Source organism: Thamnophis elegans, chromosome 15 (assembly GCF_009769535.1).
Source record: "Thamnophis elegans isolate rThaEle1 chromosome 15, rThaEle1.pri, whole genome shotgun sequence".
Classification (NCBI taxonomy): Eukaryota; Metazoa; Chordata; class Lepidosauria; order Squamata; family Colubridae; genus Thamnophis; species Thamnophis elegans.
Window position 1 is genome coordinate 9,737,052 of NC_045555.1, and position 54,981 is coordinate 9,792,032.

Sequence of the window (54,981 nt, forward strand, 5' to 3'; positions counted from 1 at the left end):
TTGCTCACTGCTGCGTCTTTGAGATGTAAGAGGAAGGCCTGTCTCAGGTCCCCATCAGGGGTGAAAAAAAATGCAATATATAGATATCATATGTGTGTGCCCACATGTATGTACATTGTCTGTGCATTTGTGTGTGTATATAATTTATATATGCAATATATTTCTATTTCTGTTTCTCTCATCTGTCTGTATCTCTCTATCTATATCTGTCTATCATCCATCTCTTTCTCGCTCCCTCCATTCCTCTCTCTATCAACCATCTTTCTCCTTCCTTCCTTCTCTCTCTATATATATCATCCAGCTCTTTCTTCCTCCCTCCTCCTCTCTCTCTCTATCGTCCATCTCTCCCTCCCCATACCTCCCTCTATCATCCATCCATCTCTGCCTCTCACTCCCTCTCTCATATATCCATCTGTGTGTGTGTGTGTCTATTATCCAATTCTCTCTCTCTCTCCCTCTCCCTCTTTCACCCCTTCTCTCTATCATCCATCTCTCCCTCCCTCTATTATCTATTATCCATCCATTTCTCTCCCTCTCCCTCCCTCACCCCTTCTCTCTATCATCCATCTCCCCCTCCCTCTATTATCCATCCATCCATCTCTCTCCCTCCCCCACCCCTTCTCTCTTTCATCCATCTCCCTCTCCCTCTATTATCCATCCCTCTCCATCCCTCTCACTGTCCATTATCCATCTCTCTGTGTGTGTGTCTATCATCCATCTCTCTCCCTCTCCCTCCCTCACCCCTTCTCACTCATCTATCTCTCTCTCCCTCTGTCTATCATCCATCTCTCTCTCCCTCCCTCTATCATCCATCTCTCTCGCCCTCTCCCTCCCTCTCACTCTGTCTATCATCCATCTCTCTCTATATATATATCCATCTCTCTTCTTCCTCCTCTCTCTCTCTCTATTATCCATCTTTTGCTCTATCATCCATCTCTCTCTCTCTCTCTCTCTCTCTCTCTCTCTCTCTCTCTCTCTCTCTCTCTCTCGCATCCATCTCCCTCCCTCCCTGTCTATTATCCATCTCTCTACACCCAAGGGCATTATGGGATTTTTGTAGAAAACTGTCCCGTCTCCCCCCCCCCCTGCGTTCTGGGTGCTGTGCCAAGGGAAGAGACAAAGAAAAACCAGGCAACTCTTAAGTGGCAAAATTTACTGGTGGGTCAAAATATCTCGGGCTTTCCAGGTGAGGTGATCTGGCCCTAAAAAAGCCAAAGAGAATTTAATGAAGTGGATCAAAATAAATTGTAATTTGCCTCCTGATGTAAACACCGATGCAGTGGTTTTTCCTTGGACGCCAACAACTGTATTTTCAACCCCTCTCTATTATCTCGGCACCCAGGCCGAGTGCATTTTGAGACTTTGAGACATGCAAAACCTCTGCAACACACACACACACACACACACACACAGAGCTGCTGCAGCCCCCTGTGTGAAGGCCATTTTCTTGGCTTCAAATCCCCACCGTCCTGAACACGCTTTCATTGCACCATGAAATTCTCTCTTTTGCTTCTCTGCTATCTTCTGCTTCCCTTGGCACTCTGGATTTTTATTTTTAATTTTTTTTTAAAAAAAAAGAGCATTTAGAAAAATATATAATGCCATGTGAACCAGCTTAAAGGCTGTTGGACAATTGCAAATAATTTATGTCACGAGGCGCTGGCCCCAGAGAGAGAGAGAGAGAGAGAGAGGAATAAGGAGGGTAGAATGGCGCCAACTCACTTCACCTGTTCTTCTCCCTCAAATTTTCCTGGCTCCAGATTTGGCGTGTTTAGACAAGTCTCTTCGGAATATGCTGAGAACTGAGGGGGCAGGATCTCCTGCCCCCCCCCACTTCCCAATTCCGTCTGCCCCCCCACCAGCCAGGCTTGGAGACATTCGGAGAAATCTCACATTGGAGGGAAGGCGGTGGGGAGGGGGGGGGCTGAGGGTGAAGATGGGGCCCCCAAAGCCACCTGTCTCCTGTTTTCATAATTTTAATGTCGGAAAACACAGTTGATCCTGTGAACTGCACAGGAAGTAGGGGAAATGATGAGCAAATTTGGACTGGGGAGAAAAAAAAAACCTCAGATCTTCCCCCCCCCCCTCTCTTTGGCACCCTGAGTGATTTTTTTTCTCCCAACAATTTCTTTGTTTTGCAACAGCTCACACAATTCAAACAATTCACACCCACCCACCCCAATTTTCTCGCCTAGAGAAATTTGGTGAAATGCATTCCCTGAAGAGTTCCTTGCACACACAAATCAATCCCTTGTCAAACGTTTGCACCCTTGATTTTCTTTTTTTTTTCCACAGAAGAGGAGATTTTACATGCAACGGTCCTCTCCCCCCCCCCAACACACTTCTACGAAATTGTCTGTCAGGCAGATATTTTATTCCACGTAGCTGGATCTGTTTGTTCACCCAAGTGGCCGGCGGAAAAATTATTTCTGGATAGCATCTGCTAATCTATCTCACAAGAAGCGTGTTTGCAGGGAAGCGATGCTTCTGTGGCTTTCATTTAAAATGCTTCTGTATTTAAATCCTATCAATAAAGGCTTAAATATAATTCTGGCAAACAAGAGAGAGAGAGAAAAATACCTGAAAAAGTGTCTTGATAAAGTATTATTGTAATTATCCAAAACGTTCCAGCTGCTGTTCTTTTTTTCAGGGATGCTGCGATTAAGAAGACAAACAGAACATTAGCCTTAAAAGCAAATTCTTTACCCTGTTTAGATATTATAAATATTAAGCCGGTTCAGGATCCCCTTCGGAGCCACAAATATTGCTCAGAAATAATTTGGGAAGTCAAGCACAGTACATCAAAAGGAAATGTAATTTATCTCCTCAACTTCTGGCTTTCTACCTGCAAGGATTTGAAGAGAGAAAGGAAAAGGAGAAGAAGAGAGGAGAAGAGGAGGGGAGGGAGGAAGGATGGAAGGAAGGAGAGATATAATGGATAGGAAGGAAGGAAGGAAGGAAGGAAGGAAGGAAGGAAGGAAGGAAGGAAGGAAGGAGAGATATGGAGTTATATGATGGATGGATGGATGGATGGATGAAAAGGAAAGAAGGAAGGAATGAGAGAAGGAAGGAAAGATTAAAAGAAAGAAGGAAGGAAAGAAGAAAGGAAGGAGAGAAGGAAGGAAAGATGGAAAGAAAGAAAGAAGGAAGGAAGGAAGGAAGGAAGGAGAGATATATGATGGCTGGGTGGAAGGAAGGAAGGAAGGAAGGAAGGAAGGAGAGATATGATGGATAGGAAGGAAGGAGAGATATGGAGATGGATGGATGGTTGGATGGATGAAAGGAGGGAGGGAGGGAGCGAGGAGGTAGGAAGGAAGGAAGGAGAGATATGATGGATCGGTGGAAGGAAGAAGAGATATGGAGATGAATGGATGGATGGATGGAAGGAGGGAGGGAGAAGGAGGGAGGGAGGGAAGGAAGGAAGGAAATCCCAAATGCACAATTTTCCAACTGTTAACGAGATATAGGAAATATATTATCTGCCAGACGTGGGAACTGGCTGCTAAATTTGCAGGTACTTTCCAAAGAAATAGCAAACTAGGATTGTTATTGTTGGAGAGAAGAAAAAAGGGCCTGAAGCACAGCCCTTTGGTGTTTGTGCCACCTAACAGGGTTGTTGTAATGGCCACGTGGTTGTAAGCGAACAAATCTATGCCAATTAGAAAGGATTCGGTCATGTTTTCCACTAAACAAATCTGTTTGCATCGGAATTACTGCAGGCCGAGTGAAACATCACCATCTGCTGGTCATTTCTGGTAACGGCCTATTGTAAACTTACCGGGTCAGAGTCCTCAAATTAAATTTATTTCTAGAATATTTGGGGCGGGGGGGGGGCACCAGAACCCCCCCCCCCCAAGAATGTAAAAACCTATTCTGTGGTAGAGGAAAAGCATTTACTGCGAGAAAGCCATGCATTGGGGGGGGGGCGCTCCTGAAATAATGGAAAATGGGGTTGGACTAGATGACCTACAGGGTCCCTTTCCAACTCTGTTAATGTTAATCTGTTAAATTCACAAAAACGCATAAAATGGGCCGAAAAACACGGAACATCGACCCCGCCAGGTTGCCCACCCTGCCCAGAGACCCTTCCCAACCCCAGGCCAGCTCCTGCATTGTTAGCAAAATGGCTGACAAAGGAAAAAAAATAAAATAAAATCAGAACACATGGGAAGGTTAAGATAGACTACTCCTCAACATGGAGGTTCCACTGACTGCTCTGCTAGCTGCTGAGAAACACCAAAGCATTTCCGGGCTGGCATTCCTATTTTCCAGAGTGCAATTAAAAGTGGTCAGTAAAAGGAAACCCCACTGCTGTTGCTCCTTTTTCGGGATCTTAACAATAGACTGCTCCTAAACAGAGAGGCTCTACTGAACCCTCAGTGGCCAGGCTCCTGCTCTAAAACTGCGCGGAGATTCCTAGATTAAACCCAGGCTTCTTCACCTGGGTAGCTTTTTAAAGAGGTGTGGACTTCAATTCCCAGAATTCCCCAGTTGAAAACAATGGAGGCTGCTGGGGAACTTATAGTCCCTCCGGGTGGGGGCTGAACTACATTTCCCAGCATTCCGTTGGGCAGGATTTACCTCAGCTGTGTGGCATACGTTTCTCCTTTTAAAATTTAATTTTAATGTAATTATTTATTTTGTCAAGCATGTATAGGAACAGATAGAAGTATAAACATGATTATGAATGATTTTAAAATATATATTTTATTAACCTGAGGGAAAAGCAACACACAAAGATTAAAGGCCACATTATGGAAATAATAAAGCTCAGGTTTTCAGTATAATATTTAAAATTTGAACATATTGCTTTTTTTTTCCCTTTGGAAAAAACAAAGCCAAATCCTCCACACTCCCAAATTATGCTCCTTAAAAGAGCGTATATTTCCCGTTCAAGCCAAAATAATATCATAGTAATTCACACATCAATAAATATCGACCTTTTTTTGCACCTCAGTTCATTTTCCCTTAAAATAAATTGGGAACATTTATCCCCCAAATTGGAGATTGCAAAGCCAGACTTATTTTAAGTGTTCCCTCCTTGTTATTTTTGCAAAAAAATGTGTTTTTAAAAACCTGAATCTCATTTGGAGCAGGTAAGAAAATATTAATAATCTACAGGTGTGAAAGGCTTGGAAGAAAATAAGTTGGTCAACATTTTGACCTCCCAAAAATACATCAAAATATAAAATAGAATAGAATTCAGAATAGAATAGAATAAGATTTAGAATAAAATTCAGAATAGAATAGAATAGAATAGAATAGAATAGAATTCAGAATAGAATAAGAATAGAGGGGGGTTGTATGTTTAAAATTGTATTTGTATTTGTATGTTTTATTCTTTAAAAAATGTATAACTAATAAAGATTATTTTTTTAAAAAAAGAATAGAATAGAATTAGAATAGAATTAGAATAGAATTAGAATAGAATAGAATTCAGAATAGAATTCAGAATAGAATTCAGAATAGAATTGAATTAGAACAGAAATCAGAATAGAACAGAATAGAATTAGAATTCAGAATAGAATAGAATAGAATTGGAATAGAATTCAGAATAGAATAAAACAGAACAGAACATGGAATATGGAATAGATTAGAATGGAATATGGAATGGAATGGAATAAAAGAATAGAACAGAACAGAACAACAGATTTGGAAGGGACCTTGGAGGTCTTCTAGTCCAACCCCGTGCTTAGGCAGGAAACCCTACACCACTTCAGACAAATGGATATCCAACACCTTCTTAAAAACATCCAATATTGGAGCATTTACAACTTCTGGAGGCAAGTTCTTCCGCTGATTAATTGTTCTCACTGTCAGGAAATTTCAAGCCTTCCAATTCACTGCCATTTTTGGCAAATGACTGGCATCCATTTTTAAAACAAACAAACAAACTTATTTGTTTATTAAACCCATTTATTAAACCCACAGGTGACTCTGTGTACAGCAGTGCTAGAAACAGTTGATAAATGCACTAAAAATGATTAAAAACCAAATTTGTCCTCTTCCATGAAAAGATGGGGGGGGACGACACTTCTTTTATTCCTAAATTACAATTTAGGAGCTGAAGCCCCTCGACCAAATTTGTGGGCTGGGTGGAATTTCTGCTTTTTATGCCATTTCCATTCCTGCACAAAAATCTTTGCTGTGTTTGCATTTCCCTGCTCCCACAGCAACACCCCCCAACCCCTCCCTCAAGCCCCCAATATGTGGGGGAAACCCACTAAACTCTCCCTAGTCTGCAAAAGACAGGTCCCCAAAACAGCCAAGGGACCACACCGCTCCCCCCTTCCTGTTGCCAAGGCCTTTGGACTACCTCCCCCATCCTCCCCTTGCCCAATGTGCCCCCTCCCCAAAGGCAGGGAAGGGCTCTCTGAAAGGGCTCACCTGGCCCAGGGGGCTCCTCAGTTCAGTCCTGGGTGGGCCTGGGGTTTTTGGTAGTCTCTAGTCTAGGCCCAGGTGGGACCCCCTATTCCTCCCCGCAGCCCTGAGAAGCCCCTGCTGCCTGTCTTCCCTCAGCAGGGTCCCTCCATGGCCCAGGTGAGGGAAATTAAGGAATTAGACTCTGGAGTGGAGCCTTAAAGGGAACAGCTCTTTATTTTGATTTTTAAAATTATTATTTGGGCATTTGGGGCCAGCCTGGCAAGAGGTTGGTATTTATTTATTCTTTCAGCTCTGTTTCCTTGGCTCTTCATGTGGCTGACTCTCCGGGCAGATCCAACGGGCAACAAAAGGGCACCACAACACAATGCAAGATTAACAGAGGGATATAAACAAGATCAAGGGAAGTACTAATCCCCGCTCTATAAAGCCTTAGCAAGACCACACCTAGAATCCTGCATCCAGTTTTGGTCCCCACACTGTAAAAAAGATGTTGAGACTCTAGAAAAAGAGCAGAGAAGAGCAACCAGGATGATGAGGGGACTGGAGGTTAAAACCTACAATGAAGGGTTGCAGGAACTGGGCCTGGCTAGTCTAGTGAAGAGAAGGACCAGGGGAGACAGGATAACAGCCTTCCAATATTTGAAGGGCTGCCACAGAGAGGAGAAGGGTCAAGCTATTCTCCAAGGCACCTGAAGGCCGGACAAGGAATAATGGATGGAAAATTCATTCAAGAGTTGAGATTCAACCTAGAAACAAGGAGGAATTTTCTGACAGTGAGAACAATCAACCGAAGGAACAGAAGTTGCCTTTGTAAGTTGTGGGAACTTCATCCCTGGAGGCTTTCAAGGAGAGACTGGACTGCTACCTGTCAGAAATTGTGTAGGGTCTCCTGCTTGGGCGGGGGGGGGGGTTGGACTAGATGACCTACAAGGTCCCTTCCAACTCCATTAATCTAATTTAATCTAAACCCATGGATCAGAAGTTGCCTTCGGAAGTTGTGGGAGCTTCATCCCTGGAAGCTTTCAAGAAGAGACTGGACTGCCATTTGTCAGAAACGGTGTAGGGTCTCCTGCTTGGGTGAGTGAGTATATGTGGACTAGTTGGCCTCCAAGGTGCCTTCCAACTCTGTTAATCTGTAACAATCTATGACGAGGACGATCATCCATGCCTTCTGCTTGGGCTGATGGGAGTTAAGAGTCCAACCACAGTTAGGAAGTGACCCAAATGAGGAGAAATACCCTTTTTCAAAGCTCATAAACGTTCTCTGAAATATGACAAAAGGAAAAGTGATTGGGTGGGTGGGGGTAACCAAATAAACCCCCCAAACAGCCCCAGGGCAGCTGTCAGTACAAAGTCCCTTCCAACTCTCTTAATCTGTATCTGTAATCAAGGGGTGAAAGGTATGCCATCACATAAAAGAAATGAAATAAAACCATCACTAGTACTGGGTTTAAAAGTCGGGAGAAAGCCAGCATTTTAAACTCGAGATTGGCATCTGCTGTTATCTGTGTGGCAGTCCACAAGGTAAGTTTTAATAGTCAAATTACAGCGAGCAGAAAAATTACATGGAAAAAAACCCACCACCAAGTAAAGTGGAAGTAAAAAAATAATAATAATGTGGAAGTTGACATACTAGGAGTGGGGAAATGCAATCGAATTACGGGAGGGGGGGGGTAATGGCAAATTTAACAGTAAAAGTACAATAAAACAGCTTTTTATTACACCCCTAACACAAATGTTGAAATTGCAAAATAAAATCCAAAGCAAGATATCGATGACGACGGCGTTACAGGTAGTCCTCGGTTTAAAAACAGTTCATTTAGTGACCGTTCAAAGTTACAGCGAAACTGAAAACGGTGACGTAGGACTGCTTTTCACACTTAACGACCGTTGTGGCCAGGTGATCAAAATTCAGACGCTTGGCAACTGACTGCAGTGTACCAGAGTTCTGTGTTTCCCTTTTGCGACCTTCTGACAAGCAAAGTCAATAACTGATTCACATTTATGATGGCCGCAGTGTCCCAGAGTCCTGTGTTCCCCTTTTGTGACCTTCCAACAAGCAAAGTCCGTGGGGAAACCAGATTCACTTAATGACTGTTACTAATTTAACAATGGCAGTGATTCACTTAAGAAATGTGGCAAGTTGTAAAATAGGGCGAAACTCACAACGGTCTTGCTTAGTCACAGAAATGTTGGACTCGATTGCGGTTATAAGTCGAGGACTACCTGTAACAGGAGCCACATGTCTAAATGTCTGGAGGAGAAGCATAAAAACATTGCTATGAATTACAAATCAAGAGGTCTGTTCTGTGACTGGTTAAGTGTTGTAGCCCGCCATCGGACAGTGAGGAGGTTGGGGAGGAACATGGGTCAGTCTTGGAGGCTGGGGAAAGTTTGGACGAGTGCTCTGCGTCGGAGGCAGAGACAGGGCCAAGGCTATCTGGCAGTGATCAGGTGATGTAAGGTTGTAAATTGCAAACTGTAAGCTGCTGCAATGAGGATGAATCAGCAATACAGGTATAGCCAGTTTAAGACTCCGGTGGGGTCCACGTAGGTCTTTTACCATCTTAAGAGATATCTATATATAGGAGGGCATTTCTCTCTCGTCGTGTATCTCATTTCTCTCCTTGTGTTCGTAGCTAAGTGGTAAGGAATTTATCTACCATGTATTTGTCTGTATATATGTATATATAAACCACTATTAATTGTCTAAAGGCTCTGTGTGCTGTGTTTTGCTCCTGGGTTTATCTCATAATAATAGTCACATTGCCAAAACTCTGACGAAGGCAACATGGGGAAACACAGCCTGCCACTGGCCGATCTCACTACCGGGGGGTTGATGTGATGGGCAAAAGTGGTGAGGATGCCCACGGTGGCCAAGAGGCCGAGAGCGGAGAAGAGGCGCAGCACAATGGAGACGGGATGGTCCCACCCTAGGTAGACACCACGAGCTTTGGGAAGCATGCTTCTTGGCCAGGATGGGACTAGGTGTCCGGGGGGCATTTCTGGCAGATAAACCTGTACAAAGGGGAAGAAAAACAGAGAGAGATGGGTCTCTTGACTCCGCTGGGGCTCTGGGGAAGGCTAAAATATTTTGGGAGAAAACTCAAAGAAAGAAAGAAATCTAAGGGTTTCAATTAGCCTCTTCCTGTATAATTTGGCTGCTGTTTTCATTCTCTTCAAAATGTGTTGGAAGAATGAAAATGGCATTTGTGGGCTATCCACAAATGGACTATCCCCGGTCACTTGTTCAAATTTCTGCAGGCTCCAAAGGAAATGGAACTTTCTGCCCTGGGAAATGCATAGGGGCTGTGGGCAATGGGCTTTGTGGTGAGAGAAACGCAGCAAGCTGTTGTGGCCTGCCGGCCGCTGGCACCTCCAGCAACCGAATCAGAGGATGGGGAGGTTTGGGAGTCAGGGTCGGCATCAAGGCAACCTGAGAGCTCCGAGGGGGAAGAGGGAATGGAGCTGGCAGAGAGAGAGACAGAGACGGAGCCTGGGCCGTCCATCAGCTCTCAGATGGAGAGTCAGCAGCCCCCAGGTCTGGAGGTAGTTGATGAGGAAGAGGAGGACCAGCTGGGTCCAGTGCCTGACGTGCAGATGCGTAAAAGGCAGAGGAGAGGAGAACAGTGGAAATCTATGGGCCGGTCCTTGGGATGGAAGAGCCATTGCTGCTAGCAAAGCTCCACCCTAGGTCTGGGGATAATAGGCAGGGGGTGGAGATGAATAGATGTGGCACACAACTATTCATCTCCCTGCCGGATGGATTTGTTAGCCAGCGGTGAGAGAGAAACTTTTTTGCCGGGGCTGCCGGCGCTCCTAATAAAGGAATCATTGATTTAAGTACAGAGGGCTTGTCGTGTTGGGGAGCCTTTAAAGGAAGAAACTCACCGTTATTGAAAACCGTGCCTGTTTTGCACATTGACACATTCGAAGCAGCAGGAAAAGAAACGAATCTGTTTTTTCTTCTGTCCTGAACTGCACTACTCTGAGCAGAGAGATTTTTTTTTGGGGGGGGGGAGAAAGGAAAACAGAAATACACACACACACCCAGGTGAAATCACAAACTCCCTCTCTTTCTGCGGCTCATGTAGAAATAGCTACCTACCCATTTTGGAGCAAGCCAAATCATAAATATTACAATAGTAGCCAATAACCTGGCTTTGTCCGGGTATTTATTTATAGGGGGGGGGATCTCCAGACTGCACGCAATTTCTAATGTTGGATTTTGCTCCTTACCAGAGGGAGCCCCCTTGTGGAGTTCTGTGAAGCCGTTACCGAGGCAGCTCCACTGCGCTGCACAATAAAATCCATTTTATGACAGTACAGTAGAAGCTGTTTTAAGGCACAACAGGATGTATCTTAACAGAACACACACACCGAGGGGTGTTAGGGGTGTCTTAACCACCCCCCCCCCCCCCGTATTTGTTTCCAGAGAGTAAGTCATCTGAGTACCAAGTTTGGTTGAAAATGCTCGAGGCGTTCCAGAGTTATGCTGGAACACACATACACACAGACAGATGATAGATAGAGATAGATAGATAGATAGATAGATAGATAGATAGATAGATAGATAGATAGATAGATAGATAGATAGATAGATAGATGATAGATAGATAGATAGATAAGATAGAGATTAGATAGATAGATAAAATAGAGATAGAGATAGAGATTAGAGATAGATAAGATAGATTAAATATAGATTAGATAGATAAGATAGATAGAGATGATAAGATAGATAGATTAGATAGATAGATAGATAGATAGATAGATAGATAGATAGAGATGATAGATAGATAGATAGATAGATAGATAGATAGATAGATAGATAAAGATTCCCTTCTTAGATGCGGCTCAGTCAGCAGAAGGATTTGAACCCTGAAGGCGTGGTGAGATTTTAAGATGGAGATGCTGCCAAACACCACCGGGATTGAGGTTCAAAATGGACTTCAGGGGGCATCTCTGGGTCAATATTCCTGCAGACCAGGGTCCCCCCCAGAGGTGTTAGGACCACAACCCCCAGACTTCCTGGCTACCTGAGAATTCTGGGATTTCCATCACATCTAGATAGCAAAGGCGCTCTGGAACGAGCTCCCCGTGGAGATTCGGACCCTCACCACCCTTCAGGCCTTCCGCAAAGCCCTTAAAACCTGGCTGTTCCGACAGGCCTGGGGCTGATGAGTTCCCATCCCCGCTCGAACTGTGTGGCTGTTGATTGTTTTTAAATTCTTTCTGTAGTTGTTTGTTGTGCTGGTTTTTTCCCCCCTTGTCTGTATTTCCCTCCCTTTGAATTGTGAGCCGCCCTGAGTCCCTCCGGGAATAGGGCGGCATATAAATGCAATAAATTCAATTCAATTGAATTGAATTCAATTCAAAGCGTTTGAAAATCTTACGTAGTCTGTTGTTGTTGTTTTTTAAAAAGAAGTGTAGTCTTCGACTTACAACAGTTTGCTTAGTGACCGTTTTAAGTTTCAACGGCACTGAAAAAAATGAACTTACGACCGCTTTTCAGTTATGGCCGTTGCAGCGTCCCCAGTCACAGGATTTACATTTCAATGTGCTTGACAAAGGATTCACATTTATGATGGTTGCAGTGTCCCAGCATGTGTGTGTGTGTGGTGTGTGTGTGTGTGTGTGTGTGTGTGTGTACACATGTGCGCTTGTGATGTGATTTCCCCCTTTGGCGACCCTCTGCCGAGCAAAGTCAACGGGGTAGCCAGATTCGCTGAACAAGCCTCTGACTAACAACTGCAAGGATTTTGCTTCACAAATGAGGCACGAAAAGTCGTAAAATGAGATAAAACTCATTGAACAGGTTTCTCCCTTAGCAACACACATTTTAGGTCCCATTGTGGTTGTACGTCGGAGTGGCCTAGAAGTGGCGCTCTTGCCTCACAATCAGAAGGCTGTGAGTTCGATCCTAGGTTAGAGGCAGATATTTTTCTCTCTGGGCCCCATGGGAATATAGCTGCTGAACAAAACTCCACACTGGCGACAGGAAAGCATCTGGACATTAAAACACACTGCTAGCTCCGTTCAGTTGCCCAGACTTCACCCCGCAAGGGATCATGGGGTCGTAAGTTGAGGACCACCTGTATTTTAGGAGAACAAGGGAGAAATGAACGGAGGCAAGCAAGGGATACATTTTGGCAACAGGCTGTTTAGATGGCAGTGGCTTTGAACGAGGGGAGCTGGGTTCAAGAGGAAAATGCTAGGGGGAACGCTGATGACTGAGCCGGTGACCGTAGGACTTCTGGAGGTCCTCACAGTCCAACCCATCCTGCTGTTGGGTGCCTGCCAGGCGATGCTTCCTGCCAGGATGCTAAGCTTGTCCTCCGGAGAGTCGTATGTCGCCACTCTCCGGGAACGGCTTCCCGGGAAAGTCCCACCGCCACTGGACCACCTCAAATCCATTTGGTGTGTGTGTATGTGTGTGTGTCTCCTTTCTTGTCAAAGTTGATGGTGGTGTTGAGGAGAATGAAATTCACCCGGCCGATCTCATTTAGAAGCTGACAGAAAGAGAAAAGGTAAAAAAAAAGAGAGAGACCGATATAACAGAGAATGCTTTTCGATATCTTCAGAACACTTTTAAGGGTAAAATTAGCTGTTTGTAAACCTCCTTTCCCCTTCATGGACTGGTCAGTCCTAGCAGAGATCAACCATGACTGCTCTCTAGAAGGCCAGATCCTGAAGAGGAAACTCAAATGCTTTGGCCAACTCATGAGAAGGAAGAAGGACTCCCTGGAGAAGAGCCTCATGCTGGGAACGACGGAGGGGAAAAGAAGAAGGGGACGACAGAGAAGGAAGTGGCTGGATGGAGTCACCGAAGCAGTGCTTCAATGGATTCATTGAAAGCTTCAATGGATTCCAGAGGATGGTAGAGGACAGGAAGGCCTGGAAGAATGTGGTCCATGGGGTCACGATGGGTTGGACACGACTTCGCAACGAACAACGACAACAACAACAAACCTCCTTCAACTCCAAAGCCCATCTTCCCCAGGCCTCATGGGAAGCTTATTCCCTTTCTTTCCACGCTCTTGGCCCTCTTTGTAAAACGAGGCAAGCCTCGGCTTAATTCAAGAGGACCAAGGGAATAGTTCCTCATCATTCGAATCCAGCTCCAACTTTTGTGTTTGGGTAACTCCCTTCTGAACTTAGAACTTCCTCCCACTTATTTATATTTCGTATTTGAAGGCAACCAGCAACATCCAGGATGGCAGGGCAGATAAAAAATGTTTTTAACCAATGCAGCCCTATAAAATAGGCCAGGGTAACACCATGGGTCTCTGAGTGAAGAGACAGATCTGACCCCAATCCTTAGCATCTCCTGGGGGATGCTAAGGATTGAGCTATTCCCTGATCCCCATCTCTGGAAGGACCCCTTAAATTCCCTGCAAGAAACAAAAGTACCACAAGAGATAGATAGATAGATAGATAGATAGATAGATAGAGAGATAGATAGATAGATAATGTGTGTGTGTGTGAGAGAGAGAGGGAGGGAGGGAGGGAAGGAGAGAGAGAGAGAGGGAGAGAGGGGGAGAGAGAGAGAGAGAGAGAATTTTCACCTTAGATGCAACTCACCTGCTAGGGATAAACAGCCTTCTTTTGGCACCAGATGTGGGTGCAACTCAGCAGGTGATGCAAGGCGTGAGTGACAACGTAGACCGAGTACACGTTGAAATCCATGTGGTTCCCCATTTACCGAAGGCTCTTATCATTGAGCCGGAGGGTGGGGAGACATTCCTGGCACTCCTAGTTGCTTGCGCTGCCAGGGACCGGCCTTTGGGGGTCCACGCTCGCCCCTGAGGACTCCCTGACTAGGAAGCCATCCAACCATGGGACAGGGACATCCTACACAGCCACCTCAAATACGCTTCCCAGGCTGGAAAGGTCACGGAGGCTGTGGATGGGCAGGTCAGTGGCCCAGGCTTTAGCTGGCCCGTGAGATTCTGGCCTAGGGCTTCTTCTTCAAAGAAGGCCAGGAGAGGAAGCTCCAGGCTGAGGACGACCATCACCGCGGCTGTCATTCTGTGGATCCTGGCCAACGTGCCCCAGAGCCTCTCCTGGATGGGACTGCTCTGAGCTGGGGGAACCCTCCATTGAATCAGAAGAGTCTCCTTGAGGGTGACGCAGGCTTGGGGAGGGGGGCAGGGGGGCTGGAACCACAGCAGCTGGAGGTTCCGGTGGCCGTACTCATCGTCGCTCGCCAGGATGATGAACGAGTTCCACCCGAAGTGATGCAACAGCCGCAGCAGAACCGTGATCTGTCGTTCAGCACTCGGGATGGTGCAGAAAGCGACGGGGAATCCCCGGGGTTGCTGAGAGCTTCCGGGGCTGCGCTGCAGGTGATCTGGAGCGAAAGCGAGGAGAGGAAGTTCATTTCCAGGTATAGCAGGAAATCTTTTATTAATTGCTGATGGGTCTATTCTAAGCTTGCTTGCCATCAGGCAAAATACGGGTAGGACTCTATCCCTCTCCTTTCCTTCTCTCCATTTATCCATCCCTTCCCTCCATTTATCCTTGCTTCCTTCCATCAATCCATTCCTTCTCCTTTCCTTTCTTCCATTTATCCCTCTTTCCCTCCTGATGTCAATGGTAATAACTGTAATATATTAAATGAATAGCCTTCCTTCCTTCCTCTGCTCCTGTTTTTCCTTCCTTCCTTTCACCTGTTTTTTCCTTTCTTCCCCTCTCCTTTCCCCTTCCTTTCATCCACTTTTCCTTCCCTCTTTCCCCTTCTTCCTTCCTTCCCCTCCCCTGCTTCCCCTTCCTTCCTTCACCCTGCTTCTCCTTCTTTACTTTTTCCCCTTTCCTCCCATTTTCCCTTCCTTTCATCCCCTCCTTTTCCTTCCTTCCCTCCCCTTCCCTCCCCTGCTTCCCCTTCCTTCCTTCCACCTGCTTTTCCTTCCTCTCTCTTCCCCTTTGCTCCTTCCTTCCCTCACCTGCTTCTCCTTCCTTCCTTCCTTCCCCTTTCCTCCCGTTTCCCCTTCCTTTCATCCTCTCCTTTCCCTTCCTTCCTTCCCTTTCCCTCACCTGCTTCACCTTCCTTCCACCTGCTTCTCCTTCCTCTCTCTTCCCCTTTGCTCCTTCCTTCCCTCACCTGCTTCTCCTTCCTTCCCCTTTCCTCCCCTTTCCCCTTCCTTTCATCCCCTCCTTTCCCTTCCTTCCTTCCCTTTCCCTGCTTCCCCTTCCTTCCTTCACCCTGCTTCTCCTTCCTTCCTTCCCTCCCCTGATTCTTCCTTCCTTCCCTCCCGATCCTTCCTTCCTTCCTTCCTTCCTTCCTTCCTTCCTTCCTTCCTTCCTTCCTTCCCCTTTCCTCCTCTGCTCTTTCCTTCCCTTTCCAGCTTTTATGTTATTAGCCTGTTAGCTTAAGCCACTTAATTTGTGCCATATTGTGCTTCCAATTTTCATTTGGGGATTAATATGACACAGTGATTATTTCATCCTGTTAAAAACACCTGGCAGGCCTCTCGCCTGCTTTTCCTGGGGAGAGCCGCGCGCTCACCTGCGGGATAAGAAAGTGACTCAGAATATAAGCCGCCGTGATGGCCGCCGGGGATGAATCAGGACCGATGACGGCGACGACCCTGGGGAGGTACGAAGTGTAATTCCTGCTGATTTGGATCGTTGAGTAGTTGTCAGCGAGGAAATGCAGGACGGGGTGTTGGTGAGGAAGCAGATATCCATCATTTCGTAGCCCACAGGACTCCTGGCAAGAAGCTGGTGGAGTTATTGACTTCCCCCACCGCAAACCTTATGGCTTGGAAGTAGCTGTAGCTGGCACTCCTCAGCGGGTACCTGTGAAAGGTGGGCGAGGCAGAAAAAAAGGGAAGGTGGGTGTCACCCCAAAAGGCTTTCTGGCCCATCACCCTGACCATGCCCACTCTAAAATCAGCCCTGGGACAGTATAATAAAGGGAATACATATTTAATTTTACATGTGTTAACGGCAGCAAAAATTGCGTTTGCACAGCGATGGAAAAATGAAGAGATCCATGCAGAGGGAAAGTGTTATTAAATATATATATATATTGGAATGTGCTGAGATGGCTAGATTAACACCTAAAATAAAAGGAAGAAACAGAATACTTCTTCAACATGAGACTTGTTTGACCAGTGGCTAAATAACAGAAACTGGAGGTTAGAAACCAAGATTAAAAGGATTAGTAATTATCTACTGCAAATTTTCTAAGATGGATAAGCTAATCGTATTATTAAAGGTAAAGGTTCCGCTCGCACATAAGTGCTAGTCGTTCCCGACTCTAGGGGGCGGTGCTCATCTCCGTTTCAAAGCCGAAGAGCCAGCACTGTCCGAAGATGTCTCCATGGTCATGTGGCCAGCATGGCTCAACACTGAGGGCGCACGAAACGCTGTTCCCTTCCCACCAAAGGTGGTTCCTATTTTTCTACTGGTATTTTTACGTGCTTTCAAACTGCTAGGTTGGCAGAAGCTGGGACAAGTCACGGGAGCTCACTCCATTACGCTGCACTAGGGATTCGAACCGTCAAACTGCTCTTTCTGATCGACAAGCTCAGCGTCTTAGCTACTGAGCCACGGCGTCCCTTCCAATCGTATTATTACTCTGTGATTCATATGGATAGGTATATTATGATTATCATTATGATTATTGTGGTATCGCTACTCAAAACTAATTGTATCAGACAGCACGTTGTTCAGATAGATATGGCGAATATATATATAATTAATAAAACATATATTTTAAAAATAATTAAATAAATCAGCCCTGGGAGTTTGATGACCTTTGTGGGGTTCGATTCTCGTGTCCAATAGGCAAATATTCTCAGTGTTGTGCTTTTGAATCTGAAGAAGAGACTGTGCAGTCTGCAGGCATACGTTGTTTTTTTTTAAAAAAAAACTTTTCTGCAAGCGAGCATCTCTGTGCACCTTCGTTTCCAACAAGATGGCACCAAAAACTATATTTTTATACTGCTGCATAACGTGAGAACAGCGGTACCCTAAAACTGTGGAAGTCCCGAGAAGAAGAGCGACTGATTTCAAAGGCACCTAGAAAATTCCCAGGAGGAGTTGCAAAGTCATTGCGGCCCCAATTCCTTATAGGGAAGGGACCCCTCCATGGAGACCCCTCCCCCCCAAGGGAACGATTAAAACATGGGACAGATTCCCTGTCAAAGTGCACACAGCTTTACTACGTGAGACAACCCAGGAGCAATAATAGCAGAGGTTTCTCATAAAATAGTGGTTTTTATCTACAAAAGAATATATACTATACGTACGCGTACTATAGGCAGAGGTCAAACAATCAGCAATTACAGCAGGGAAAAAACGCACAACAGGAAAGATGTCCTAACAGGGCCTCTTATACAGGCTCTTAAAGGGATAACAGCTAAAAACCTTGCTGACTCATTCCCATCATTGCATCACTGCAGCTCTTAAATTACTACCCTGGCATTCCTTTTGGTAGGATCCCTGACAGTGGCAGGAGCAGAAAAACAGTGCATTTAAATTATTCCCATAACACAGTTGAGAAAACTGAGGCCGAGTAAACTTTTAGTGAGCCTGCGCCACCGACTGTCTCCTTCCTAACACAAGCTTTAAGCATGAAGCAGTCCCATGCCCATCTCATTCTGTATTTTTAATGATGCAGAATGGCACCTTTCCATCCGGATAAGGCCAAGTGCCCAGGGAATGGCAAGATTGGGGCATGGCCAGTGCCCCCAGCTGAACAGAGACCAGACCCTGCTCTGCAGAGGGCCACTCCTGCAGTCTGCGTAGTTCGTTATCCTCAACGTTTCTTCCCTCGGGTACTTAATGTTTACAGATTGGCACCCGGGGGGTACCGTGGAGAGAGATGCCCTCTACTTCTGCGTGCAGGGAGAAGAGACCCGCCCCGCGCCCCAGGATATAACCTCCTGCCAAGTGGAAAGGAGGTGTGCTGGCCATGGCGATAGAAAAGCAGAAAAAGGTGCCCGTTGCGAGAGTCACGGTCTTCCCTGGGCCCCCCGACGGCTATGAAAACGTCCTCCTGCACTTCAGTTGTGGCTTCTTTCACTTGCCCCTTTGCATAAATGGCCAAAGCCGATTCTTACATTTCCATGCCTTTTAGATGCTCCAAAGCCTTCGAGGGCCAAACAGCCGTCGGGCTGTGCAGAATGTCTGGGGCTACCCCTCTGGCATCTTAAAAGCGACTGCTCTGAATCCAAAGCTGGAGCTTAGACAGTCCCGCTGTCTGAAATTTGCCAGGCTCCTACCAAGAGGCCAGGGATCTGCTGTAAACGTCGGGTGGCGAAAATGAAAGGTGGCTTGTTAGGAATGTGTAGGGATCCCTCTGTGCGGTTTTGTTGGCGACAACACGGGGCAAATTGGCACCGAATTGACCTGGGGGGGGGGGTTTACCCCCAAATTAACTGAGCCTAGAAACAGCTCACTCGTCAACACGGAGATTCACCTGGCTGTCCTACCCTCACAAATGGGCTACTGGACTAAGGCTGATTTTTTCTTTTTACCTGAACCCTGCAAAACGGGGATCGGACCATCTCAAGCAATTAAAATAAATAAACAAAACCACTGGGCTGAGAAATAAGTCAATAAACCACAAGGATTTCATCTCCCGGCTCTGATTCGTTTCTCTGCGCAAAGCGTTGGGTTTTTTCCCCTAGCCAAATGAATGTTTAGCCTCGTTTGCATCTTTAGAAGCCTCCCTGCATCCAGCTGGGTACTTCCTGCACTAAGTTGTCTCAGATATACCATGAGGCCAGTTTGGGATTGGTGTGAAAGGGGATGTTGCCCCCCCCCACCCCCGCGCTCCTCCCAAAAACCATTTAGCCTATCTGTGCTGTCTGTTCTGACCGAGGCTTCCCAAGAGCCTGAAGCAAACTCTGTGTCTTGACAAAAAACCCTTTTATTAATTGACTGTGAATTCTGCTCATTCATATCCAGCAGTCTTTGGAGGGAGGATTTACAGTCACAGACCTTATCTCGCTTGGAGAGCTGCCAGGCTGATATCTGTAGAACTGCAGAACTTGGCAAGGAGTCTCAGAGAGTCAGAAACCAATTCAGCGAACTAATTGTCTCCTGCAAACTCCACTCCCCTTTCGCTCCTCTTTTAGTTCCTCTGGGAGGGGCCATTCATCGTCCCCCTGTGATCTTACTCCCAAGTCAACCCCTTTTCTTTAGCTGTTCCCTTCATCTGACAACACTGGGAACAGGCTCCAGTTGTTCATCTGCCTCACTGATGTCTGACTCTGAAGGCAACTGATAACTGGCATACGGCTCTAGCCCCCAACACAGAGCCCTCCTCAGAGCCTTCCCCAGACTGGCCCATCTTCTTCCCCAACCTCCTCACTGTCCGAATCTGCTGCCAGCTCTGCTGGTCATTGGCAGATAGCCGGATTAAAAGTTTCCATGCTGCAGTGATGGGTACTTTTTTGACTTCCTAAATATTGGAGGGTTGTTTTTTTCCCAGTCCCAAATTAGACGTTCACCAGTCAAAGATGCTACGAGCTGAATGCACCTGGTTGTTTAAAAGTCCCAGGATGGCTCTGATCCGTTTCCAATAACATTTCATTCCTGTCCACCTTATGCTTTCCGAGAAAATCCAGCCACCTCAACTGGAAAAACGCACTCTAGACCGTTCTTTTTTTTGCAGAAAACTTTATTAGTAGTCTTCTCCTGATACATTATCAATGCTTGATCAACTCGACTTAGGGAAAGCTGTTTAAACTCTGATGAACATACATATATTGGTTCTCCGTCTACCACCAAGCCCGGAATCGCGAGGCTGATTGTAATCTGACTGCTCCATCGGTCAGGAACGAAAGAGCTCCTTTTTCTTAATTTTCAATTTTTTTTATGTATTAAAATATGAATCGTACTCCAAAATTTGGAACTTTTGACACTATATAGGTTGACAGCAGCAAGGCTACTCTATGCCCTCCAAAATGACAGGACACTTTGATCCCTGCCGTGGATGAAGGGTGGCAGAAGTTGATAAGAGTTGGCTGAAATGGCAAAATGGACTATTCTGATTAAATAAATAAAAATATTAAGTGCTTTCGTTTCCACATGGAGACAGCCTGAATTGGAGAAGAATGAAATTTTGATTTTGGGTTTTACTGATTAGACTGATAGATCCTTATGGAAATGGCTAATTTTTATGATTATGAAAAAAAAAGTTGTGATTTGACGTTAAAATGTCTTATTTAACTGCAACAGAGAGTCAGAAGTCCATGCTTTTCTTTTTCCTAATCCTTCCTCACTTCTCTTCCCCCTCTTCCTCCCTACTGCTTTCCTATTTACTTTTCATATTTTGTATTTTATCTTAAGGTAAAGGTTCCCCTCGCACATATGTGCTAGCCGTTCTTGATTCTAGGGGGCGGTACTCATCTCCGTTTCAAAGCTTAAGAGCCAGCGCTGTCCGAAGACGTCTCTGTGGTCATGTGGCTGGCATGACTCAACACTGAAGGTGCACGGAACGCTGTTACCTTCCCACCAAAGGTGGTCCCTATTTTTTCCACTTGCATTTTTACATGCTTTCGAACTGCTAGGATGGCAGAAGCTGGGACAAGCCACGGGAGCTCACTCCGTTAGGCAGCACTAGGAATTCAAACCACCAAACTGGTGACCTTTCTGATCAACAAGCTTACTTCAGATTTGGTAGTTTCCCATGTCAGAAGGTTTTTTCCCTGTCTGGAAAAGATAAGAGGTCTCATTTAGCTATCGTGAAATTGGGAGGTATTTATTTAGCTACCTGATTGAGGATTTTTCTTTCTGTTTTGGAAGCACATCCAGTGTTTGCGGTAACAATAATCAGCTGTCGAAGTTCTCGAAGTGTTAATCACACTTTAGTAAAGACAAAGCAAGGAAGGAAAGCAGGTTTTTTTTATTTTGGAGCATTTCTATTCATACATGGACAATCTGCTTTGAGGGATGGAAATGCAGTGTGCCTTGCAAGCCAAGAAAACTGGAAATGTAAATTCAGCTTTGGCAGGAAATTATGACAACATGAGTCTTGAATATCTGGACCAGGAATCAAAACAATTATCTCGGAACAAAAACGATGAGTAAGATTGGAGTTAAGAATTAATGGAGTAGAACCAAGTTGGTTTACATCTGCTTACGCGATTCGTTATATAAATCAATTTTCCAAAGCTACAAGGGCTAAAAATGTTAGTCAGCAAAATAGGGATAAGCAAATCATGTAGCCTTGATGCAAACACAGTGGTGGAGATTTTTTTTAATAAGCTTTATGCCCTTTAAGGTACTGCAAATTAGTGGCTCCTCAGTCTTTCAGCAATCAATCATTTTCATACATTCAATTGTTACTCTTCCGTCCCTTGATTTTAAGAGAATTAGCCTTGCTTAGTTGGCAAGCTACCAAAAGTCCCCCTTTAAAAAGCATTACTTGTCCCCGATTTGAGTGTACAAAGTTTTTACAAAAATAGATCCTTTTTTAAAAGAAGCAGCGTCCCCTCTGGAGGGGGGGCTGTCGACACACAAGCGAAACTTTTCAGCCAAAAATCCCAGCCCATGTTCCTTCGGATGCGCAAGAAGCAAGTTTATAGGGAGTTTAATTCTGCTTTTCCTACATGTTGAGACGATGTGCACAATTTCTCCGGATGTGGTTTCTTCCTGGCTGTTCCTCCATTTCTTTAACAAAAAGAGATGCAGCAGGTTGCTTTTAAGCCCAAGTCGCTTCTCCCCTCCAGGGGAGGCGGCAATTTTTTTAAAAATCAGAAACGGATAGAAAAGATGAAGAATGCGCATTTCCGAAGGTTCAGCAGCAAAGCCTCTCTGGAGAAATTAACAAACACGGCAGCACTGAAGTGGAGGGATAAATTTTGATTTTTCAGCAGGATGTGATTATTATTTTTTAATTCTCCAAAGAGGTCCAAGTGATAGAGAAGGAAATCAATACACTCCTTGTAATTTGTGCCTTAGGAGAGATCGGCAAGGAAGGCCGCCGGAGAGAAACACAGCCCATTCGCACCAACGGTCACCATCCGGTCTGCAAAGGCCCCAAAAGCCGGGTCACTGCATGTAAGGGTACTTCCAGTCCCCCAACGGCTCGTGGGTCTCCTTGATGGCCTGGGGAGATGTCCAGCGCAGGATGTAATGAGCGCTGCCTGGCTTGTCATTGGTTCCTACGTCCAAAAGAAGAAAGGAATGCATTTGCGTCCTCTGCGACCAAACATGCCAAAGTGGCTAGACCTCATTGTCCCAGGAAAACCACAGGCTCGCTTCCCGCATCTCGCCGGGTCGTTATGTGGCTGCGAGAGCCTGGTTGCTGAGCTTGTTTTGCAACTCACAAGATTTGGAGGACAGGTAAAGGTGGTTGCGGCGTGCCACAAAGGCTCCCTTGTTTGTGTCAACATGCCACAACTGGGTGTAAATGTGTTGTTTTGTCTGTACTTCAGGCTTGGGAGCCATTATGCAGGAATGGAGAGACACACAACAATGACAGGGATGATAATGGTGACAATAACAACAGTGCCAACCACAGTTGATCAGAAAGTGGTGCAAAATGTTCTTAGACCAGCCCACGTGAGGAGCACCGACCCCCCTCCCCCCCCAGTCTAATCCCCAACGTACCTGAGGCGCGAGAGCCCCCAAATGGCTGCTGGGCCACCACTGCACCGGTGGACTTGTCATTGATGTAGAAATTCCCGGCCGCGTTCCTTAGGAGTTTGGTGGCTTCATCAACGACGGCCCTAAGCAAAGATGTTGGGAGGGGAAAGAGTTCAGAATTTCCTGCAAGAGTGCGCCCCACAGCATCTTATGGCGCGCAGCTTCAGAAGCCCCGCAATTACCGGCCAGTGTTATCGGCAGCTCTCAACACACAGGCAAAGCACAGGTTGTACCAAACAATCACACAGACGGGAGACGAAAGGAGAGGAGGTGGGAAGGATCAGTGATAGGAAAAAACAATACAAGCAACTCCAATCCTAAGAGCCAAGTAAAACAGGTCTCTATCGGGCTGAGACTGAGTTTAAACTGGAGGCAGGCAGAGGAAATAGAGAGGCATGGCTCCTATTCGAACTCAGTCTCTGGGCAGACTGGACATGAGAATAATCCACTGATGACCCCTCCCACAAGCTACTCCAGGGAACAAAGGGGTTTCATTAAGGCTGGGATATTGAGGCAATGGCAAAACTGAGGATTGGGAGGGGGAAATGTCTTCTGGCCTGCTGCAATTGAGCTGGGAGAAGATTAAGAGTATTTGGGTCTGGGCCTACCTTCTTCTTAAAACTGACCATTATTTCCCAATTCTCCAGGACAGTAACATTTGATCTACCCTGTTTCCCTGAAAATAACACCTCTCTGGATAATAAGCCCAATCGGGCTTTTGAACACATGCGCTAAAATAAGCTCTCCCCGAATATAAGCCCTTCCCTAAAATATTAAAATGCATGTGCAGCTGGTCCCCACCATTTCCTGGGATTGGGGGAGACATGCCCCACACGCACCTGCCATCCACGCGGAATGGCCTCATGGAGGCCGCTCCCACACACCCTAGCTACTACACCCCTTTCTCTTAATGGTGGCCGCAAAAAGATTGGCAGGCTGGCAAGAGTATGCCAGAAACAGAGACAGAACTTCCGGCCCTCTCTGGATCAGCTGATCCGCAGGCCGAGGTTAAGGACTTCAAAGATAATAAGACCTCCCCCAAAATAAGCCCAAGCACTTATTTTTGAGGTCCAAAAGAAAATAAGACCCCATCTTATTTCCAGGGAAACACGGTAAGTAAAAGGAACCCCCCTGCCCCCAGGACATCCACCAAATTCACCCCAGTTCTTACTTATCCTGGGCAAACACTGCCCCTGTGAGGCCGTATGGAGAAGTGCTGTCAATCAGGTGGAGAATATCTTTGTATTGTTTCTCTGGATAGACGTACACCGACAGAACTGGCCCAAAGATTTCCTGCCCGGGGGGGGGGGGAAGGGGAGATAAAACAAATCGAAATTAAAGGCTGGTGCATCTGGGAAAATCATTGTCTACATTTCTGTGAAACTTTGGGGACAATTTCACTAGGAAAATTAGCATGTCTAAAGTGAGGGCCAAGGTATCACTGTGGAGATACCTGAACTACATTTCCCAGCGCATGTTCGGACTCCTAGAGAGTGTCTGCTAAGTTCTTAATTAAACAGTGTTTTTGTAACGATCAGAGTTACTTTAAACTCTTGCAGAAAGGTGCCTGGAGGACTTGGCCTCACAAGGAAGAAGCAAAGACTGTGGGAGGTATTTAGTATTTTCCTAAGGAAGGATCGCCTCTTGGTGCCCGCTCCCCATCGCAAAGACTTGCCTCTTGCATGATGGGATCCTTGGGGTCTTTTGTCTCAACAATGCATGGCTGGATAAAATAGCCCACTGCATCGTCGCAGCCGCCTCCGGCCAGGATGTTTAGATTGGGTGAGGATTCGGCATGCTTGATCCATTTCTTGATCCGTCTGAACGCCTGAAAGACACAGCAGCAGAAACAGTAGAGTTACATCCAGTGGTGGGATTCAGGCATTTCGCGCCGGTTCAACTGGTTGTTAACTTTGTGTGCAGTTTGGGCACCCGGCTGAATCACCATCTTCGGGGCCCGCTTCGCAGCTCCCCTCCCAGCCACTCCTCACCTCACCCAGACTCTTCTTAGGCCATTTCGGCATCTTGGAGCTCCTCTAACCGCCCTTCCCGCCCACTTCAAGCAAGTGACGTCGGCACAGGCAAAACCCCAAGGCAGCTCTGGTTACATTCATATAACAAAGAACTAAGTTCTAGACGTGCCTAACACCATAAACAGGCCAATATCTCAGAACAAGAACATGTAAGGGCAACATCTCAGGACATCTTCCTCTCGACCATTAAACCTTGAAAGGAGTTGGTGAAATGATGACAATGGATGTACTATTTCAATATTGAAACTACTGTCTAAGAGTGTAAGTTACACACACACATAGAGGCCTGTTGTGGCCCAGCAGGAGCCGTTGGAGCTGCAAACAGAGTCCGATAGCGAGGGGCCCTATGAGTCGGCTCTGGAAGATGTGGAGGACCCTGGACAGGGTTCAGACTCCGAGCAGGGACCGGAGAGGCTGGTTGGCCACCAGGAGGCGCCTGAGGCATGGAGCAGCGATGAAAGCCAAAGGGAGTTGGTCCTGGACGCCAGGCAAAGTCGGGCAGATAAACGCAGAGAGCAACTACACAGATACAGAAGATAATTGGGGCCAGGTGGTTGTAATTAGGTTCCTCCCAAGATAGTATATAAGGAGAGACTTTGGGAAGAGACTGTTTGCAGGATTCAACTAATATACCAATGCTGGAGAAGCTCTCCTCTGTATTTCTTATCTTGGAAGTCTGGATTGCTGCCAAGGTCTTGTCGGTGTGTTAATTTACTGTTAATAAATTGTCTAGCAGTAATCTTGTCTTGGAGTGCCTCGGTGTACGGAGGGGGGGGTCAGAACAGAGGCCTATTCTAGGTGCTTCTTTGCACGTGCAAATGTCAAAGCATAAATATTCTGCCTGGGGGAAAATGAAAGCTGGTTTAGACACACAAGAAAGAATGCGATCTGACCTTGCTATCAATCACGGCGGAGAAGAATGTTCCGAAATCTTCAGCTGGCTGCAGAGAAAGCCCGACAAAGAAAATATAAGGAATTTGGGAGAAACTTGAACGTGGCTCCATAGAGCTCCCTATTATCTAGAGAAATTGATCCATTCCAGTCCGCACGAGTTCAGATTGCAAAGGTTTCCCGTTGGATCTGGAAACGGGAAGATCTCAGATTTTCAGCCTGTAAAATTCTCCGTTAACTAACGATTCTAGCATTCCCCAAAATTTCAAAAGTCTCCCGGTGGTTGTTAGAAAAATAAAAAGGACCCCTGAGCTTACATTTTTTTCTCCTCCCTCCATCTCCCTCCTTCTTTTCATGTCGTACCTTCATCTCTTAGATCAAGGGTGTCAAACTGAAGGCCTGCAGGCCAGATCCAGGTACTTAGATCTGGCCCGCAGTGCATCTGCCAGTGAAAATGGAGTTTGGGAGGGCCATGGCAAAGGGTTGCATGAGGCCGTTGCAGCCAAAAATGGAGCTTGGGAGCCCGTTTTCGCTGGAAGAGGACTTGGGCTACCACAGGCGCCCCAAAGCGAGTGATGTTGAGCTGGCCGTGCCCACCCTAGCCACACTCCAAAGTAAAACACAACCCTGATGTGAGCTACTTTTGGGACACCAGGCAGCTGGTGAAGCATCCCGACTGCCAAGCCACAACTCACGTCTCCCACTTTGATCTTCTGATGCTCCTCCAGCAGCCCAGCTTTGACGCGAGGCCACAGAGAGTCTGGCACGTAGAGGCGGGAACAAGCCGAGCACTTCTGGCCGCCGTACTCAAAGGCTGAGCGGACCGTCCCGCTCACTACGCTGGGCACATCAGCCGAGGCGTGGACAAAGTGGAAATTCTTCCCTCCGCATTCTGAGAAAGGGAGACATTGGACAGGAGTAAAGGTAAAGCTTCCCCTCGTGCATATGTGCTAGTCGTTCCTGACTCTAGAGGGCAGTGCTCATCTCCATTTCAAAGCCGAAGAGCCAGCACTGTCCGAAGACGTCTCTAAACGCCGAAGGCACACAGAACGCTGTTACCTTCCCACGAAAGGTGGTCCCTATTTTTCTACTTGCATTTTTTTTTACGTGCTTTGGAACTGCTAGGTTGGCAGAAGCTGGGACAAGTAACAGGAGCCCACTCGGTTACACGGCACTGGGGATTCGAACAGCTGACCTTTCTGTTCAACAATCTCACCATCTTAGCCACTGAACCACTATGTCCCTGAGCCACTCAACCACGTCCAATGAGCCACCAGTCAAGGAGTGACTGAGTAGGGTCGAATTCTAGGCATTGTCCCTCCCAGTATGGGGGAGGGAGGACTTGACCCTCTCCAAATTGAAAACCCTCCTTCACTTTAAGTTGTTGAAAAAACTATGGAGGAGACCCCTGCCCGTGTGGAATTGCTGAAAGCAATATTTGGGGGGCGTGGGAGAGGGAAAAGTTCTTCCTTCATTAACACATTGGGAATTCTGGGAGAAATTCAACAGGCTTGGTACATGGCTAATTCCTTTGAGACTGACAGCGGGGCAAATACCTGCCCACCATGCTGGCAGATGCCTGCGCTTTATGAGAGATCGAGGGCTTCCTGCTTGTCAGCAACTTAGCATCTGGGGTGCCGCTGGCAGTTTGGTTTTAAAAGCTGGCAATATTACACTGAAGACCATCAGCGCAACTTTGGATTAGAAAGCTACCCAAAAGTCTTTCGATTCATGTTCAAGAGATCTTCACACCACCTGGGTTGTTGTTGAGTTTTGGCGGCCTTCTGAGGGTGGGGGGAGGGAAGAAATAAATGTTGTGCCCCACCAGCAGCCACTGGAGCTGGGAGCAGATTCGGACAGTGAGGAGGTTGGGGAGGAACATGGGCCAGTCCTGGAGTCTGGGGAAGGCTCTGATGAGGGCTCTGTGTTGGAGGCAGAGAGGGAGCCAGAGCCGTATGCCAATTATCAGCTGCCTTCAGAGTCGGGCATCAGTGAGGCAGACAAATAACTGGTGCCTGTTCCCAGTGTGCGCATGCACAGAGATGCCAGATGAAGGGAGCAGCTAAAAAACAGGGGTTGACTTGAGAAGAAGGCCACAGGTGGACGATGAATGGCCCCTCCCAGAGGAAATAAAAGAGGAGCAAAAGGGGAGTGGAGTTTGCAGGAGACCATTAGTTCGCGACTCTCCGAGACTCCTTGCCAAGTTTTGCAGGTATTGGCCTGGCAGCTCTCCAAGCCAGATAAGGTCTGTGACTGTAAATCCTCCCTTGAAAGACTTTGCTGGATGTGAATGAGCAGAATTCACAGGAAATTAATAAAAGGGATTTTTGTCGGGACAAGGAGTTTGCTTCATGCTCTCGATCGGGACAATAAAACTAAACAGATTCTCAGTTCTTACCCCCAGCCAGCCGGGGGAAAGTGCGATACCGGTCGAGGTTTTCAGACACCTGTTTCCAGAGACGCTTAAAAGTCCTAAAAAAAAAAAAAAAAAAAGAGGAGAACTCAAGATCTAATTGTTCCCTTTTCTCCTCTCTTCCCCTGGCCCTCAGCCAAGGACAAGGTCTGGTGACACAATCAAGGGCAGGGACCCATCTTTTCAAACTCCCCCCCTGTTGGGATCCCACTCAGCCGCCCCCTCCCTCCACAGCCACGCCAATGCTGGCTGGGGTGAGCGGGAAGCACCTCTTGTTCTCTTAACCCTTCAGAAACCCATTTAAAAAACAAAACAAAACACCCAAGAGACAAAATCCTTTGCAAGGAGAGGGCCAGCTATTTAGCATTTCTCAAAAAACGGTAGCAGCAGAGACTGTCTTGGGGTAGTGGAAGCGAGAAGGGCCTACGCACACGCACACACCCTCCAATGTTTGCAATCTCCATCTCTCTGAAAGACGGTGTGACTATTAAAACCGCCAGGCGCTATGCGAAGAGAGAAAAAAAGCCATGCTCGGCTGCTCCCTGCTCCTTAAGCGAGGGGGGGGGGGAGGCTCATAAATTAAAAGGCAGAGTGTGGAACTCCTGGGGTGAAGCTATTAGCATTTTTATTGTTTTGAAAAGCAAGACGTTGGTCACACTTGAAATCAAGAAAGGGAAGAGAGAGGGGGAAAAGGGAGAGGAGAGAGGGAACAGGCAAGAAAGCTGAACTATTTTCTTTCTGGATTGCAGAATCCCTAGGACCTGACAGGCTTCTGAAACAGAGGATGGGCTGTGAAAGCATAATAACAAACAATACAATACAGTACAATAGCAGAGTTGGAAGGGACCTTGGAGGTCTTCTAGTCCAACCCCGTCTAGGCAGGAAACCTTATACTGTTTCAGACAAATGGCTATCCAGCATCTTCTTAAAGACTTCCAGTGTTGGGGCATTCACAACTTCTGGAGGCAAGTTGTTCCACTGATTAATTATCCTCATTGTCAGAGAATTTCTCCTTAGTTCTAAGTTGCTTCTCTCCTTGATTAGTTTCCACCCATTGCTTCTTGTTCTACCCTCAAGTGCCTTGGAGAATAGTTTGACTCCCTCTTCTTTGTGGCAGCCCCTGACATATTGGAAGACTGCTATCATGTATCCCCTAGTCCTTCTTTTCATTCAACTAGACATACCCAGTTCCTGCAACCATTCTTCCTATGTTTTAGCCTCCAGTCCCCTAATCATCTTTGTTGCTCTTCTCTGCACTCTTCCTAGAGTCTCCACATCTTTTTTACATTGTGGCGACCAAAACTGGATGCAAGAGATGATACGTTTTTAAAAGGCCCAGTGTTTGTAAGAGGGGAGGAGGGCAAGGTTAGAGAGGATACCACAGGGCTTCCTTAAGAGTTGAATTGAGGAGGGGGTCTCAGAGCCATCCTTCCCACCCTACCCTAAGGCAACCCAGGCTTACGGGACACTGCCAGTGAAGTTGATGCCAGCCAAGTGCTCCGAGCCGGTCACGGTGTCCCCGAATGTGGTGCCCTCTGCTGGGACAAACTGGATGACACTGGGAGGCAGGCCGGCTTCCAGGAGGATCTGGTAGACACCGTAACTGGACAGCATGGCCGAGTCACTGGGTTTCCAAAGGACCACGTTGCCCTGGCAGAGGGGAAGGGGGGGAAAAGAAAAAGGAGCCCTCTTCAGCTTCTTTGGGATACAGCCCCAAGAAGGATCTAATCCTCAAGGGCGGCAAAGGAAATTTTGGATCCTCAAAAACAAATCAGCTGGTGAGGAAGAAGGAGAGATTATGCTATGTCTGCGGGCACCCCAGAATCAGGAAAGAAAGGCGGGGGGCGCCCGTTTTCAAAGGCTGCAACTGAAGGCGCAGAATGGATCCGGCGGAACTCACCATCAGTGCTGGGGCTCCTGCCAAGTTCCCTCCAATGGCGGTGAAGTTGAAGGGGGAGATCGCAGCCACAAAGCCCTGCGGAAGAGGGGAGGAAAGGGGAAGGGTGACTCTCACACGGCTTCAGAAGGAAGGGGCAGGATAAGAGATGCCCCTCACAAGCCCCAACCTCTGACCAACTGCAGTGGCCTAGGCCCTGAAGGCCGTGACCTTTTAAGCATGGCTTCCCCATTTCAAGGTTCTAGTCCTCATGCTGGAAAAGGTGCGTGGAAAGGAAAAAGTAGGAAAGGGGGGGGGATGGTGGGAAATAGGTCATTTCTATTAAGTGGGGGAGAGGTACCTCATGCTTGCTTCAACTTCCAACTTCTCCCCTGACTATCAGGAGAAAGAAAAATGACTTCTGCTAAGTGAGGGATTCCTAAAGAACCATTTTTACAGTCTCTGCAGAAGCACAGAGGGCTGGGGACTGTTTAAAATGATGAGGGGGTGGTGCAAATGCTTTCAACGCAGCCATGTGTCGTCCCTCCCTACTCATTGGAAAGTCCCCTGCTTGGGGAAGGGGACTGGACCGCCCTCAGCAGCTCAGTGGAGAAGGGAAGACAGACAGAGAGACAGACACCGCTAATTCTCTAGAGCTGCATTCACTCACACACACACACACACACACAAACTGTGTGAAGGCAAAAGACGGAGCTCGGTTTGCCCCAGATCCTGCAAAATCAGGATTGAATAGTGACACCTACCTCCAGCCCCCGATACACCAGGCTGTTGGTGCTGGGCGGGGCGCTGATGGGCTGCTCCCCTTCCAGCTCCAGGGCGTATTTAGCGTTGAAGCGGAAAAAGTCAGCCAGCTCTGCGGCCGCATCGATTTCTGCTTGGATGACTGTTTTAGCCTGGAGATAAAGAAGCGAGTCAGAGCAAGACTGAAGAAGGTGGTTTTTTTTTTTTTTGGGGGGGGGGGGGGGGCGCAGAGATGACTTTGGACAAAGCTGGCAACGCCGAAGGGTTAGCAACCGACGGCCACTATGTCAAATCCCACCCAAGAGAGATTCTAATTGCCACGTATTTCTTAATTTCATCTCGGACCCCTCCATGTGCTGGTTTCCTTCCTTTAGAAAGGCCCTGGATATGATCCGAGCCAGCCACGCACTCACTTACCTGTCCGACCATGGTCTTGGCTAAGATCTCTGCCCTTCTGGGCCCGCTCAGGATGTCGGCGGCTTTGAAGAAGATCTCCGCGCGGTCCTGGATGGGTCGTAGGTCCCATTCCTTCCGGGCACTCAAAGCGGAGACAATGGCCTTATTCAACAAGTCCTAGATGGGCAAGAAAATGGAGGTGATTCATTTTCCGCAAAACACAAGAACCTTTCGAGGTCTTTCCCTGCAAGCCTTCCGTCATATTTATGATTTAAGAGATGAACAGAGTTGGAAGGGAGCGTGTGGGTCATCTAGTCCAGACCCCCCCGACCAAGCAGGAGACCCTACACCATTTCTGACAGGTGGCATTATGAACTCACAATAGAAGTTTGTGGAATGAAGCACAGCATAGAAGACTTACAAACACGCGTTTTCACAAGGTGGTTTTTAAAAAAACAACAACGCTGCAACCACCATGGAAATTTTGGGACTCACTAACACATGATGGCCAGTATCTTGGTTGGTTATAAAAACATGTTAATCCTTAACAATTCCATCCATCAAAGGGCTATACATTTCCTCTGCCTTTTTTATTTTGAAACAAAGAGTTTTTTTAATTTTTTTGTTACAAATTTTAAATTCTTATATAAACAGAGTGTTGGCCGTACTTTTCCCTTTAATATCCTCTCCTATGCATAATTCATTTTACATCATATTTCCAGTTCCGATTCAGCCATATTGTTTTCTTTCCATGTTTTCCCTCTTAATTTCCTCTTAATACATACCGCATTTTTTGGAGTGTAAGACGCACCTTTTTCCCTCAAGAAAAGAGGGTGAAAATCTGGGTGTGTCATATACACTGAATACAGCATTTTTGGCCTCCCGAAACCCTGCCCCCTTTGCAAAAATTGGACTTGCAGAGGGTTTGGGAGGTCTGCAAAGTGCTCCTAAAGGCTGGGGAGGGCACAAAGAAAAGAAAAAAATGGGCCGTTTTGCCCACCCCCGCAGCAGCACTCTATAAGCCTCCCAAACACCCTGCATGCTCCCCCTTTTTTTTGCAAAAAATGGCTCGTTTTTTGCTCATTTTTGGTCTTCCCAGCCCACAGGAGCACTCTAAGAGCCTCCCAAAGCTCTACATGCCCCCCCCTCTTTTTTGAAAAAAACGAGGAGTACAGAAAGTTTGGGAGGCCTGCAGAGTGCAAAAAACATTTTTTTTTAAAGTTACCTCTTCGAAATCATGGTGCGTCTTATACTCCGGTGCATCTTATAGTTCAAAAAATACGGTAAACAATATCATTATTTCAAAGTTAACCAAATTTATCATTTCATTTCCATCTGTTATTCTATTTTACTATAGGTAGCATATATCCTCAGATTCCATTTTTATACAATAAAATATTAAATGTGAAACAGTTTCAATAACTTGGTTGTTGCAAAGTCGGCAGCTTGGATTCTTATTATCATTATCATTATTTACTTTATTCATTAAACATGAAACTCAGCCAACTGAACATTCAAAAATAAATTACAAATACCAGTGACTGGTGTTAATGGTTGATACAGTTTGCTGCCAGCGTCCTAGGTATCAACCAAGTATTTTCTTAAAATATAGGATGTTTCTAGTAGCATAGTTTTTTGCAGTTCCGCTGGTTTTTTGCAGTTTTTTGCAGTTCCACAGGAAGTTGCAATTTATTTATGTCTTTTGTAAAATTCTTGGGACATGGTGCCAAATGCCTCAATGACAATTGGTATCACTGTTACATGTTTCATCCATAATCGGGTAGTTTCGATGGCCAGGTCGCAATATTTCATGATTTTCTTTCTAGTTTTTTTTCTTCGACTCTGGCATCTCCTGGTACAGAAATATCAATAAACTGTACGCTTCGGCCCTCTACAACCGTGATATCTGGCGTGTTGTGTTCCAAATGACGATCCGTCTGTATTTGAAAGTCCCACAAGATCTTTCACCTTCTCATTTTCGGTAACTTTTTCCACTTTGTGACTTTTTGGATACAGGGATGTCATATTTTTTTTACATAATGACCAGTGGGTTAATTTAGCAACTCAGTCATGTCTGGCTTTGTACTGTTTGCACAATTTTGCTGCATTCACGTATTAAATGTGAAACTGTTTCAACAACTTGGTTGTTGCAAAGTCGGCAGTTTGGATTGTTGTTATTATTATTATTATTATTATTATTATTATGTGGTTAATCTTTGGTGAGATTTACAGCCTTTGGGGCTGGTTGGTAGCTCAACAGCTCGAGTCCTAACCAAGGACCTAGGAACTGTTAAGGATATAAGTTGTTCCACATAAGGTGGTTTTTTGTAGAGTCAGAATGTTCAAGTCAGGTAAATTTAGAATTTAGATGTTTGACGGTGTTACAGGTATCATTGCAGAATGGAAGCAGTATTATAAATAATATTATTATATCAATTATATTATATCAGATATTATATCAGATGTTCAGTTGATTGTTTCATGGTTAATGAATAAAAGATAATGTTATAATAATAAGTCATATATCGGATATTATGACTTATTATTATAACTAATGTCATATTATATCAGATATTATTATGTTATGACTTATTATTATGATTTATGACCAATAATGTGTCATTTTATATTAGATATTATTATATTTTGACTCATTATTTTGACTCGTTATTATGATATTATTGTTTGGTTAATCTTTGGTGAGATTCACAGCCTTTGGGGTTGGTTGGTAGCTCAACAGCTCGAGTCCTAACCAAGGACCTAGGAACTGTTAAGGTAACGTAGGAGGATATTATTATTATTATTATTATTATTATTATTGTTGTTGTTGTTGTTGTACAATTGTATCACAGCGGCCAGTTGTTTCGCCGGATTTGGCATTGGTTACTAGTCGGGCCCCACCCAGGGGCCTAGGACGTCGTAACGTATTTTCGTAATATGCGTGCAGATCCAAGCAGTGCGGCTTTTTGCATTTGACTGATGGTGATTTTGTCAATTTTTAACTGTTTTAAATGTAATTCCAGTGCTTTTGGAATAGCACCCAGTGTGCCAATTACCACTGGAATTACCACTGCTGGTTTGTGCCATAGTCGTTGAATTTCGATTTTTAAGTCCTGGTATCTTGCGATTTTTTCATGTTCCTTCTCGGCGACCCTGCTATCACCTGGTATTGCGATGTCTATGATTGTGACCTTATTTTTCTCAACCAGTGTGATGTCTGGTGTATTATGCGCCAGTATTTTGTCGGTTTGTATACGGAAATCCCACAAGATCTTGACCATCTGATTTTCGGTGACTTTTTCAGGCTGATGTTCCCACCAGTTTGTTGCTGTTCTAATATTATAATTTTTGCACAAATTCCAATGGATCATTTGTGCTACTGAATTGTGCCGCAATTTATAATCAGTCTGCGCGATTTTTATAATTTTATAATAATAACATTTTATAATAATAAAATTATTATTTTATAATAATTATTATTTTATAATAATAACAAGATTATTATTATTATTATTATTATTATTATTATTATTATTATTATTATTATTATTATTATTATTATACAATTGTATCACAGCGGCCAGTTGTTTCGCCGGATTTGGCATTGGTTACTAGTCGGGCCCCACCCAGGGGCCTAGGACGTCGTAACGTATTTTCTTAATATGCGTGCAGATCCAAGCAGTGCGGCTTTTTGCATTTGACTGATGGTGATTTTGTCAATTTTTAACTGTTTTAAATGTAATTCCAGTGCTTTTGGAATAGCACCCAGTGTGCCAATTACCACTGGAATTACCACTGCTGGTTTGTGCCATAGTCGTTGAATTTCGATTTTTAAGTCCTGGTATCTTGCGATTTTTACATGTTCCTTCTCGGCGACCCTGCTATCACCTGGTATTGCGATGTCTATGATTGTGACCTTATTTTTCTCAACCAGTGTGATGTCTGGTGTATTATGCGCCAGTATTTTGTCGGTTTGTATACGGAAATCCCACAAGATCTTGACCATCTGATTTTCGGTGACTTTTTCAGGCTGATGTTCCCACCAGTTTGTTGCTGTTTTAATATTATAATTTTTGCACAAATTACAATGGATCATTTGTGCTACTGAATTGTGCCGCAATTTATAATCAGTCTGCGCGATTTTTTTACAGCAGCTGAGTATGTGATCAACAGTTTCATCAGCTTCTTTGCAAAGTCTGCATTTGGCATCATCAGAGGATTTTTCAATTTTGGCCTTAATGGCATTTGTGCGGATAGCTTGTTCTTGCGCAGCCAGGATTAGTGACTCTGTTTCTTTCTTTAATGTACCTGTTTTTAACCATAACCAAGTTTGTTCACTGTCCACTTTATCTTTTATTTTTTCCAGAAATTGACCATGCAGTGCTTTGTTCTGCCAACTCTCCATTCTTGATTTTATCACATCTTTTCTGTATTCTTGTTTTGTCTGTTGGGCCTTCAGTAGATTTTTGTTCTTTACTTCGATTAATAGATGTTCTTGAGTGTCTTTTAAATAATCAGCCAGTGCATGTTTTTCTTCTTCAACTGTTTGCTTCACTTGTAATAATCCTCTGCCACCTGATTTTCGGGGCAGATATAGTCTATCAGTATCACCACGTGGATGTAAACTGTAGTGCATTGTCATTAGTTTCCTGGTTTTTCGGTCCAAAAGGTCCAAATCAGCTTGTGTCCAGTTAACTATGCCAGCTGTGTATCTTATAACTGGTATTGCCCAGGTATTTATGGCCTTGATTGTATTTCCACCATTCAATTTAGATTTCAAAATTTTCCTAACTCTGTTGGTGTACTCTCGCCTGACAATAGTTTTTACTTCTCCATGCTTGATGTTATCCAACTGCAGAATGCCTAAGTATTTGTAGGCTTCATTTTCTTTGCATTTAATTAGTTGGCCATTGGGCATTTCAATTCCCTCACATGCAGTGATTTTGCCCCTTTTTATGGATACAGTGGCGCATTTTTCCATGCCAAACTGCATTGAAATATCGGTGCTGAATACTCGGACTGTATTTGTCAATGATTGGATTTCTATTTCTGACTTTCCATAGAGTTTCAAATCATCCATATATAGTAAATGCGAAATTTTTTCAGCTTTTTTGGCTGTTTGGTAGCCTAATTTCATTTTTTTTAAGATTACTGATAGTGGGATCATTGCGATGATGAAGAGAAGAGGTGAAAGTGAATCACCCTGGAAAATTCCTCGCTTGATATTAACCATTCCGTAGCTCTCATTCCCTATTGCCAACTCAGTTCTCCATTGTTTCATTGCCTTTTCAGTAAAGGATGTAATATTTTTGCTAATGCCAGTTGTTTCTAAGCATTTTATGATCCAACTATGTGGCAGTGAGTCAAATGCCTTTTTGTAATCAATCCAGACCATATTCAAGTTCGTTTTTCTGTTCTTACAATTTTCTAATATCATTTATCAATTAGAAGCTGATCTTTTGTGCCCCTGCTCCTTCTTTTGTTGCCTTTTTGCTCTACTGGCAAGATGTTGTTTGTTTCCAAATAATCCATCATGTTATCTGCAATAATGCCTGTGAGTAATTTGAAGGTTGTTGGTAAGCATGTTATTGGTCTATAGTTTTCAGGTGTTGTTCCTTTAGTTGGATCTTTCTGAATCAAGTATGTTTTTCCAGTTGTCAACCATTCATCAATTTGGCCCTTTTGTAAAATTTCATTCAGTTGCCTGGCCAATATTGCATGTAAACTGGTCAGATATTTGAGCCAGAAACCATGTAATTGGTCCTTTCCAGGTGATGTCCAATTCTTTACCTTTTTAACTCGATTTTTGATCATCTCAGTTGTTATTTCTAATACTTGCATTTGTTTGTTGCCAATGCTTTTCTCAAAGTCATGTATCCACTTTGCTTCCTTGTTGTAGTCCTTTGCATTTTCCCACAATTCTTTCCAGAATTCAACTGTGGCCTGCTTTTCTGGTTTTTCACTTTTGGTGTCACCATTCACATTAAGACTTTGATAAAAACGCCGTTGGTCTGATAGAAATTGCTGATTTTGTTTATATTGGATGATTCGTGCCTCATATCTTTCAATTTTTCTAGCTGTTGCTGTTATCTGCTGTTTTACAATCTCTACAGCTTCATTGATGTTTCTTGTATCCAATCTATATCTTCTGATTAGCCGATCTATGATTTTGTTGTTTTTAAGCCGTTGCTCATGCATGTTCTTTAAGTTACTAGCATCTGCCCTTAATTTTTTGATTTTTTGTTCTAGACGGATTTTCCACTTTGGCTTTGATGCTTTTTCTGTTGTGTGACTAGGTACTTTAATTTTAATGCCTAGTTCATTAGTGACTATTACAGCTGCGCTGTACATTAACTGGTTTGTTTCCAAGATGGATCCCGGTTCAATTGTTGAAAACACTGCATTAACCATTTTCATGATAGGGGCCAAAATTTTCTTAGGCACAGTTTCTAGTGATGGTAAACGTTGCCTTTCCTCATTAAGCAGAAAATGCTCCATGATCTTATCCTTCAATTCTTTTTGTTTTTGAGTTAGTTCATCAGTTGGTTCAGTGATAACTGGTTCTAGTGGTGGTGATGTTATTTCCTCCCTGAGAGCTTCTTCTGGGAGTTCTACTATAGTGTCTTTAGTTGTGTCTTGAATATCAGTTATTTCCGCTTGTGATATTGTTTTTTGGGTTTTGCAATTTGCCTGAATTTCCTCATGTTCAACTTTACTAAACACTTTATTCCGTATAATAAATCGCCTTTTCACTTCCTGGGAGGAGCCTACTGGTGGGGGCAGCAAAAAATCAGCTGCCTCCGAATTCCTGGCTACGTACCTGTTTAGAGGATCTTCCATCTGACGTCTTATCAGGTTTTCTTATCCTTCAGGCAAGAAGGAAAGAAGAAACTGTTTTGCTGGCAAATGCTCTTCGATTTTTGCAGCTTTTGTGCTTGCAAGGAAAGGGGGGCTAGCCCAAGGCAGAACGGCTGTCCGTGCTGGGAACTTCAAACTGCCTTGTGCAGGACAAAGTAGGTCTCTCCCACTCTGCTCAAAGTTTTGTTTGATTTATTCTTATCACGAGCTGGATCCGTTTACTGTGGACAATAATTGCTTATCAACATTTTAGCTTCTTTTCTTTTTCTCCTCCGAAAAATTATTTACTCAGAGGCTTCTAAAATGGCGCCGAGCAGGCTGGTTTCTCCGGTAATAACGAACACTTTTTGCTAATCCTCACAAGAATTCAAAACAAAAGAGATTGCTTATCATTTGTTTTGGTTTCACAATAGAAGAATTTTACTCCTTCATTAACCTTGCTTATTTGGAAGTTAAATGGTGATGAATCTGCTGAATGGTCTTGTTACAATGTTTACTCACTGAAAGTTTTGCCAAGCCTTAAACTTCAAAATAAAAGCCTCTTTACTTAAAGCTGCATATTCAGGCAAAAGAGTTTTATTAACTGCAGGCAGATAAATTTTGAAATGGCCTCAAAACCAAATATTAACTTGAAGTCGTCACCCTCTACTTCCAGGGGCACATCCTCAGTGCCTGGCACAAAGCTGCAGCCTCCGCTTCCTACACCCCCTGCTGGGGATGTGTTAACGAAAGAATTTTTCCTGAGTAATCTAAGCGAGGCTCTTAATGCACAGACAATTAAAATGGAAGATAAGTTTAGAGATAATAGAGAGGTGGTAAAGCAGGAGAGAAAAGAGGAAATAAAAGAAATGAAAGAAGAAATTAAAAGTGAAATAAAAGGACTTAAACAGGAGCTGTATGAGAAATTTGATGCTAAGGTTGATAAAATTAGAGATGACATGCTGAGTCTTGTAACTGTATTAACAGAACATATTTCTGGAGTGGAAGATACCCTAGAGGTTCTTAATGATGCCAATGCTAACTTGACATTGAAAACAGAGGTGGTGGAACAAAAAGTGGAAAATGCTGAAAAAGAAATTATTATGATACAGTACCGACAAATGGAGTTCGCATTAAGAGTAAGGGGGCTGCGTGAGGAGAAACAGGAGAACCTGAAACAGATCCTATCGGAAGCTTTTGACCGCCTGATGGGAAGACCAGGGACCAATCAAGACTGGCAAATTGACAAAGCTTACCGCGTTAACTCCTGGCTGGCAAAGCAGAAGCAGCTTCCTCGAGACATCGTTATATATTTTACTACAAGAGAGTTTAGAAATATGGTACTGCAAGCATCTTATAACACTAAGCTTCAAATTGGCGGTCAAGATCTGGTTGTTTTGAAAGAGATACCACCTCAAATGTTAAGAGCCAGGAGAGACTACGCTTTTTTGGTCGAAGAACTCAGAAATCGTCAGATACAGTATAGATGGGATGCACCATTTGGCATCATATTTACATTTGATAAGCAAAGGTACCGCCTCAACTCTGTATGGAAAGCCCGAGATTTTTATTATAATATATTGAAGGCCGGACACCCTGCACCATCTGGACCTAGAGAAAGACCACAAGAAGGACAGGATAGACAGCAAACTACACAACCACCAGACAAGATGGAGCATCTTTCTTCTCTAGAAGTGCAAGGTGCTATGGAACCAAGACCTAGCCGCATGACTACTAGACGTATGGAGAAACAAGCTAAAAAGCAACAGCATCAACAATCATCGGCCATCGATCAAGGATCTACAACAACAAATCTGGAAGCAATGGGAGGAGCTAGACCTAAGGTTAAACAGGCCGTGCAGGAAGCTCTAAAAATGCTTCAACCAACCAAAGATGACAACTAAGATTTTAACATGGAATGTCAACGGACTGAACTCTCCACAGAAGAGGAAGAAAATATTTCATTATCTCAAACAGTTTAAGAACGATGTAATTTGTTTGCAAGAAACTCATATCAAGTCAACTGATCAAAAATATTTGATCAACTCAAAACTTGGTCAACATTTTGCAGCTTCTGCTATGGAAAAGAAGAATGGTATAGTTGTATACTTAAGAAAAGATATGAAAGCTGAATTAATAGAAGCAGATCCCTTCGGAAGATATATTGCTTTAGACTTAATCTTAGAAGGGAAAAAGACATTACTTTTGGGAATTTATGCTCCCAATCAACAGCAAGATAGATTCTATAGAAATCTTCATGCTAAATTAGTACAGTGGGACTATAGTTCCTGTATACTATTGGGTGACTGGAATGGAGTGATAGACACTAAGAGAGATAAGAAGATTTCCCGCCTAAATACCAAGATGCGAGCAAAGTTACCCAAATCTTTCTTTGACATTATGGATGATTTTGAATTGAGAGATATTTGGCGAGAAAGAAATGCAGAGGAATGTGACTTCACTTTCTTCTCGGACAGGCATCAATCCCTCTCAAGGATTGATTTTATTCTAACCACTAATGATTTGCTTTCTAGGGTCAAGAAAACAAAGATTGCAGCTAGGGTCCTTTCGGACCATAACCCAGTTTGGATGGAGTTGGGAAGGGTAGTGCAGGCAAGAAGGTCTTGGAGATTGAATGAAAACTTATTTAGATATGAAAAGTATATTAATGATTGTAAAAAATTACTATCTGAATATTTTGTTTTGAATATGAATAAGGGTACATCTATGGAATTTGTATGGGACGCAAGCAAAGCGTATATGAGAGGAGTTTTGATGAATATAAATAAAACACATAGAAATAAGCAAGGGTTAAAACGAACAGAACTGGAAGAGGAAATTAAGAGAAAAGAGCTGGAGTTAACAATGAACCCAGACGATACAAAGGTTAAGGAAGCTATTAACATATTAAAATCTCAATTTGACATGTTGATCTCTGACCAGGTGGCTACTAATCTATTATATGCAAAACACAATACTTTTTGTAATGCAAACAAACCTGGCAGATGGTTAGCTTATCAGATTAGGAAAAAAAGGAAAACTCGAAATATATCTAAACTGATTTACAGAGGGAAGGAGGTGTTTCAACAGGAAGAGATTCAAAAGGCTTTCTGGGAATTTTTTACAGAACTGTATAAAGGGGATAAAATTAATGGTTTAGACATAGACAAATATTTAGACAAAGAGAAAATACCTTCAGTTAGAGAAGAACACAGGCAAAAATTGAATCAACCAATAACCTCGGGGGAAATCCTGCAGGTAATTAAGCAATTAAAGTCAGGGAAAGCACCAGGTACAGATGGCTTGACAGCGGTTTACTATAAAAACTTACAGTTAGAAATGGTAGAACCTCTTAGAGAATTATTTAATATGATTCAAACGGAAGGTAAAGTCCCTCCATCTTGGAAGACAGCGTTTATATCTTTGATACCCAAAGAAGATCAAGATACTACTCAACCCAAAAATTATAGACCTATTTCATTACTGAATGTAGATTATAAAATTTTTACTAAAATATTAGCAAATAGGTTAATGTTGGTCACTCAACAATTGATACATACGGACCAAACAGGTTTTATACAAGGGAGGCAGATGAAAAGTAATGTTAGATTAATTATTAATGCATTAGAATATTTGGGAAAGAACAACCAGATCCCTGCTGCGTTTATATTTTTGGATGCTGAGAAGGCCTTTGATCGAGTTAACTGGCAATTTCTGTTGAAGATACTGCAAAAAATGCAGATAGGAGATAATTTTTTACAGTCAATTAAAGCAATATACCAACAGCAAACAGCACAAATCATAGTCAATGGAAGTCTAACAGACTCTTTTCAAATTGGAAAAGGTACAAGACAGGGCTGTCCTTTGACCCCATTATTGTTTATTATAACTTTGGAAGTATTGTTGAATAAAATACGGGGCTTGGATGGTTTAAAAGGGATCAAGATTAGGCAGCAAGAATATAGAGTCCGCGCTTTTGCGGATGATTTGGTCATAATATTGGAACAACTGCAGGAATCTAGTATGGTTTTAATGAATATGATTAATCAATATGGTCAAGTGTCGGGCTTTAAAATAAACTTAGGAAAAACCAAAATATTAGCTATAAATATGAATATTAAACAAAAGGAAGAATTAGGAGTGATGCTAGGATGTGAGGTAGTTAAAAAAGTCAAATATCTTGGAGTTAACATTTTAACTTCAAATGGGAAATTATATAAGCATAATTATGAACCACTTTGGCATAGCATACAGACAGAGATGAAAAAATGGGAGAAATTGCACTTATCTTTGCTGGGTAGGATAGCGGCAGTGAAAATGAACATTTTACCAAAATTTTTATTTCTCTTCCAAATGTTACCTATACTTAAAAAAGATGCGAACCTTTTAGAATGGCAGAAGGGTATCAACAAATTTGTGTGGGCAGGAAAGAAGCTGAGGGTAAAGATGAAAATAATGCAAGATGTACGTGAGAGAGGAGGATTGAAACTACTTAATTTAAAACTATATTATGATGCAGTGGTATTATCTGTAATTAGTGATTGGATTCACTTAACCAATGATAGAATATTGAACATTGAGGGACACGATCTGGTATTTGGTTGGCATGCTTACCTGTTATTCAACAAAAAATTGGATAAGAACTTTAAAAGTCATATTTTAAGAAATGCTTTATTGCGGGTCTGGAAGAAATACCAATATAAATTAAATGACAAGATACCCATGTGGGCAATTCCTAGACACGCAATTGAAAATATGAATACAGCACAAAAACAGGACAGAATTACCTACAGACAGCTTCTTACCTCGGAAAGGGGGGTATTACAATTAAAATCTTTAGAGGTATTAAAAGAGGAGAAGGTAGTTCAAACATGGTTCCAGTATGGGCAATTACAGGCTAGGTGGAAAATAGATCAAAAAATTGGTTTTATTCAAGTTGAGGATAATCTGCTTAAACAAATAAGAGATCAAAGCTTAATGCATATAAAGAGGATATATAATGTATTAATACAGATGGATTCGGAAACAGAATTAGTTAAAGATTGTATGATAAAATGGGCTCAAAATATTGAGGAACCAATAATGTTGGATACATGGGAAAGAATCTGGGTAAGAAATGTGAAATTTACACAAGCTCAAAATCTGAGAGAAAATTTTTACAAGATGTTCTATAGATGGCATTTAGATCCTAAAAAGTTGGCTTCTATGTATCCGAATGTACAGCCTAAATGTTGGAGGTGTGGTTCTCTCGATGCTACATATTATCATATATGGTGGACCTGCCAAAATGTTAAGGCATTTTGGATAAAAATATGGTGGGTCATGCAAAATGTTTTTAAAAGAAGGATAAAGTTTAGTCCTCAGTTATTTTTACTAGGTATATGTACTGACTTTACAGTGGTAGAGACCAATTTGATTCTGCACCTGATAACTGCAGCAAGACTGTTGGTGGCGCAATATTGGAAGAAGAAAGACTTGCCTACAATTCAAGAATGGACATTGAAAGTAACAAACTTAGCTGAAATGGCTAAAATATCGGCATATCTCAAAGATCATTCAAATGAGAGATATAAACGAGACTGGAAAAAATGGATTGACTATATACAAAATAAATACGGGACTAAGAAATTCCAGTTAGCCTATGCTTAAGATCAGAAATGATTTAAACTGTTAAAAGTCAGTTCAGTAAGAAGAAGCTAAGGTCAATCTAGAATGTCATTAATTTCTTTATTTCTTTTTTCTCAATAGATTTTAGACTGTGTTAGTTAAAAATCCATACCGTGTACGGGTTCTGGGAAGTCGGGGGGGGGGGGAAGGAGGAGGGGGGGTGGGGGGGTGGAGGGAGGGAGGGGTACACACATCAAAAAAAAAATTGTACTTCAATGTCTTAATGATTGACAAATGATGACATATTTGTGTTTTTTTTAAAGAAAAATAAAAAAGTTCTGTTTAAAAAAAAAAATCGTCTTTGATCTGCTAGTCGTTGTTCACTAACATTTGAATCTGGATATTGTTGTTTCCATAATTCATACATTCGCTTTAAATATCCTCTTTTTTCTGGCTCTGAGTTGTAGTAACAGGCCATTATGGCACGGTTTTCATCTGCACTATATTTTTGTCGTTTTGTTGGCTGGTCCACTTGTAGCCCACTTGTCGACGGATGTCCAGGGACCCCAACATCCGCCACGGCCCTTGTTAACCCGCGCGACGACCGATGCGGTATGGAATTCTTATTCGTTTTTTTCACCATATTGTATGGGTTGGCGGGGGGTTTTTTTACGGGACCAGATGCCAACCTGATCCCAACCTTCCTCCTTTCTCATCCGGGCTTGGGACCGGCAACGGCGGAGTTATTATTATTATTATTGAGTTTGTTACTTTTTGTATAACCCTGCCTTCACCAGCACTCCTTTATATATCAGTTGTGTTGTGGGCATAGCTCCTAATTGCTGGCACAGAAGAGCCATTTGTCAGGAAATTTCCCAAAGGAGGGTTAAATTCTGCTCTGCCTCGGGAAGAAGACATTCATCTCAAAGGCGAGTGAGGCTCGAGGCCTGGATTCAGGGACAGAACAGTGAGTCGCTCAGACATACAACGGACACCCTCTTTTGTAGATGGTGCTCGGGAGCTTACACAAGGTTATTATAAAACATGCTTACAAGCACAGCCTCAATCTGAAACGATCCCTACCTGTGAAATCCCCCCCCCCCCGAAAAGTCATACCGTAGGATGCTTTGCTTACCTTATCAGCGTAGCAGTATCTGGCCACTTGATGTAAATGTTTAAAGGGCTGGGGGGGAAAAAAGAGGAAGGAAGAAAAAGGTTGACAATTATGACCTGCGATCATCCAAGTGGAATCGAAAACCACCTGTGCTCGTTTTTAAACAGAAATGCATCTGATTATTTTAAAATACCATAATTTTAGGAGTAAGATGCACCTTTATCCCCCAAAAGAAGGGTGAAAATCTGGGTGCGTCTTATACACTGAATACAACATTGTTGGCCTCCCAAAAACCCCCACCCTTTGCAAAAATGTCTGTGCATAGCCTTTAGGAGGCTTCTAGAGTGGTCCTGGGGAGGGCAAAAATGAGCAAAAAATGAGCCAGCCCCCAGGAGCACTCTACAAGCCTCCTAAATGCATGACCCTTTTTTTGGCAAAAACAGCCCCGTTTTCATGAAAAACAGGCTGTTTTTTGCTCACCTCCCCCCCCCCCCCGGAATACTCTACAAACCTCCTAAAGCACTTTGCAGGCCTCTCAAACTCTCTGCATGCCCTGTTTTTCACAAAAACTGAGGCGAGCAGAGGATTTGGGAGGTCTGCAGAGTGCAAAAACTTTTTAAAAAAAATTTACCTCTTCAAAATCTTGGTGCGTCTTATACTCCGGAAAATACAGTAAGCATTCTAGCCGTGATAGAGTCCCCAAAAGAAATACAGCAGGTAAAATACTTATGACCAGTACTGACCGTTATCACCAAACAGAGACTTACAGACCTTGGGTCAAACACTGATGAACTGCGCTCTTTTTACAAGTAAAACTATAGAGTCTGTTGTTTTGGGAAAGATGGGAGGGGGGGGGATTTTATCCCAGCTTGTTCTGACCTGGCTCCCAAACACGACCTTTGTAGTTAATAAAACGTTCTTTTTGTTAGGGGCGCCAGCAGCTGTTCTCTCTCACACAGCAATCTTTGAAGTCTCTAAATCCTGTGGAAAGTGACGCTCGCTCCTTTTCCCCCTGAACTGGCCCAACACACCTGGAGTCTCTCTTTCTCTCTCTCTATCTCCTTCTTCCCACACTTGCAAAGGAAGTTCTGGAAGGTGCACTCACTTTTTTTCCCCCCACAGGAGATACTCACACACATACACACACACATTCAGAAGGCGCTACAGATTCCAAGAATAATTCTGATAATTTTCAGACATGATTCGGAAGACCGGCAGGGAGATGAATAGTTGTCTGCCAGACCTATTCATCTCTGCACCCTGACTTTTATTCCCAGAGGTAAAGTGGGGCTTCGTTAGCAACAGTGGCTCTTCTGTCCCAAGGACTGGCCCATAGATTTCCACAGTTCTCCTCTCCTCTGCCTTCTGCGCATCTGCATGTCAGGCACTGTTCCTCTTCTTCCTCATCAACCACCTCCATATCTGGCGGCTGTTGACTCTCCATCTGAGGGCTGATGGGTGGCCCAGGCTCTGCCTGTCTCTCTGACAGCTCTATTTCCTCTTCCCCTTCAGAGCTCTCGGGTTGCCTTGACATTGTCCCTGATTCCCATACCGCTTTCTCATCTGATTTGGCTGCTGAAGGGGTCAGCGGCCGACAGGCCATAACACAGCTGTTATATCAGAGTACCCAATGAAGCAGGCCCTTACTGGTGGAACTCACCGACACTTGATATCTCACATCGGCTGTCCACACTTTCTCGCCCCCAACGACACACGGAATATCTTCGGTCTTGCCCCTCAAGTCATTTAAAGCCTATAGAAGGAAGTAACAATTTTGTAAAAAAAGGTTAGCTGTCCTCTCATCTCTTCTGTTCCCCAGATCACAACAAATTATTTCTCTGACACTTGTATTACTCACAACTTGCCTATTCTGGAAACCTTCTTGTGCCCCCTTCTCTTCATTCCCCAAATAGGATACAGGTAGTCCTCAACCTACAACAGTTCATTTCGTGACCGTTCAAAGCTACAACGGCATTGAAAAATGTGACGTATGCCCATGTTACAATTGCAGCATCCCCAGGGGGTCATATGATCAAAATTCAGACACTTGGCAACTGTGATTCATATTTACAATGGTTGCAGTGCCCCGAGGCGATCCTCTTTTGTGGCCTTCTGACAAGCAAAGTGAGTAAGGAAGGCAGATTCACTTAACAAACTGTGTTACTAACTTATCAATTGCGGGGATTCACTTAACACCTGTGGCAAGGAAGGTCGTAAACATGGGGCAAAACTCACTTAACAGACATTTTGGGCTCAATTGTGGTCATACGCCGAGGACTACTTGTATTTGTGTTGCTGTTTTCCACAACCAAAAGCATGCTGTCCTTTCAACCTTCCTGCCAATCCCTTGCACCTGAAAAGAGTACATTTTTCTTCCTCACTTTAAATCTCACCACCAAATCTTATTTTCTCCAAACCCCCCAATCTCGGAATCTTTATCTGCCCCATTACCAGCAAGGCAGGGCCACCAAACTGCACTCGGGCCACTACAGGCACCACAACACAAGTGACATCAAGCTGGCCACATCTACCCTGCCCCACCCCACCCCGAAGTCAAACACAATCCTGACACAGCACTCAACGAAATCGAGTTTGACACCCCTGCTCTAGTGCCTATGCCACAATGAGCACTCCTCTTTGTCTTTGTTACCTGCTGGAGGGCGGCTCGCTCAGGGCTCCCAGGTTTGAAGGCCAATATGGGTTCATTGACCACCTTGACAGAGGCACGGTGCTGCCACCGCAGGCTGGGGGATGGGGAAGGAAAGAGGAAAAAAAAAAACCCAGACATTATTTCGCTTTATGTCAGAATCACAAGGGATCCCTGAGAAATCTGCAGGCCTGATATATAGTAACGCTTTGTTTCTTCAGTTCCAAAGAGGGCTGCCCTGTTAAAAGAGGAAGGGCGAACGAATGGGGAAAGCCACGTATGTTGCTTTGAAATTCTAGCAGGAGGTGGGAAGAAAGAAATGCAGACGAACAAGTGCATCAATAAACACCCGAGTAAGCAATAAACCAGGACTAAAAAAGGAGAGGGAAGTTTAAAACTTGAACCTTGCATTATTTTAGGGAGTGCAAATTGTTGCTATTTTCTGTTATATATTTTGCAACACAGGTCTTTTAATAAGATAAGCATAGGAATAAAGTATAACACAAAGATTCCCTCATGGGCATGGATACAGCTTTGAAGGTAATAGTATATAAGTCTTTTGGTCCTGTTGAGAGGCTTCATTGCATTCCTAAGCTATAAATAACCACACCTACTATCTATTTCTTGCCCCAATGGCTGCTCCATTCTCCTCTTCCCTCCCCATTTCCTTTTCCTCGTATGTCATGCTTTTTACATTGTCAGTCCGAAGACAGGGGCATGCTACTGGTTTTAACAGGCTGTGCCAGCAACTTTTTTTTCCGTCTGAAAATGGAGTTTAAATGTTGTGAATAAAACGAGGTTAGCCAAAGTTTAAAATGTGGTTTCTTTCTCCCCTTGGGACTCAGGATTGCACAAAGCAGTAATTTAGTGAAAATCCCTTTGTAAGTTTGATGTGAACCAGTCAGGTTTCCCCAATCTGAGCCTAATGCTGACTCGGAGTGTAATTTTTTTTTAAAGCAGAGATATATGCTACGAAATATGGAGAGTATTTATTCTGAAAGGCCATTTTCTGAGAAGGCATTATTCTTTGAAAACCTTTCCTCTCCCTCTCTTTCTTGTTTTCCACATTCCAAGGGATTTGTGATCAGCAAAATGCACGCTTGAGGAGCTGGACTTTTGTGCTTAGGTGCAAAGTTTGATTTTCTTGGCTTCAGAAGGTTTTGAGGCATAACCTTGATTTTGAAGGCCCAGGGAGCGAAAAAAGGACTGCTGTTAAGTTCCCTTGGTCCCAGCTTGGCTTTATCTCGACCAAGGCTGATAAGACCAAAGCCCTACTAATTCTGATAAACACCAGAAAGGAAAGTGCTGTGTAGATAAAGAGAGCAAATTCAGAGGTAAACCTGAAATGGGGGAGAGGAGACTGAACTTTCTGGGCCCCAAATTTAAAGCTTTCCATTTGATTGGGCCTTCCTTAACCAAACCACTCTGGACCTTACAGGTAGTCCTCGACTTACGACCACAGATCAGAATTTCCCCCACTAAGCGAGGTGGCAGTGAAGGAAGCCATGCCTGATTTTACTATCTTTTTTTTTTTTTGCAACGGTTGTTAAGGGAATTTACTGCAGTTGTTAAGCGAGTCACGCAGTCATCCAAAGAATGCAACTCCCCAAGTTGCTTGAAACTGATTGGGAAGGTTACAAATGGGGATTACATAATCCCAGAACAGCGCAACTCTCACAGTTGACAATTTCGATTGTGTGGCCATGGGGACGCCACAATGGTCATCAAGTAATTGGTCATTGTGTCACTTTCTTTTTAGTAATTTTGGTCACTAAACCAATGGCTATAAGTAGAGGACCCCCAGCATGCCACCCCTGTTTTAGCAGTTTTGTCTGGCTTATGTGTTTTATTGTTTCCCTGAGGTCCTTTAAAGTCGCAATTCTTCCAGCAATGCAAGTAGCCCTAAAAAGGCCAATACTGACAGCAAAAGGCAATGGTTTTTTAAATTGAAATTATGCTGCAGCTGGAAACCAGAAGGCCAGTTTGATTTTCCAGCCCTGTCAGATCTATTTCTACTCAGCAAGCAAAAAGACAGAGAGAAAAATTTCCACTACCCTATGACAGAGCAAGAATATTTCATCACCAGGACTAACCTGTCACTTTGCTTTTTTTAAAGCCCCAGGCTGGAAGCAAAATTTAAAAAAGGAAAAGGAGAAAGGGTTAGTGTTTCCCACACACACACAAACACAAAGGAGCTGAACTTGACACTGAGGGAGGGGGATCTCAAAGGTTTTCTGGGCAACCCAAGTAAAAGAGTTTTATCCCCCCCCCCCCCAATATGTCTATGCATAGGTAGTCCTCAACTTAACCATAGTTCTTTTAGGGACCGTCCGAAGTAACAACGGCACTGAAAAAGGGGACAGAGGGCTGCTTTTCACACTTAACGACCGTTGCAGCCTCTCCGGGCTGTGTGATCAAAGTTCAGGCGCTTGGCAACTGACTCAATATTTATGACGGTTGTCACGTGGCAAAGCCAACGGGGGAAGCCAGATTCGCTTTACAACCGTGTGACTTAACAACTGTGGCGCGAAAGGTCGTAAAGCGGGGCAAAGCTCACTTAACTGCCTCGTAAGTCGAGGACTAGCTATTGTGTGTGTGTGTGTACACAGACGTGCATATTGGTGTTTATTTATATTTTATTTATAGGGCAGTTATAACAGCTGAAACTCCTAAAGCTTGCTAATGGCTGATTCGGAAGGCACACCTGCCTGATTCCCTTCGGCTTAGGAGGAAGATAAGGCAAACTGCCAATAAAGGGAGGGTGAATGGAAGAAAATGCAAATTACACAGGCTTATTTTTATATTATTATATTAATTGTTATTACATCATTATCCTTATTACATACTTTATTCATTAAACATGAAACTCAGTCAGCTGTTATTGCTGTTACTATTATTATTATTATGAATTGCCTTCATTACTATTTCTGTTAATATTATCACCGTTATTATTTTATTTTTTACCCTTATGTCATCATTATGAAAGTCGGTAATATTAATACAGCAATGACGGTCAACAGGGAAACCAGCATAATAATCATAATAGCACCAGCAGAGATTGCTAGCAGGTGAAGACTTCCAAAGGGGGGGGGATTATTTCCTAAAATTAATATGAATTATGAATTATTTTCCAAAATAAGTGGACGGAGAATGGGGGGGGGTGGGTGGAGCCCACTCCCTGAAGTTCCCCTTGTTGGGGGGGGGGTTTCCCCTCCTCAAAGAGCCCCAGTGACGGCATTGCCCCCCCTTAGAAGGGACACCCCCCCCCTTCCAAGCTCCCAAACCAGAGGTCCGGCAGGGACGATGGGAGTGGGAGTCGCCGGTGAGGGGAGAGAGAGACTGAGAGACTCACCTCAGCTTACGGAGGGAGCCCGGCCGGCGTAGAAGAGGTAACCGCAAAGCCATCCTATCCCCGCCTGATCCTGAGGGAAGAGAGGCAAGGCGGCGATGCCGGGCGGCGCGTGCCGCCGCTCGGGCCGAACCATTCCCAAAATGGTGTGCGTGTGAGTTGTTTTATTATTATTATTATTGGCTTGGTCGAAAACGCGCCTTCCGCGGGAAAGGGCACGATTACTTTATATTAAACACACACGCATATTTTTGTAAGCGTCTTTCAAAGCTTTTAGGCACAGGGCAGGCAAAGGAACAACCACCGCCCCCCCCCTTTTCTGGCGCCGCGAATGGACTAGTCCCTTGCGGTCCAGGCGAAAAGGGGCGGGAAGCAAGGCAGCCAATCCGAAGGCGGCCTTGGGAGCACCAATTAGAAGCCGCGCTGGCGCTTCTCCTCCCCCTTTCGAAAAGTTGCGCAATTGAACGGGGTGGGGGGGGAAGGAGATGTCTTTCAGATAGACTTAAGAGTTAGAAGGGACCTTGTGGGTCATCTAGTCCAACCCCCCCAAAGCAGGAGACCCTACACCATTTCTGACAGATGGCAGTCCAGTCTCTTCTTGAAAGCTTCCAGGGATGAAGCTCCCACAACTTCTACTCCCATCACTCAACTGTGGGAACCTTGCCCTGTGGAGGTTGTTCCCTCCCCACAAGGAAGAGGCAAGTGCAACTTGGGAAAGGCAAGGCGACTGATGCCCATTCATGCCAGCCTACCTCGCAGGGGGCATGTGCGAGGTAGAGCCTTGCAGCGAGCAGCCATCGGGATCGTCTGCCCCCCAAGGCACCGATGTTGGAGGTCAAAGCCCAATGATAGGCTGGCATAAAAAAACCCAGCTGGTGCCCAGGTTTCTAGCCACTTGGCACAGGGTGTCCCACCCTACAAGGAAGTTGTGCCTTCTGCACTGATTTGCAATGGAAGGGTGGGGAAATATGAAGGGGACTCTTCCTAAGCTGGTGACACTTGGTGCAAAACGAGGCTGCCAAGCAGCCCTGGGGACAAGGGGCATGAATTGGGCAATGCTCCTTGGGGAAGATTGGCGCTTCTGGCCAGTGACACTGGAACCGAGGAGCAGAGGCCTGATCGCCAGGGAGGGAGGAGAGTTTAAATAAAATGCAGCTGGTGCCCAGGTTTCTGCCCACTTGGCACAGGGTGTCCTAACCTACAAGGAAGCTGTGTCTTCTGTGCTGATTTGCGGCGAGAGTGGGGAAATATGAACAGCTGGTGGCATTTGGTGTAAAAACGAGGCTGCCAGGCTGCCCTGAGGACAAGGGGCAGGGATTGAGCAAGGCCCCTTGGGGAAGACTGGCATTCCCGGCCAGTGACACTGGTCCCAGGAGCAGAGATCTGATCCCCAGGAAGGGGGGAGGGGTTTGCACTGGGGAGGGATGTTTGGTTGAAAGAAAGAGAGACTCACACAAAACATTTAGTAACCAGAAATTTTGGCATTTATTGTCAGGGGGTTTCTTCCTCAGAAACCCCCCCAAAAAACCAACAACCACCGTACCCCATTTCCCCAGCCTCACTGAGAAGCTTCCGAGACCATCCCTGATTCACAGAGAAACCCGTTTGGTACCATATGAAATGGAAGAGAACTCCCCCCCCCCCGGGGGAGGGGGGGAACCGGAGAGAAACCCACCACCCTTAACGGAGATTCAAAGTGGGGGGGAGTTAGGAAGGTTAAGGGAGAATCCAACCACACAGAAGTCCCTTCTTCGAGTGGGCAACGTGGGGAGGGGGAGAAACTATCCCAAGGTGAACAGGGAGTGAGTGAGTCAGACATTGTTGGGAGGGAAAAGGAGGCGGGCAGGTTGGCTCAATGCGTGTGGGAGGTTTGGCACGGGTGAGGATGGGGAGAGGGCTTGTGGAAACCATTCCCTAGAACAGGGGTCTCCAAGCTTGGTGACTTTAAGCTGGGTGGACTTCAACTCCCAGAATTCCCCAGCCAGCTTTGCTACCTGGCTTAAAGTCGCCAAGCTTGGAGATCTAAGGATCCTGAAATCATAATTTCTTAAATTGTACGGTAGGAGGGAAAGAGGAGGAAATAACACCCCCACACCCTGTTTGGAGCAAGCTTAACCACCGGTTCTCCGGGCAAGTGCACAAATACATGACATCTGGTTACCCCCCACCCCCACCCCTTCCCCACAGCCCCCCTTGGAAACAGGCCGATATACAGAATATAAAGCACAATATGTACAACACAGTAAACATTTCCATTCCAAACCATTGTTCAGTTTATAATATCAAAGGGCGACCTCAAGAAAGTGGAATAAGGTTTGGGGGTGACACAACTATTGCTCTTGAATCATCCTCCTCTTCCCTCCCCCTCTCCCCCCTTCGTTCTTCGCACGCACCTCATAAACGTGGACGCATGAGACTGCGGAGGTCGGACGAAAATTCCGTTTGAAAACGTTAAAACACTTTTTTTTTTGGTCTTAAGCAGCTCTGCAAAAATGTGCGACTTATTCCAGCCTAAAGTAGATTCGCAAACAGCAACCCTTCCACTCCCCAACTTCCAGGGGTGGGGTGGGGGGTGGGTGGGTGACAAGGCTGAATTGGCTTTTTTGAGTTAATTTCCCCCTGGACTTTCTGGGATGTCCTGGATCCAGGAGGGGAAGGACGGAGTCTCTCCGCTTCCCCAGATCATTTCAACCTCGTGGGCTGTGCAAATGACCAAGGGGTGTGATACTGATTTTAAGGAATAAGTGGTGTGAACTCAGGGAATTTTCAGAGGGAGGATTCGGGAGGCTGCAAACATCCGGAAGGGGACTTTGCGTCCCTCATCATGGCTTGAGCTACGATTAAATTGTACAATCATGGGAACGAGATACGGTTTCTTTGGACATTTTCCCTCCCTTCTCCTTTGAAACGGACGAAGTCGGCAAAGGCTTCTCCCCAAATTTTGTACAAACCCAGTTTGCGTAGGAATTGGGACAGAAACCGCCATCATCATCACCCTGCTAACAAGCAAAGGAACATTGTTAGCTTCCACCCTCTCCCCTCCCCTCTCCCCCCCCCCCGCCTGCCTTTAAAAATCCACGAGGAAACGGAGATTGGTTAAAGTCTTTAAAAAGTGTCACTGGGACACAGTCTTATGAATACAAAAGAAAGTATTTACAGCCTTACGGGGAGGGGGAAGAGAGAAAGGAAGGAATGGGAGATATGCCCTGTAACCACCCCAATATTTTTTCCCTTTCCTAAAATCAGACCCTTAACGCACTCCCTGCCTGCCCACTGCATCAGCACCATCAACGTCAGCGCTCCCCGAGCGAAGCCATGATGGAACATTAACTGACCACAATTACTTTTCGCTTGGGGCAGCCTCCCCAGTTGCCAAAGCAGTGAAAACAAAAATAACCCCTTAATTACAGCCTGCATCATATTGCTGAGCTCTGCCTTTACAATGACCACCCCCCCATTTCCCTTGGACACCTACAAGCAAAACACCCCACAACTTCTCTGTGACGAGTGCCCAGGTCAGGGGTTAGCCACCTGCGGCTCGGGAGCCGCAATGCGGCTCTTTCCTCCCTCTGCTTGGCACCACAATTTTAAGAAGCAGCTTCCGGTTAGGAGTGGGGGAGCAGGGCGTGCCAGGAGGAGACTCTATGGTGGGAAACTGGACTTCCGGTCAGCTCCAGAATTGAACAGGGAGCTTCTGGTTAGGACCTTTGTGGCTCTTTGGTTGTTTAAGGTTGCCGACCCCTGGCCCAGGGGGTACAAAATGAGCCAAGATGAAGGCTGGACAGGTTCTCCATCCCTCGCGTGTAAAAGTGGGGGTGGGGATTGGATTGTGCAGCCGCTGTCTTAACTTTTTTTGGGGGGGGGGCACCCTCCTCCTGGGGATAGTGATGCAGGAGCCACCTTGTTCCAGCTAGAATGAACTGCCCTTGCATCCCCTATACCAAGGGACAATCCCTTCCTCGCCTAGGTTCCACTCCCCCACCCACCCAAGGGTTGTGCCCACCTCCTCCAACCCCTTATTCACATGCTATCCATTTAAAAGCTTACGCACCAAACCAGGCTTGTGC

General features: G+C 44.6%; 2 protein-coding genes across 2 annotated transcripts; both read right to left on the reverse strand.

Moving 5' to 3' along the window:
- Window positions 1-2,368: 2,368 nt before the first annotated feature.
- Window positions 2,369-16,262, reverse strand: TAS1R2 (taste 1 receptor member 2). Its single transcript, XM_032232212.1, is given in 7 exon segments — window positions 2,369-2,655; window positions 13,966-14,321; window positions 14,324-14,692; window positions 14,695-14,734; window positions 15,890-16,047; window positions 16,050-16,088; window positions 16,091-16,262. Coding segments are annotated over 6 exon segments (1,131 nt in total). The 3' UTR covers window positions 2,369-2,655; window positions 13,966-13,968.
- Window positions 16,263-21,121: 4,859 nt separating this feature from the next.
- On the reverse strand, window positions 21,122-51,025 carry ALDH4A1 (aldehyde dehydrogenase 4 family member A1). Its single transcript, XM_032231842.1, has 15 exons — window positions 50,918-51,025; window positions 47,569-47,662; window positions 46,579-46,671; window positions 44,940-44,987; window positions 31,382-31,537; window positions 30,967-31,116; window positions 30,227-30,301; window positions 29,789-29,976; window positions 28,312-28,385; window positions 26,609-26,805; window positions 25,916-25,963; window positions 24,665-24,817; window positions 24,161-24,282; window positions 22,954-23,072; window positions 21,122-22,505 (listed from the first exon to the last, which is right to left on the reverse strand). The coding sequence occupies exons 1-15, from the start codon at window positions 50,968-50,970 to the stop codon at window positions 22,393-22,395; spliced, it is 1,683 nt and encodes a 560-aa protein (XP_032087733.1). The 5' UTR covers window positions 50,971-51,025; the 3' UTR covers window positions 21,122-22,392.
- Between the last annotated feature and the right edge of the window lie 3,956 nt (window positions 51,026-54,981).

Bases quoted from the DNA above. Each gene is read 5' to 3' on its own strand.
- ALDH4A1 (XM_032231842.1), bottom strand. From the start codon at position 50,970: ATGGCTTTGCGGTTACCTCTTCTACGCCGGCCGGGCTCCCTCCGTAAG. The intron at 31,538-44,939 runs GTAAGCAAAGCA...TTGCCCATCTAG, and splicing joins GATACTGCTACGCTGATAAG to GACTTGTTGAATAAGGCCAT. The intron at 24,818-25,915 runs GTCAGATCGCAT...TGTGTCTTTCAG, and splicing joins CCGCCGTGATTGATAGCAAG to GCGTTCAGACGGATCAAGAA.